The sequence below is a fragment of the Suncus etruscus genome, chromosome 1, assembly GCF_024139225.1.
Source record: "Suncus etruscus isolate mSunEtr1 chromosome 1, mSunEtr1.pri.cur, whole genome shotgun sequence".
Classification (NCBI taxonomy): Eukaryota; Metazoa; Chordata; class Mammalia; order Eulipotyphla; family Soricidae; genus Suncus; species Suncus etruscus.
The window spans coordinates 151,928,216-151,983,405 of NC_064848.1; the positions used below are offsets into that span (position 1 = coordinate 151,928,216).

General features: G+C 43.6%; 3 protein-coding genes across 3 annotated transcripts; all 3 read left to right on the forward strand.

The window, feature by feature from the left end:
- Positions 1-2,904: 2,904 nt before the first annotated feature.
- Positions 2,905-12,272, forward strand: GSTK1 (glutathione S-transferase kappa 1). The gene is given in 12 exon segments (XM_049785264.1): positions 2,905-2,910; positions 5,834-6,004; positions 6,006-6,027; positions 7,511-7,560; positions 7,563-7,596; positions 7,984-8,036; positions 8,038-8,092; positions 8,275-8,390; positions 8,516-8,551; positions 11,209-11,325; positions 11,662-11,755; positions 11,973-12,272. Coding segments are annotated over 12 exon segments (804 nt in total). The 3' UTR covers positions 12,023-12,272.
- Positions 12,160-34,469, forward strand: TMEM139 (transmembrane protein 139). The gene is made up of 4 exons (XM_049785336.1): positions 12,160-12,231; positions 33,121-33,231; positions 33,586-33,863; positions 34,070-34,469. The coding sequence occupies exons 1-4, from the start codon at positions 12,160-12,162 to the stop codon at positions 34,467-34,469; spliced, it is 861 nt and encodes a 286-aa protein (XP_049641293.1).
- Positions 34,470-35,946: 1,477 nt separating this feature from the next.
- On the forward strand, positions 35,947-54,112 carry CASP2 (caspase 2). The gene is made up of 11 exons (XM_049774920.1): positions 35,947-36,075; positions 40,285-40,435; positions 40,723-40,908; positions 40,994-41,075; positions 41,646-41,740; positions 41,915-42,091; positions 47,793-47,921; positions 48,027-48,117; positions 51,672-51,821; positions 51,993-52,102; positions 52,198-54,112. Exons 1-11 carry the CDS (start codon positions 36,002-36,004, stop codon positions 52,327-52,329), a joined length of 1,377 nt encoding a protein of 458 aa, XP_049630877.1. The 5' UTR covers positions 35,947-36,001; the 3' UTR covers positions 52,330-54,112.
- The last annotated feature ends 1,078 nt before the right edge of the window (positions 54,113-55,190 follow it).

Genomic DNA, 55,190 nt, shown 5'->3' on the forward strand with positions numbered 1-55,190 from the left:
GGATGGACCTTGATTTGATCCCCTTGGGGTCCCATATGATCCCCCAAGCCAGGCGTGATTTCTGAGCTCACAGCCAGGAGTAATCCCTCAGCGTCACTGGGTGTGGCCCAGAAAGCAAAAAAAAAAAAAAAAAAAAAGAACAAGACAGCACAGCACAGCAATCCAAGAACAGAGCAGAAGCATAATAATGTCCAGAGCATTGTCTTGTATTTGGCTATGGATTACAGGCAAGGCTGATGCACAGAATTTCACACCACTTTCAGTAAACCTGAGGAAAAAGTCAGGAGTTGAGAACCAGTGATGGACATGCTAAATTGCATCTCCACAAATACTTACCTTAAAACAGCCACACCTTGCTACCCAGCTTTCAAAGTTGACATTTCCCTTAAATCCAAATAAAAATATAAAATGGTAATCATAAACTATTTCCTTATGATCTTCTCCCTCTCTGCCTCAAAAAAGCTCCCTTCCTCTTGTACTTTTTCTTCTTTTCTCCTTATGTCCTCCCTTCCTGTTTAACTTCCTGGGCATATAACTCTCTCTGGGCACAACACTCATATGGGGGGCCAGAGAGATACCACATGGTAGAGCTTTAGTCTTGCACACAGCCAGCCCAGGATGGACCCAGGTTCAATACCCGGCATCCCATATAGTCCCCTGAGTCTGCCAGGAGCGATTTCTGATCACAGAGCCAGGAGTAACCCATAAGCGCTGCTGTTGTCTAAGACAACAACAACAAATAAATAAATAAATAAATACACCCACTCATATGGGTTAAAATTACAACAAAAAGGGACCAGAGCGGTGGCACAGCAGTAGGGCTTTTGCCTTGCATACTGCTAACCGAGGACAGACCACGGTTTGATCTCCCGGTGTTTCATATGGTCTCTCAAGCTAGGAGCGACTTCTAAGTACATAGCCAGGAATAAACCCTGAGCGTCACTGGAAGTGCCCACCCCCAAATTACAACATAGCCCTGGGGACATGGTTCAGTAAGAGAGCACTTGTCTTGCAAGCATGATGCCGAGAGTTCAGTGCCCAGCACCATATTTCATGCCAAGTGCCCAGCACCATATTTCATGCAAGTTCATTCCTGGCAGTACAGCCATTAAGATCCCCAACACCATATCAAATGTGAAACCCTCATCATTACTACAAGAAAGATAAGGGAAAGGAATGCTTTTTATAAAATATTAAAAATGCACACTCTCCCGTCTAAGCTTCCCATTATTCACCTAGCCTCCCTCCTCAAAAGCTACCGATTTTATTTATTTTTTGTCTTTCTATTCAACAATACCCACCAGTAAATTTATATGTAAACACCCATATTTTTAGATTGTTTCAACATCTAAAAAAATAACAACAAGGGCCAGAGAGATAATACAGCTGAATCAAAAGCAACCCCAAACCTTGCACAAGAACCTCTGAGTGCAGAGCCAGAATAAGCCATAAGGCTCAGTGTGGCTCCCCCAAACCAGAAAATGCCATGTACCCTGTTACACCTTGCCTTTCACTCTCTCTATAGAGGTTATCACCTAATATTAACACATAAAACACTGCCAAGTTTTTCTTAAAATTGAAGACATAACTATCACTGCACTGATTCAGTCCCCCTATAGGTAGTTTCTGATCTTTGGCTATTTCAAATGCTTTATCATATCATATCATATCATACTTCAGGAAGACAAGCATGTGTACAGTACAAATCTATAAAAGTGGAATTGCTATGAGGTCAAAGGGTAGGTGGTTTTCAAACCAGGGTAACATTTCTATATTGCCCTCATTGGAGGTTCTTCTGGTTTATACTCCCACCAGTTACATAAGACAAAGACTTTCCAAGAATCACTGCCAAGGGCATGACTCATCAACATTGTAGATCTTGCCAACAGGACAGACTAAAACATGCAATGAATTTTAGCTCACAATTATCACAAATATGTACACACAGAAACTTTTATTTGACAGTCTCACTGGCCACTTCTGTAAATTGCCTGTTTTCATCATTTTTTCATTTTCCCATTAGGCTTCTTCTTCTTTTTTTTTTTTTACTTGTTTGTTTTAGCTCTATTTTGGGATAATTAGCTTTGTGACTGTGAAAAACAAGAGAGTCTATTTTTACCAGGTATTTTATGATTTGTTGAACTTTGCCAAAGGTTTTTTATTTTACATGACTAGTTAATCATTGCTCTTGATATTTCTGCATTTAATATTAAAGTTAACAAGGCTATCTCTATTATCAAACTTTAAGAATATTTTTTTCCTCAACCTCCTCAGGATTTTATTAACTTCTTTAACATTTTTTGTTATTGTTGTTGTTTTGTTTTGGAGCCATACTCAGCTGTGCTCAGAGCTTACTACACTTTATATAAATCTACACTCAGGGATCACTCATGGTGGTGCTTAAGAGACCATTATGGAATGCCAAGGATCAAACCTAGGACTGGCCCATGCAAGGCAAGTGTCCTACCTGCTGTACTATCTTCTTCAGCATTTGATCTATGTAGAAAAATTCCTTGTATAAGTATGAATCTAAATACACTCTGTCTAAACTTTCCAGTTGTCCCAACACTGCTTACTAAAACATTCTCTTTGACTGTTTTGAAAAAGTAACATATTATTTAAATGCTTTCTAATTTTTAGGTCTAAACAGCATGAGTAAAGCTCAACTTAACAATGATGTTTTGAATGTCCACAATATCACCATCTTATCTATGAAAGATGAGGATTTGGTTTACGAACACTGTCTCTCAGTCCCTTCCTCCAGTGTTGGGGGTAAGTCCATCCATTTCAGTTTCTCTACTGGTTACTGTTACTAATACAAATATTTGCATTTATTATTTTAAATATAGCTTATTTTCTAGCTCCAGCAACTCTAATTAAAATCTAGACAGCACTCTTGGCAATATGAAGGTAATAACATAATATATTAATAGCATAGAATAATATATAAATATGATAAAGGAGTCAGTAAAGTGAATAATAATATTAATAATAATATTAATTAATGGAGGCAGAATGCAGAGACTCAGATCAATGTTTTTACCCTTCTACAGTTTTTAAAATAAATATGCATAAGTCTTTGAAAATATGATGAATGAATACATAAGATAACTCTTCTTTTGGAAGAATTCCAATCAATAACATATAGAAAAAAAAAAACAAAACATTCCAATGCCACAGTGAGATGCAGTCAGAGCTGCAGCTGAGCCAGGCTCTCTGCAAAAAGATGTGGGAGGAAAGGAAAGATATGGACATTGATATAGCTTCAGAATACTCCCCTAGGAGTTTAATTACTACCTCACCAGGGAGATAATTTGTAAGGTATTTGTCATACACTGGCACCCCATTCCCCAAGTCCTGCCAGGAGTGATCCCTGAGCAAAGCCAGGAGTAAGTCCTATATACAGATGAGTGTAGCCAAAAACAAACAGACCCCACATGATTAGGTGAAGATCTAGTTTAAATTAAAATTTTAGGAGCTGGAGCAATAGCACAGTAAGGTAGTTGACTTGCAAACAACTGACCCAGGATTTGAGCTCCCAAGCACCCTATATGTTTGCTGGGCTCCAGCAGGAGTGATCCCTTAGTGGAGAAGTGTAGGAGTAAGCTCTGAGAATTTCTGGATTTGGACCCCAAATAAAATTAAATTTAAATGAAATAAAAATCTATCTTATTGGGCTAATTTTCTTTTGGCTTAATATTCTTGCAGAATTAATATTACTAGAGGGAAAATTGTCAGTTTTCCATTTCTGTGATGGTCATATAGCTTGCAAGTGGGTGAGGAGGACATTTCTTAATCCCTTTTATATGTTCTGTTCTGGGTAAAGGTTTATACTCTAACTTCTATTTTGATAGCCTGATGGTTTTCTACTGACTGCAACAGAGAAGTTGAATCTATCATTATGGGTTTTATTCCAACTCATAAAATTTTTTTAAATGTGTACATTTTTACTGTTTTTAATAAATTTTTGCAAAAGAAAATTAATTTTAAAAATTAATTGAAATTGTTATAACTCACTTTATATAAAGCATATTAAATATTGCAAACCACAGTGTCTAAAAGAGGGGGAAAATGGAAGAGCGAGAGAAAAGAAAAAAATGTCTTCCACGGAGACAGACAGGGAGTAGTGCTGGGTGGATAGTGGGAGGAAGATTGGGGTCATTGGTGATGGGAAATATGTACTGGTGAAGAAATGGGTGTTGGACATTGTATGACTGAAATTCAATCATGAACAACTCTGTAACTATCTCATAGTGATTCAATTGAATAATTTAATTTGTTATAATAAAGTATTTCCAGGACTTAAAAAATATTCACGTTAAAAATAATGTCAGGGGCCGGAGAGATAGTTCAGCAAGTAGGACTCTTGTCCTGACCTGGTTTCAATTCCTGGCAGCACATATGGATCCCTACTCCCAGAACTATCAGAAGTAATCTCTGAGTACAGAGTCAGGAGTAATCCCTGAGCAAAGCAAACAAGTCATAGGACCCAAATTAACAAACAACAATAATTTCAGTAAAAATTTGACATCTAAAGACATTCTAAGGGCTTGAGTGACGCACAATGGGTAGTGCATTTGCCTTGCACGCTGCTGACCCTAATTTGATTCAACCCCATTATCTCATATGGTCCCTTGAGCCTGCCAAAAGTGATTTTTGAGTGCATAGCCAGGAGTTAACTCCTGAGCAAAAAGAAAGAAAAAAAAAAGAAGAGAGAAAAAGAAAGAAAAAGAAAGGAGGAAGGAAGGAAGGAAGGAAGGAAGGAAGGAAGGAGAGGAAGGAAGGAAGGAAGGGAAGAGAGGGGAGGGAGTAAGAAAAAGGAAAAAAAAAAAGAAAGAGAGAGAGAGAAAGAAGAAAGAAAGAAAAGAAAGAAAGAAAGAGAGATGAGAAGAGAGAGAGAAAGAAAGAAAGAAAAGAAAGAAAGAAAGAAAGAAAGAAAGAAAGAAAGAGAAGAAGAAGAAAGAAAAGAAAGAAAGAAAGAAAGAAAGAAATCTAATTTGTTGGTTTTAGTTTGTTTTTATTTGGGGCCTCACCCTGGTGGTGCTCAGGGATTACTCTTAGCTCTGCAATAAGGAATTACTCCTGGAGGTGTAATGTAGTGTAATATGGTGGTGTAATATGGGGTGCTGGAGACTGAACCCCAGGTTTGTCACTTCAAGGCAAGGCCCTACCTGGTGGCAGTACCTCTCAGGCCCCACGATATTCTTTTTCTTTGTAGCAAATAAAAATTACACTAGCAGTCCAGGGGACTATGGGTGAAGGTATGAGATTAATGCTAGGAAATATGGTGGAGAGAAGTCAACACTGGTGATGGGAATGGCCCTAAGTCACTGTCACTATGTACCTGAAATACATACTGTGAAAGACTTGTAATTCACATTTGATCTCAAATAAATATTAATAAAAAGTTAAAATAAAATAAAATAAAAATTCCAACCTGAGACAAACAGGGCTTGTCTCAAGTCCCCAAGGACCCATCTTCCTCCTGCAATCCTGCAACTCTGAGGCGTCTCCTCTCCAAACCAAGTAGGTTAGATCAAAAACCAGTGGCGGCTGTTGAGCCAGGCTCTTAGCCAGGCAGAGTTTGGGGAAACCTATGCCCCAGTTCCCTATGAGCCCCACAAGGGCCAGGTTAACCTTTGCCAAACCCCTTATGCCACGTGTTCACATCCTTTCTAGACTCTCCAGCCCCCAGCCCCAATTTCAGAAAGGATGAGGAAGAAATTGAGGCTCGGAGCAGCAGCTAAGCCAAGCCCTCCAAGCCCCCTAGCTCCCTTGGGTCGCAACTGCAGCGCCCAGCAGCCCTTGACAACTGGGCCGGCCCGGGGCGCAGGGCTCCCGCAGAGCAGGAGCAAGAGGCAAGAGACAGAGGCGGGGCTCCGGGGCAGGCGGGAAAGGGGCGTTGTCGCTCCGCTGCATCAGGGAGTTTGCCGCAGTTCCTTCCAGAGCCCCACCATGGGACCCCCTGCCGCGGACCCTGGAGCTCTTTTATGACGTGCTGTCCCCCCTACTCCTGGCTTGGCTTCGAGGGTGACACGGGGGAGGGAAAGGAACTCGGCTTGAGCCAAGGGCAAGGGGACTTGGGTTCCGGGCAGAGAGGGCTTCCGGATCTGACCTGCCGTTGGAGAGCCAGGGTTGAAGGTCACTTAGTGCTTACTGGTCTCATAGCTGTTTTATTATTATTATTATTTTTTTTTTAGTTTTTGGGCCACACCCTGTAACGCTCAGGGGTTACTCCTGGCTATGCGCTCAGAAGTTGCTCCTGGCTTCTTGGGGGACCATATGGGACGCCGGGGGATCGAACCGCGGTCCGTCCTAGGCTAGCACAGGCAAGGCAGGCACCTTACCTCCAGCGCCACCGCCCGGCCCCAGCTGTTTTATTATTATAATTATTGAAACAATGGTGATCTACAGAGCCCTTCATAGTTGAATTTCAGATATACAGTGAGTTAGGGCCCTTTTCACCACTAGTGTAAACCTCCCTCCACCAATGGACCCAGAGTGCATCTTATACCACCACTCTTTGCCCCCTGGTCTGCCAGTGTAGCAGGTCCCTTTGAGTTTAGATTGTTAAAGTTTAGGTTACGTTACAGTTTTCTCAATGACTTGGTATTTTACATTTTTAGGTTATTTTTTTTCAAATGTAGTCTAAGTTTCACACAGCATACAAATAAATGTGTTTCCATGCAATACAATTTTTAGTTATATTTTATTAAAACAATTGTGATCTACAGAATCCTTCATAGTTGAATTTCAGATATAACGAGTCAGGGCCCCTTTCCACCACAGTGTCAACTTCCCTGCCAAATGTAACAGGCCGCTTTTGAATTTAGATAGTTAAAAGTTTAAGTCTACAGAGTCCTATAGGTGTTTGTTTGTTTGGTGTTTTGGGATCACACCCGGCAGCGCTCAGGGGTAATTCCTGGCTCTATGCTCAGAAATCGCTCCTGGCAGGCTTATGGGACCATATGGGATGCGGGACTTGAACCCACCGTCCTTCTGGCATGCAAGGCAAAATGTTCTACCTCCGTGCTATCTCTCCGACCCCTGAGTCCCATAGGTTTGCAAGAGGGATGTCTGCAAGGTTCCAGGAGACAGGCTTGGAAAGTTAGTGCAGGGGTAAAATGCCAGCTTTGCACGCAGGGGAGCTGCCTGCAATCTCTGGCATCCGTTAAAGTTCTTGAGCCTTCCCAGAAGAGACCCTGAGCACCCCAGAGCACCGTGGAATGTGGCTTAAAACAGAAAAATTTACATTTTGACAAAAGAATCAGGAGAAATCTTTGACTCCTCTGGGCCCTTAGCCCTTGGCTTGTGGGAGAGCTGCAAGTGTAGAAACTGTTTCTAGAGCAAAGGTCCCAAGATCAGCTTCTCAGCACAGAGCAGAGACACTGCGTGGGCATCCAGGAGCACAGGATTCCCTGGGAGACTTGCCTGTCCCCCTGACTGCTAACCAAGAAGCCCAGACACTTTCCTGTCTCTTAACACTGGCCCCTTGTGCTCTGCTTCCCTCAGGTCCTGTGTCGCTATAAGAACATCTGGACTGTTAACCTGCAGTTGCGCCCCCTCCCCTCATTGCAGGCATCATGCAAGACAGTGGTATGTGGAGGCTGGGGAGGACCAGAGAAGAGGCAGATTCCATGGGCCAGAGTAACATGCCCCTTGGGGGCGGAGCCAAAGTCCCTTGCTGACCCTGGTTCCATCTTCATTATCACCAATGGTCCCCGGAGCACACCAGAAGAGATTCCTGAGTGCAGAACCGGGAGTAAACCCTGAACACCAATGGGGTGTGGTCTCCAAAAATGTAACAAAACAAATAACACAACAACAAACAACAACAAACGGGGAGCGGCCCACAGCTAAGGCTTTTCCTGTGGCACCCACATAAAGTAATCTAGTTCAATCCCAGATCTGAATCCCCCACACCTATAATCCTCTGGGGGGCCAGGGGGCAGTCTCATCTGTGTGCGTGCTTTTCTCTTTCAGGAAACAAGCCACCAGCTATGCTTCCCCGCAGAGGCAAATACTTGCTAAATGACCATCAAGCTCCAGGGACAGCATTTCCAGGTTCCCCTCAATAGCCCCAAGGATTTCTGTCTGTGATACTAGAAAAGGTTAAGATGGAAGCAGAGAGTTTCGAGGTGGGAAACTGCGTTGTTGGGGAGGAAGCGGTCTTTGTGGGGCACTGAGCAAAGTTGTGAGACCTGCTATGAGAAAGGAGGAGAGAGGGAGATAGGAGAGGAGACCAGGGAGGCACCCTAGAGGGGTCCCCCTTAGTACCTTTGTCCACAGGAAGTTTGTCGGCCATGCGCTTCCTCACTGCTGTGAACATGAAGCATCCCGAGATGCTGGAGAAAGTGTCCAGGGAACTCTGGTTGCGTGTCTGGTCACGGGTGAGCACTGCAGGGTTCTAGGAACCTACTTGGGGGGGAGATGCTGGGTAATTTGGTTGCACTCACAGGTCCCTCCCCTCCCCTCACCTGTCACCTCTTCCTACTGATATTTCTCTCCTCCTCAGGATGAAGATATCACGGAGCCCCAGAGTATCATGGCTGTGAGTGTTCTGCATTCTACCACTTTACTCAGTGGGAAACCTAAGATCCATTTTGTTTGAAGGGGACAGAGATGTCCCCTTTGAAGGGGGTTAGAGGTCTGGTTGGGTCTTGCAGAAGATCATGATATTGAAAAGGAAGTACAGTTTCCTCCATGGGGAGAAATTGTTTGATGAAAGAAAAGGAAAGAAAGAAAGTGAGAAAAGGAAATACAATTTCCTCCATGGGGAGACATGATAAAAGAAAGGAGCATTCCCCAACGTATGTAGGCAGATGGAAAGAGGCATCTTGCCTAAGTCTTGGCCCCTTACGACTCCTGCTTTACAAACCTCACCAGCATATCAAAGTGCAAGGAGGGAGGCAATTAACAAGAGAGTTAATAGTCAAAATCTAGAAAGGATACTAGAAGAATAGAAATAGCATAGTTCCGAAATCCCCCATATCTTCTCTACTTGGTCCATTTTCTGTGCCATTTTAGATCCTATAAAAGTAGAATTCTTAGTTTTTTGTTTTGTTTTGGTTTGGTTTGGTTTTTTGGGCCACACCCGGCGATGCTCAGGGGGTAACTCCTGGCTGTCTGCTCAGAAATAGCTCCTGGCAGGCACAGGGGACCATATGGGACACTGGGATTTCAAACCTTTGGTCCTGGACCGGCTGCTTGCAAGGCAAACACTCACTGTGCCTATCTCTCCGGGCCCAGAATTCTTAGTTTTAATGCAGCATTCCACTCAGCTAAGTAGATTCTGTGCAACTTTTCCAAAACCCTATGATAGAACATTTAATCTATAACATGTTTCTCTCTTAACAAAGTCAAAGACCAGATCTCTTCAAATGCCCATCCTGATTTGGTACTTTTCCCTCGGTGGATGAAGCAGGTACATAGACCTGCATATTAATAATCACCAGGATTCACCCTAAGTGCTACCACACAGAAATGCCTGTGTCATTAGCATCTATGATGCCTCAGAAAGGATACACAAGCTGGAGCTAGAAGAAGAGAAAATTGCTTTGACACATTGAAAGAACCTTTATAAACCTGTGAGCAGCATATAGCCAAGTTATAGCCAAGGCAATAGGCCCATGGTTTTCAATCTTCCTTATACATATAGAACTTCACCCAGTCTCTTTTCTTCCTTTGATGTTTTAAATTTTTTATAAATTCTTTAATTGAATCATCTTAAGATATATAGTTACAAAGTTGTTCATGATTGTGTTTCAGTCACACAATGTACAATACCCTTCACCTGCGCACATTTCCTGCCACTTTCTTTCATGTCCTGCCCCTGCCTTTGTGACTGCCTCTGTAACAGACCCCTCCTCCCCTTTTTTCCTTTTAGATACTGTTTTTCAATATTATTACTGAAGGAATTATCATACATATAGCTTTATCTCCTTTCAGTATGTAGTTTTTGCCCAGAGTGATAATTTTCAACTATCATTGTTACAGTGTCCCATCTGACTCAATTGCATTCTCTGGCTCTTTGTGACAAGCTTCCTACCATAGGCTGGTCCTTATGACTCTCATCTCTATTGTATCTGGATATTATTGCCATAGTATCTTTTTTATATCCCACAAATAAGTTCAATACTTTATGTCTATCCCTCTCACTCTGGCTGTTATTGCTTGGCATAATATTCTCTATATCTATCCATGTATAAGCAAATTTCAATACTTTATTTTCTTAACAGCTTCATAGTATTCCATTCTGCAGATGTACCACAATTTTTTTTTTTTATCCACTTGCCTGTTCTTGGGATTCAGATTCTGGCTATTGTGAATAGTGCTGCAATGAACAAAGGAGTGCAGGGGGATTTTATGCATTGTGTTTTTGGACTCCTGGGATATATTCCTAGGATTCACCAGTTTCCTGACTAGTGATTAAAGAACCCAGTTCAAAAGCATGGCCATTGAATTGGGATTTTCTTTTAATCTCCCTAGATAGATTCGAATCAGCATCCCAAGTTGAGAATCTCAGATCCCAAAGTATACCAACAACACCTAAAATGAAGTCTTTGTCATCTTTGGAAACCAGAAAGGTAGCATCAGGCCTTGGTAATAACCCCTAACCCCCAGAAACTTCTCCAGCTCTTAGAACTTAGTTTCTACTTTAAAGGAACATGCAATATTGATGGATTCTGAGAAGTCAAAAAATACAGGGCCAGAGAGATAGCACAGCGGTGTTTGCCTTGCAAGCAGCCAATCCAGGACCTAAGGTGGTTGGTTTGAATCCTGGTGTCCCATGTGGTCCCCCGTGCCTGCCAGGAGCTATTTCTGAGCAGATAGCCAGGAGTAACCCCTGAGTACCACCAGGTGTGGCCCAAAAATAAAAAAAATAAAATAAAATAAAATACAAACTGTAAAGACAAAGACTTGTACTAGCACTTAGACACTGACCAGTCATCTACCACCTCTAGACTTGGGTTTACTCATAATGAAGGGGTGAGTAAGTTCTGCAAATTAGCCTCAGAGGTTTCATTTCTGTGACTTTCACCCTCAGTTTACTTGCCTTTTCCATCAGTCTCAAGATCTTGAAGAAAGAAAGCACTGCTCCTCTCGGCTGGTGGGTGGGAAAAGGCCTTGTCAGGGAAACTTGGACTTTTACTATACAAAGGCCTGAGTGTGTGCAGATATAGAGAGTGCCCTTCCACACCTCTTCAGGCTGCAGAAAAGGCTGGCATGTCTTCAGAACAAGCCCGAAAGCTCCTGGAAATGATCTCAACAGCAGAAGTGAAGAACCAACTCAAGGAAACCACTATGAAAGCCTGCAAGTATGGGGTGAGTGATTCTTGCACTTTTTTCCCCAAACTCATGCTGAAGATGGATGGAGTCTGGGTACCCACTGTCCTGTATAAAAACTGTTCCTCACCATGTATACCATGGATCACTGCATGCATCCAGGCAATCCTGAGTCCTTCCCTATCTTGCCCTGAGCCTAAGGAAAGGGGTGTGGGTTCAGAATAGGGATATTGAGGAACAGGGGAGCATCTCAGGAATGCAAAACTCTCTTTAGAACTCTGGACTTCACCAACCTTTTCCACTTGGCTTCTGTAATCTCAGACTGTTTTGAGGCCTTCATCCCCTTCCTCCCTGTTTTTGAACTGTCTTCTCTAGGCCTTTGGGCTGCCCTTCACTGTGGCCCATGTGGATGGCAAGACCCACATGCTGTTTGGCTCTGACCGGATGGAGTTGCTGGCCTTTTTGTTAGGTAAGTTCCAGGTTCATTCTGAGCTGCCCATGACTCTGCCCCATTTTATCAGTGGTCCAGAATAAATTCAGTACAGAAAGTGGTGGGCAATCCTAGCAAGGAAGCCTTGCTTGTATCATCCAGGTATGCTATGCTGGATGAGGGGAGATGTTCAGCTTTCTCCAGAACTCCTGGGGCTGTTCAGCCAGGCTTTGACTGGGGCTTCTTCTGCACCCAGGAGAGAAGTGGATGGGCCCTGTGCCTCAAGCGATGAATGCCAAGCTATAAGGATGCCCAGAGGAAGAAACAGACTGGTGTCAAAAGAAACCCATCTGCTTGCTCCTCCTCCACTGTGGGGCACTAGGACACTAATTCCCTAACTTTCCCATTCTTGGGGTGTTTCGGAGGAGTTTATGTGAGACAGCATGTATTCCGACTCTCATGGATACTTTTACTTCTGTGCCTCATACTCTCAAGTGCCTTCAGAAGCCTCAAAAGTATTTTTCCCACAAAATAAACCTCATGTAATTAGAGCTTATATTTCTGGGTCGTGTTTTCCCTAGTATCTGGGTTCATATTCTTGGGTCACATCTATCCTGTCCACCTGAGGTGTGGGAGAAGAGTGGCTCTGGTCATACTCCCAGCCCCTGTTATCCTCAGGAAGCTTGTGTGCAAGAAGCAGGAAGCAGTCCAACTTTGTCTTTTATGGAAACGCCAAGGTCTCTGCAAGGGACAAAATATAAAGCCAGGTAGATTTTGCAACTTACCAGTTTGGCACATACTTGCTATGTCTTCTGATTAGTCCCATACCCAGGACAAGCCAAGACTGGAGGCCAGTGGAGAGAAGGCTGGAGAGAAGCAGGGTATGACTGAGCATGTGTCCAGTTAAACTCGATACTGCTTATACTGACCAGCTGAAGCAGAGCAAGGGAGCATGGGAGATGACAGGGGTTACTAAGGGCTTGGAAAATTCTTCCCACTCATCATTCCCCCCACTCCTCTGCAGGACAAGCCCTGATAAAACCTTGGGACCCTCCCCCCTTCTCACAATAAACAGCTCTAGTTATTTATTCAAAGTCACTGCTCTATTTGTACTTAATAGGCAATCTCCAGAACACCTTGTTGAAAGGGGTTCCAGGACCCTATTTTGGCTTAAGTGTGTGCAGGCTTCCCCAGATCAAGAAGCAATCTTCAAAACCCTGTAAGATACCCAGTAATTCAGTTCAGCGCCTACATTGTCCACTTAGCAGCAGCAGCTGGTCACACAAGTTAAGAACTGTCTCCCGGACCAGCCTCTACTCTGGATGCTGGTTGCCAGTCCAGACTGTGATCTGTGGACTGGAGATATTCATAATCCTCAACCTTAAATCCTGGATATCAGTCATAGGCCCAGCTTATTATCTTGTTGTTAATATCTTAATCTTATGAAATTATTATTATGATTATTTTTATTGGTTTTTTGGGCCACATCCATTTGATGCTCAGGGTTACTCCTGGCTTTGCGCTCAGAAATCACCCCTGGTTTGGGGGGAACCATATGGGATGCCGGGGGATCAAACCGCGATCCGTTCCTTGGCTAATGCTTGCAAGGCAGACACCTTACCACTAGCGCCATCTCACCGGCCCCTATTATAATTATCTTATTATTCATCAAATGGCTACAAATAAGAGGTTCCCATATCCCCTCCTAGGTTTTATTTATTTAATTTATTAATTTATTATTTATCTATAATTTATTATAAATAATAAATGTATTTATTTAGAGAAAACCACAGAACTCAGAAAGTCTATTTATAAAACAAATTACTGACTTACTACATAATTATGTAACTTAGGAGCAGTCCAGTGAAAGTCATGGATGGAATAAGAGGGTAGAGGTGCATAAAATGTCCAAGCCCCTGCAAACCAGCCATTCTCCCAAATCACCACATGTTAATTAACCCAGAAGCTTTTTGAACCCTATTCTCTTGGATTTTAATGAAGGCCTCATTATTTGGGTACAATTGCTTAACTCATTGGCCATTGACATATGTGTGAAGAGGGAATGCTCACTTGGAGATATATTCCCTTCACTTGGCTATATTCCCTAAATAAGCCTCATGGTAGGGACCTAAAACTGTCGAGTTTGTCTATGAACAGAAGTCTGGGCATGGACTGTGTGATCCAACCTATAATTTCAAGGCTGGTTTTCCAGCTCACTAACTCCCACCCATCCTTAGGAGCTTTCGAAAGTCACCTCATTCTCATAATACACCTTTCTCATTCTTAAGCTTGGGGAATTTTATACCTCTTGACCCAGTATGAACAAATAAATAAAGAACAAATACGTTTGATAAATTTAATTTTGGTCATCTGAATGACCAAATTATATATATTTTTTACAAATCAGAGTAATGTATTAGCATTTTGGCTTCTTTGAGGGTACTCTTTACTCAAAATCTCAAAGCACACTCAGAGGTCTATTGGGTACCAAGATTGGAGCCCTCAATAGTGCCAGGTGCCTTAAGAGTAAGCAGTTGTTGTCTCCATATTCTATAGCACTGGCTCCCTCATCTCAGAGCCTACGTCTTCTGGTCTTCCTCCTCCTCACTACCCTTTCCCATCATTAGAATAAACTCAACAGTTTTAGGTCCCTACCATCAGGCTTATCTAGGGAGTATAGCCAACAATATCTCCCAAGTGAGCATTCCCTCTTCAGTGACTTCCTGACAAATGGCTAACATAAAACAAAAATAGAGGGGAGTACAACAGGTTTAGCATATGTTTCATATCCAAGATGTTAGATTTGATCTCCTCCTATAAACTCCCTTGAGTACCACCAGTAGCAGAAAGCCAGGCTTAGCAACTAAGCACTGTTCCCTCATCACAACACACACACACACACAAACTCACACATACACAAGACAAAATGTCCATTCTTAACAAATATAAGAACAAATTAGAATAAAATGTACTTTGCCTATAATGAAATTATATATATTTCAGTTATACATATGAATATATTAAAGATCTCAGATCTTGAGATATGGTGTGTGGAAACAAATTTTATGAACAAAGATGATTTTCTCAACACTTTTTGTGATACCATATAATTCAAATAACAGTTGAGTAGAATATGCTAAGTCCTGGATATAATGGTTCAGAGTTTCAAATACTGTATTTATGCAAAATTGTATTTATGCAAAATTAAATGTTTTTCAGCTTTTTCAACTCTGTAAAAGCCTTTGTTATCTTTTATTTTTATTTTTTTTTTTTTGTGGTTTTTGGGTCACACCCGGCAGTGCTCAGGGGTTACTCCTGGCTCCATGCTCAGAAATTGCTCCTGGCAGGCACGGGGGACCATATGGGATGCTGGGATTCGAACCGATGACCTCTTGCATGAAAGGCAAACGCCTTACCTCCATGCTATCTCTCCAGCCCCCTTTGTTATCTTTTAAATACATTTCTTTGTCTCACACACTCTTCTCAAAAATTTTATTCAATGAAACTATCTTGCTTCACTAAAAATAAAAAAAATTGAAAATGTTTAGCATATATAATACTGACTAGAAACAAAGATGAAATTATGGAGTATTACTTCCATTATGTCTTTTGTTTTTAGGGTGAAGTTAGACATTAATGGGTCTTAAGCACTACTCTTGGCTTGGTGTGCAGTGGTCAAGGCAGCATGAAATATGGGTGATCTAACCCAGATTCCCTGTATGCAAAAACTGTTATCTGGTTTTCTAAGTCATCTCTCCAGCAACTCTATCATGCCTTGATATATAAAGACATTATAGAAAATATTTATATTTTTTATTTTTAATTTTAATTTTATTGAAACCATTGTAATTTATAAAGTTCTTCATAGTTAGGTTTCAGACATACAATGAATCAGGGCCAATCCCACCACCAGTTGTCCACCTCCTTCTACCAATGTTCCTCAATTACACCCCATTACCACTCCCCCTATCCCCCAGCCTGCCAGTATAACAGTTCCATTTTAAGTTTAGATTGTTAAAATTTGGGTCTCTTAATTCCATTGTTGTTGCCTTTGGATTGAATATTTAGTTCTGTCCTTTTTAACACTAGCAATGCATCTGAGACCACTTGGCCTCTGAATCCCATCCTTTCATATTTGTGTGTCTTCTCTTCCACTCAGTTCCTTTCCTTCTTTTCATTATATTCTGGGGACAGAGGACAGATATATTAAGCCTGAGATAAGTATTCCAAAAATGTTTCTACTTTATTTGATTATGATTTGGAGGGTTTTGTGCCATAATCAGCAGTATTCAGCTCTTAGTTCTGGCTCTGTGTTCAGGGGTCATTCCTGATAGAGCTTGAGGAACTTTATATGGTGCCAGAGATTGAACCCAGATTGGCTACATACAAGGCAATGTCTTACCAACTGTATTATCACACTATCACTCTGGCCCTAATTTTTAAATAATTATTCTGCAAAATAAGTAAGTATATTTAAATAAAAATAATTTGATTCTGTAGGTTGCTATAGGGTATAATTATGTAACCCTCCTAGTATTTACTAAATGTTTTCCATATTGGAATTAATCCTAAGCATCACTAAAGAGAATATGAGGTAATCTTTTATTGTAGAGTCACATTTCCTAGTCTGCCAGGTCTTCCCTCAAAGACTTCAGTATCCTATTACTCTAATATACTAGCATGATTTAATCTTCTCCAGAGAAATAGCTTAATCTATACTAATACTTATAGACATAATGCTGATTCTAACGAATAGAATCTAGCATAAATCAGAGTTCAAAAAGAACAATGAAACAGATTTTTATAGGTATCCAAAAGAAACTTTTTTTAAAATCAGGAATTGGTTTTCAAATAATTTCAAATGACTGAGATATCCCACCATCTGCCATCTGAAAAGTGGAGTCTATGAAAGCCGTAATTGTCATTTAAGGTCAAAGAGTGTGCGTGAGGTCAGGAGAATAGAAATGTATCAGTTCAGGCAGAGAGAGTGAATTCACTCTTCCTCTACCTTTCTGCCCTACTGAGACCCTCAACAGATATAGGGATGCTCACCTTCACGGCTAAGGGACACCTTCTTTACTCAGTCTATCAATCCACAGGCTAAGATCTTCTAGAAATACAAACCCATCCCCAGAAATAACATTTTATCAAAGACTTGATAAATATCTTAAATTAATGCTTCTCAATCATTTTCCAACTATGTTTTATATAGTAATTCAAGTACCAAGATTACCAAATAACATTATTCTTTAAAATACAACCTGGGAACAGAGCAAAAGCACAGTGGTAGGGCATTTGCCTTGCATGTGGCAACCCAGGACAATCCCAGGTTTGATTCCTGACATCCTATGTAGTCCCCTGAGCCTTCCAGGAGCAATTTCTGAGCAAAGAGACAGGAGTAACCTCTAAGCACAGTCAGATGTGGTCCCCAAACCAATAAATCAATGAATAAAAATACAACCTTCCGGGCCAGAGAGATAGCATGGAGGTAAGGGGTTTGCCTTTCATGCAGAAGGTCATTGGTTTGAATCCCGGCAACCTATATGGTCCCCCAAGCCTGCCAGGAGCGATTTCTGAGCAAAGAGCCAGGAGTACCCCTGAGCGCTGCCAGGTGTGACCCAAAAACCAAACAAAACAAAACAAAACCTTCCTAAAAACATATCAGGTAATTATCAACAAAGTATTTCTTGCTTCAGAAGCTCCAACAGCCCCACCCTTATCTCATGTATAAACTCATTGGCCCAGCTCCATATTTTCAGAAGAGATGCAAGCTACTCCACTAAAATTCATGGGAGTGGGCAGAAACCCTGCCCTGCCTAAGTCCTAGTAGTTACACCCACATTCTACAGTTTCCACCATGCCAGGAATCCTATTTTACTGCTTCATGAATAAGCTTTGCAGAAACACCAAACTGACAAAAACTCCAGATACAAGGGTTTAAGGCTGAGTACTCTGATGAGATTACATAGTGGCTGTGGGACATGACTGTGACTGCTGAGGCTCAATACCCTGCTCTAAATAAAATGACCCAGATAAAATGTTAAGAAGCTAGAGAGAGAGAATACAGAGTTTACTGTGCATGTCCTGTGTGTGGTCCACCCTAATTCCATACCCAGCATCATATGGTCCCCTAAGCATACTGGATGTGACCTTGGAGTGCCTAAAATACCACCAAGGTGATCCAGTTAATCCTAACATTGCACAGCCCAAGCATCACTGCAACCTCGGCCTTTTCCATTGAACCACAGGCCATGTGGGCCAAGCACTGCCACCGGGGTACATAAACCTTCTAAGAACTGCATGGGAGATCAAATATATTTAATTAAATATTTTTATTTGTTATAATATCCTTATTTAAGCACCATGATTACAAACATGTTTGTAGTTGGATGTCAGTACAATCTTCCCTCCACCAATGCCCCCATCTTCCTCATTCCCCACCCTCTGCCTGTATTCGAGACAGGCATTTTATTTCTCTCACTACCATTATTATGATAGTTGTCAGTATAGTTATTTCTCTAACTACACTCACCACTCTTTGTGGTAAGAGTCATATCATGGGCCAGTCCTTCCAGCCCTCATCTCTATTGTCTCTGGGTATTATTACAATATGGTCTTTTATTTTTCTTAAATCTGATTGAGGAGTGAGACTATTCTATGTCTATCTCTCTCCCTCTGACTTATTTTATTAAGCATAATAGTTTCCATGTCTATCCATGTATAGGAAAATTTCATGACTTCATTTTTCCTGACGGCTACATAGTATTCCATTTGTATATGCCCTACAGCCGGGGTCTCAAACTCACGGCCCGCCAGCTGTTTGCAGCCCTCCGTACAACATTTTGTGGCCGTGGCTGGCCTTCAAATATCGCAGTATTCGCAATTATTCGCTTACAGAATAATCGCAATAAAAATCGCATTAGTAAGAAAAAATCGCATTAAACATTCGCATACCCCAAGCAGTTCCGTTTGGGGTATGCAAATGTTTAATGCGATTTTTGCGATTTTTTTTTTTTATAATGTAATGTTTTTTGGTTTTTGGTTTTTGGGCCACGCCCGTTTGACACTCAGGGGTTACTCCTGGCTATGCGCTCAAAAATCGCCCCTGGCTTGGGGGGACCATATGGGACGCCAGGGGATCGAACCGCGGTCCGTCCTATGCTAGCGCTTGCAAGGCCGACACCTTACCTCTAGCGCCACCTTCCTGGCCCCAACTAATGCGATTTTTTTTCTAATGCGATTTTTTATTGCAAATATTCAGTAAGCGAATAATCGTGAATACTTTGCGCCTAGTGCAGACGTCATTTCCGCTGCTCCTGCCCGATGTCCATTGCATTATCAGAGGCCTAAGGGAGAGAAGGGAGAGAAGTTTATTACAGAATTAGATTTTGTCATACCTTCATCATGACTTCTTCAAAGCCTTCAGTGAAGAGAAAGATTGATGACGAGCACAGACAATTTCAGGAAAAGTGGGAGACACAGTATTTCTTTGTTGAGCACAGGGGCATCCCCATATGTCTTATTTGCTCAGAGAAAGTTGCAGTGCACAAAATACACTTGAAACGCCATTAATCAACTAAACATGCTGAGGAATGTGCAAAATATCAAGGAAATGAGAGAGCCAAGCGGGTTGCCAGTCTTAAAGCATGTCTAATGAGGCAACAAGATTTCTTCAAGAAAGCAACCAAAGAGAATGTTGCATTAGTGGAAGCTAGTTACATGGTTAGTGAGATGATTGCTAAGGCAGGGAAACCATTCACAGAAGGAGAGTTTGTTAAAAAATGCATGTTACAGGCCCAGAGAGATAGCACAGTGGCCTTTGCCTTGCAAGCAGCCGATCCAGGACCAAAGGTGGTTGGTTCGAATCCCGGTATCACATATGGTCCCCCGTGCCTGCCAGTAGATATTTCTGAGCAGACAGCCAGGAGTAACCCCTGAGCAATGCCGGGTGTGGCCCAAAAACCAAAAACCAAAAAAACAAACAAAAAAAAAATGCATGTTGGGGCCGGGCGGTGGCGCTCGAGGTAAGGTGCCTGCCTTGCCTGCGCTAGCCTAGGACGGACCGGACCGCGGTTCGATCCCCCGGCGTCCCATATGGTCCCCCAAGAAGCCAGGAGCAACTTCTGAGCGCATAGCCAGGAGTAACCCCTGAGCGTCACAGAGTGTGGCCCAAAAACCAAAAAAAAAAAAAAAAAAAAAATGCATGTTACAGGCTGCAAGTATTATCTGTTCGGAAAAGAAAGGTCAGCTTAGCAAAATCAGCCTTTCTGCCAACACTGTGGCAGAGCGCATTTCTGACATGTCAAGTGACATTTATCATCAACTGTGTGAGAAAGCCAAATGTTTTGATGCATACTCAGTTGCTCCTGACAAGGGCACAGATATAACAGACACTGCACAGCTCACAATTTGTGTCCGTGGTGTTGATTGCAATTTTGAATTGACAGAGGAGCTGCTCACAATCATTCCAATGCATGGCCAGACCACCGCTAATGAGATATTTTGGCATCTGTGTGATGCCATTGAGAATGCAGGTTGCCATGGAAGAGGTTTGTTGGAATAATAACCGATGGAGCACCATTGATGACAGGGAGGAAAAATGGACTGGTGGCACTTGTTCAAAAAAAAAAAAAACTTGAAGAGGAGGGTGTAGAGAAGGCCATTGTTCTTCACTGCATTATCCATCAGCAGGCCCTTTGCAGTAAATGCCTGCCGTGTGACAATGTGATGTCTGTTGTTGTGAAATGCATCAACCAAATCAGATCCAGGGGCTTAAAGCACAGGAGGTTCTGTGCTTTTTTAAAGGAAATGGAGTCAGAATATGGAAATGTGCTCTATTTCACCGAGGTACGTTGGCTCAGCAGGGGAAATATCCTGAAAAGATTTTTTGAGTTGAGAGAACAAGTGAAAGCCTTCATGGAGAAAGATGGGAATGCTGTTTCTGAGTTGAGTGATTACAAATGGCTCATGGACTTAGCTTTTCTTGTTGACATCACACATAAGCTGAATGTACTAAACAAGGTGTTACAAGGCCCAGGGCAGCTTATCGGTCCTTCCTATGACAACGTGAGAGCATTCTCCACAAAACCTGTGTTATGGAAATCCAAGTTCTCTCAGACAAACCTTTGCCATTTCCCAGCATGCAAGGGACTTGTGGATGCAGGCATACTATTCAGTGGTGAGAAATATGTTGATACTATTTTTTAAGCTAGAGAAGGAATTTGATCACAGATTTGCAGACTTCAAAAGCACAGAGCCCCTTTCCAAATTTTTGTGGACCCCTTTTCCTTTGATGTGCAAGATGCCCCTCCTGTGCTTCAAATGGAGCTCATTGACCTGCAGTGCAACTCTGATCTCAAAGCCAAGTTCAGGGAGATTAGTGGAAAAGCAGACATGCATGGGCAATTTTTGAGAGAATTGCTCCCCAGCTTCCCTGAGCTTTCCCGAATGTTTGATCACACCATGTGCCTTTTTGGGAGCACATATTTGTGTGAAAAGTTATTCTCCACATTGAACTTCAATAAGTCAAAGTACAGGTCTAGACTTAATGATGATCATCTTCAAGCCATACTGAGGGTCTCAACTGCTTCCTCTCTAGAGCCAAATGCGGTTCAGATTTGTGAGAAGAAGCGCTGTCAAGTCTCTGGCAGCAAGGAATAGGCAAAAGATGCCATGTTCAGAAGAACTGCTCATGATCTTCACTCAATGTTCTATTCATGTTCAGAAGAAATAATTAAAGCTGTTAATAATGACGTTTGAGGACTTTTTTTTTTTTTGTGAAATCCCATATGCGGCCCTGCGTCACCCTGACTTTGCATCTGCGGCCCCCAGGTAAATTGAGTTTGAGACCCCTGCTCTACAGTTTTTCTAGCCACTCATCTGTTGTTGGGCATCTGGATTGTTTCCAGATTCTGGTTATTGTAAATAGCGCTGCAATGAATATAGGTGTGCAGAAGGCATTTATGTATTGTTTTCGTGTTCCTAAGGTATAATTACAATTTTTGTTTTGCTTTGTTTAGTTTTGTTTTGTTTTTTGGGCCACATCCGTTGACACTCAGGGGTTACTCCTGGCTATGCGCTCAGGAATCACTCCTGGCTTGGGGGGACCATATGGGCAGGCAGGGGATCAAACTGTGCACCAGGGGATTGAAGTATGGTCCGTCCTAGGCTAGCATTTGCAAAGCAGATGCCTTACCTCTAGTGCCACAGCTCCAGCCCCTAATTTTAAAAAATTTTAATTAGGGCAGAAAAGATAGTATGAGTCACTTGCCTAGCATAGTCACGATTCAAATTGCCTGCACGAGGTATGAGCCCCTAAGCACCACTAGGCATCACTCCTGAGCACAAAATTAGAATAGTGTTTGAATACCAAGTGTGGAACAAAAATCCAGTAAGTAAATGCATAATGAAATGTTGATAATTATTGAAGCTGAACACTGCACACATAAAAGTTCACTATTACTGACCCTTTCATTTTCTCTTTTAGATGAGCTAGGATATTTCCATTAGAGTAGATATATTTAAAAGAGACTGTAAGGGGGCCGGCGAGGTGGCGCTAGAGGTAAGGTGTCTGCCTTGCAAGCGCTAGCCAAGGAAAGGACCACGGTTCGAAAGGACCACGGTTCGATCCCCCGGTGTCCCATATGGTCCCCTCAAGCCAGGGGCAATTTCTGAGCACGTAGCCAGGAGTAACCCCTGAGCATCTAACGGGTGTGGCCCGAAAAACCAAAAAAAAAAAAAAAAAGAGAGACTGTAAGGAGACTAATTCTGTGATATGACATTTCACCTTCATCATGATTCACATTCAGACTCTGGTAAACTGCACTCAGAAGGGGCCTGACAACAGATTTATTTTCTGCTATCACTCTTAAAATTCTTAATTTTCAACAAGGGCCCCTGCATTTTTATTTTTGCTGATCCTATAGGCACATATTGTGGCTGAGTAAATGCTTATTAAATAACAAGGACAAAGGGAAAAAAGTGAATGAGAAAAGAAAAATATGGTAGCAAATAAAGGAAGGAGATAACAGGGTAAAAGGAGAGTGATAAAGTCACAAAGTAGGGCCAGAGAGATATATCACAAGGTCACTTGTCTTGCAAGCAGCCAAACTGGGTTCAATTCCGGCATTTTATATAGTCTCTCCAGCCTACCAGAAGCAAAAAACTAGGAGCAACCCCTGAGCACCTCCAGGCATGGCCCCAAAACAACAACAACAATAACAACAAAAGTCACAAAGTAGAAAAGCTGCAGGTGCCAGGAATTGCTACTACTTTTTTTTTTAACTTTTATTTATTTTATTGATTGATTAATTGGTTAGTTTTAGGGCCACATCCAATAGTGCTCAGGGGTTTCTCCTGGCGCTGCACTCAGAAATTGCCCCTAGCAGGCTGGGGGACCATATGGGATGCTAAGAATCGAACTGGGTCCCTCCCTGATCGGCTGCATGCCAGGCAAATGCCCTACTGCTGTGCTAGCTCTCTGATCCCCAGGAACAGCTATTTCTGTGTCTTTTTTTGGGGGGGGGCACACCCCAAAACACTCAGGGGTTACTCCTGGCTGTCTGCTCAGAAATAGCTCTTGGCAGGCATGGGGGACCATATGGGACACCAGGATTCGAACCAACCACCTTTGGTCCTGGATCGACTGCTTGCAAGGCAAACGCTGCTGTGCTATCTCTCCGGGCCCAGGAACTGCTGTTTCTAAAGATCCAGGGAGATAGAGGCCTGGTGGTCAACCCCGTCACTGTGCTTATTCCAAGCCCTTAATCCCAGCTCAAAGAATATCTTGATGGGTTGGAGCAAACCCAAGCCCCTGACTTGAACCAAATCACTGTATCCTTCAACAAACCTTTATGACTCCAGCCAATGCCAGACTATCAGACTATGGAGAGCGTGGGGATGAGAATAGGCATCTCAGTGAAGCTCAGAGATGCAGAGATAACATCATGAAATCAGTATGCCCTTACTAATGACCCGTAAAAGATCAAAACAAGAACTTATTGTTCACCCCACACCTAATAATGAGATGGATGTGCGGGAGCATAAACAAATCCACTCTCATCCATGACACAATCCTAACTCCCAATTTTCTCAACAGTCTCTCCTCTGAACTCTAGCTGTACTTTATACTAGCGCACGGCATTTGTCTCTTTGTACTGTGACTCATGGGTGGTTGTTTATGTATGTCTTTCCTTTTCTATACAGTAAACTCTGAGAATGAGATTCTTATCAGTTCTCTTGAACATACCTCAGGTGTCCTGCATAGCTGAGAAATCTAGCGACTCTAAGATTGACAACTTGCAGCTAATCAGAGTGTGAAGAAGTTGGTACATTAGCAATGTGAACGGGACTTGGGGGGACCAGGTCACACCCAGTGGTGTTCAGAGCTGAACCCTATGTGGAGCACACAAGACCAGGAGGTGCTTGGGATCAAACCCAGGGCTCGCTCATGCTGAACATACATGTGAGCTCTTTGAGTCATCTTTAATCCCATGTGAGAGGGAATTTCTACAAACTTCTATGAAGAGCACTTTAATAATATCTCTCCTAAACTTCTCTTGTAGGTATTTTTCTGATTTATACATGTAATCCAAATCATAGACAGACATGGATTAATTGCGATGCCCCCAGCATAATCTAAATAATTTTCAGTTAGAAGCCATTAAATAAGTGATGCTCCCTAAAACAGAAATCATTATATTTCTATGTTTAAAAAAAAAAGAATATAACAAGTGGAAAAACTCTAACCAATAATTGCCCGTGGGATTGATTGGGAGGGGTGCAATGCAACTTTCTAGATGGCAGTGATGCTTCATATCTTGAGTAGAATTTGAGTTACCCAAATATTCATCTTAAACTCTTGAAATGGCTCAACTTAAAATCTCCATTTCACAATAAGTACATTTAAAAAAAAGAAGTGAGCCAGTGAGCCAAGGTACAGTAGTAAGGTGTTTGTCTTTCTTTTTTTTTTTCTTTTTTTTTTTTTTTTTTTGGTTTTTGGGCCACACCCCGCGGTGCTCAGGGGTGACTCCTGGCTGTCTGCTCAGAAATAGCTCCTGGCAGGCACGGGGACCATATGGGACACCGGGATTCGAACCAACCACCTTTGGTCCTGGATTGGCTGCTTGCAAGGCAAACGCTGCTGTGCTATCTCTCCGTGCACAGTGTTTGTCTTTCTAACAGTCATACTTGGGTTCCATCCCCTGTACCCCAATGGTCCCCTGAATCCTGCCGAGGGTAATCCTCGAGTGTGGAACCATGAGTAAGCCCCAAGCATTTATGGGTATGACCCAAAACCAAAACAAACAAACAAAAAAATCTCCAAATTATTTTTATAAAAGAAGTAAGGCTGGAGAGATAATACAGCAGGTAAGGTGATTGATTGTCTTATATATAGCTGATTTAGCTTGCAACTCAGGTTTCACATATGTTCTTTCTAGCAGAGCCAGAGGTAATCCCTGAGCACAGAGCCAGAATTAAGCTCTGAGCACTGTTGGGTGTGGCCCCAAACCAAAAACCAACTGAAAACAAAATCAATACAAACATATTAGTGTATTCATTGCTGCCTACATCACAATTTCTCTCACTTGCTCTATCCCCCCTCCCTCTCTCAATCTTCCATTTTCCTGAAGGAAAAAAATAACTTACTTCAACAATACATAAAGTAAAAGTCTCTTTAAAAAATTAGAGGTTCTCGGGCCCAGAGAGATAGCACAGCGGCGTTTGCCTTGCAAGCAGCCGATCCAGGACCAAAGGTGGTTGGTTCGAATCCCGGTGTCCCATATGGTCCCCCGTGCCTTCCAGGAGCTATTTCTGAGCAGACAGCCAGGAGTAACCTCTGAGCACCGCCGGTGTGACCCCCCCCCAAATAAAATTTAGAGGTTCTCACACCTAGGGATATACCTGAGGAACACAAAAACACAATACAAAAATCCCTTCCTCACAGCTATATTCATTGCAGTGCTATTTACAATAGCCAGACTCTGGAAACAACCAAAATGCCCTTCAACAGATGAATAGCTAAAAAAACTGTGATACATATACACAATGGAATATTATGCAGCCATCAGGAGAGATGAAGTCATGAAATTTTCCTATACATGGATGTACATGGTATCTATTATGCTGAGTGAAATAAGTCAGAGGGAGAGAGAGACACACACAGAATAGTCTCACTCATCTATGGGTTTTAAGAAAAACAAAAGACATTATTGAAATAATTCCCAGAGATGAGAGCCGGAAGGACTGGCTCACGATATGAAAGTGGTGAATGCAGTTAGAGAAATAACTACACTGAGAACTATCATAACATAACAATGTCAATGAGTGAAGGAAGTAGAAAGCCTGTCTCAAATACAGGTGGAGGGGGTGGGGGTGGAGGTGGGGGTGGGGGGAGGGAAGCATCGGTGATGAGAATGTTGCACTGGTGAAGGGGGGGGGTGTTCTTTTTATGACTGAAACCCAACTACAATTATCTTTGTAATCATGGTGTTTGAATAAAGATATCATAAAAGAAATCAGAGATTCAGGGACCAGAAATATAGTACAGTGGGTAAGGCACTGACATGGTTTTGATCCCAGGCTTCCCATATGGTCCCCTGAGCACCACCAGGAATAATTTCTGACTGCAGATCCAAAAGTTATCCCTGAGTGGTTACTTTCTTTTTGAAGGTGTGGCCACCTCCAAAAAAGTGAAGTTGGGAAATATGTATAGATTTTATATACTATAATTATATTCTTATTTTGTTTTGTTTTGTTTGGGGGCCATACCCAGAGACTCTCTGCTCAGAAATTAGTCCTGGCAAGATTGGGGGACCAAATGGGATACTGGGAATTGAACTTGGGTCAGCCATGTGCAAGGCAAATGTCCTACCCGCTGTGTTATTCCTCTGGCTCTTTATTGGAATTCTTTTGACTATTAAACTTAATAATACAGACTCATTTTAAACTTAGATAAATTATTTTGAGGGTTTTTTTTGGGAGGGTTGTTTGTTTGCTTGTTTTTGCTATTTGGCCACAAATGAGAGATGGTGCCCATTTCATTCAGACCTGTACTCTGGTTTTAGTCAAAGCTTGTGGGAAAAGGGTGATAAGCTTGGGTTTCTTTTCATTAATTTCCAAATCCTGAAACACAGAAAGGTTAAATAGTTTGTCGGAGGTTACACTGCTAGTAAGTGAGAACTGATACTTGAAACCTCGTTTGGCTATTTCCAAAAGTATGTGCTTAACCACAACCTCTGCAGCTCCCGTTTTCTCATATTCAGGGACCTATTTCCACTATCTGTAGACATTTCTAAATAAACACAATGCTTGTTTTGTCACTAGGCAACAAGCATGCTCAATTTCTCAAATTCCATGAATAGCTTTTCTGTGGCTTGGAGCCAATTATCTGTTCAAGAGTGTCAGCCTGAACCACTGTTGACTCAGATCATTCCCAGTGAACTTTGTGCTATATTAAAGCTAGTTGATAAGGGTGATAGCAAATATTTATTCTGATATACTTAAGGATTTATGATTCTTTGGAGGCATTTTCATCTAATAAAGCCAATGTTAATAGTCCACTTAGTGTTAAATCATTTATCCATATCCCCTACATGTTTGGAGGAATTGTGACACAGAGGAAAACATTTTAATTGAGTTAAAAGGTCGAGTTGGAGTTTGAAATCTAACTGTTAATCAAGTACTAACTGTACTTTCTCTGAGCTGGTTTCCTCCTCATGAAAATGAAAATAAGACATACTCCACATAATTTCTGAAAGAATAAAAATGGACCAGATTGTTTACACACATTCACACACAGACACACACTTTCCAGAACCATTAAAAATAGTAGCCTATAATTAGTCTCAATTAGCTCATTAAAAATAAGCGGCCCGATATAGAGCTTGAAATCATAATTTTCCAATCAATCAGACCTTATAGGTTGATTACCTCATTTAATCACCTGATATTCTCTTTTGTTGCCTGTGCTCTTTTAAATGAGCTTTGCTAAAACACCACATAATGTGGAAAATAACACATAAATACTCCTCCAGGGAAAACTTGATTCAGAGTGTCAGAGAAGTATTCTTAAATTATTAGGAGGACATCCAGGGCCCGGAGAGATAGCACAGCGGTGTTTGCCTTGCAAGCAGCTGATCCAGGACCAAAGGTGGTTGGTTCGAATCCCGGTGTCCCATATGGTCCCCCATGCCTGCCAGGAACTATTTCTGGAGCAGACAGCCAGGAGTAACCCCTGAGCACCTCCAGTTGTGGCCCAAAAACAAAAACAAACAATATATATATATATATATATATATATATATATATATATATATATATATATATATATATATATATATATATATATATATATATATATATATATATATATATATATATTAGGAGGACATCCAAAATGAGTGCTATGAGTTAGAAGAGACATTGTGTTTAAGGACCAGGATTATGAACTGGAACAGCGGGTTCAATCTTTTTTTTGTGTGTGTGTGTTTTTTTGGGCCACACCCGGCGATGCTCAGTGGTTACTCCTGGCTGTCTGCTCAGAAATAGCTCCTGGCAGGCACGGGGGACTATATGGGACACTGGGATTCGAACCAACCACCTTTGGTCCTGGATGGGCTGCTTGCAAGGCAAACGCCACTGTGCCATCTCTCCAGGCCCAGCGGGTTCAATCTTTACTAATCTCGCAGGGTTAGCTCTATACTATACATCTTCAAGTGTCTGACCTTATCTCTGAAATGAACATAATAATGTTAACTACTACTTATATTTAAATTACTTAATTTATATGCAGCATTTAGCTAAGTGAGTAGCAAACAAACCACCCACACATGTTGGTTCCAAGTATAAAATTGACCCAGTATCAGAAATATAAAATCACAGAACCAAGCACCCAATGGGAGAGAAGCAGGACCCTTCACCTCTATTGTCTTCTTCTCTGTCCTCCTGCGTCTCCTCAAATGAGATGGGAAAGTGGGCACAGAGGGCTGACTCCACCTCTAGCAAGATGGTTTGAAAAAGGTAGGCAAATAGAAAGTGGAATGGCATCTGAGTTAGATTTTCATTCATATTTTGCCAAGTTGATGAAGGAAACAAACTTTAAATCTTTGAAAATCAATTTGGCAACCTGTACTCAAGAGACATAAGACTTTGACAATGTTGTCTTGGTGATACCATTTACCCGTGGGTGGTGTAGTAGGTGCAGTAAACTCTGTACACCAAAAGCATCAGCAGTAAACTACTGTAACACTACTACTGTCTATCAATATTACAGTAGTGTTACCTCAATAACAATGTAATTTTTAAAATAAATAATATTTTCTTTTATTTGAAAATAATCCTTTTTTATTCATCCAACTGCAAGAAATAACCAACAAAAAAAAAAGAAAACTGTATATAAGGGAGCTATGTACAGCAGATAGGGCCATGTATGCAGCTAATATGGGTTCAAGCAGCCTATATGATCCCTTGAGCACCATCAGAAATGATCCCTGAGTGCAGAGCCATGAATATCTCCGAGGGTGGCCCAAAAACAAAGACAAAAATAAATATAACAATGTACTTTAAAAGATATATTAATATAGATTTCAGTGAAGTTGTTTTTTTTTTGGGGGGGGGCCACACCTGTGACACTCAAGGGTTACTCCTGGCTATGTGCTCAGAAATTGCTCCTGCCTTGGAGGACATCAGGGGCTCGAACCTCAGTCCCTTCTAGGCGTCCTAGGCTAGAGAGAGAAAGGGGGGGAAAAGAGAGATAGAGATAGGAGGAAGAGCGAAAGGAAAAAGAGAAGGAAATATGGAGGAAGAAAAAGAGAAGATCCAGAAAGAAAAAAAAGGAGAAGAGGCGGAGGAGAAAGAAGAAAGGGAAAGAGAAAAGAGGGGAGTGAAGATTTTTAAAGTATATTTTCAAAGTTGTACAGCTACCTAATTTTTAAAGGTTTGTTGCCTCCAAAAAACCAAATTTAAGAAGATAATAAATCTTTACTTCCTCCCTCATAGAAACCATCAGCCTATTCTCTCTTTTATAAAGCATTATTTTCCATGACAATTTCTTAAAAACTCAATGTTACTGAATAATATAAAATAATTTTAATCGGTCCCAGAGAGATAGCACAGTGGCCTTTGCCTTGCAAACAGCTGATCCAGGACCAAAGGTGGTTGGTTCGAATCCCGGTGTCCCATATGGTCCCCCATGCCTGTCAGGAGCTATTTCTGAGCAGACAGCCAGGGGTAACCCCTGAGCACTGCTGGGTGTGGCCCCAAAACAAAAAAAAAAAACAAAAAAAAAATTTTTAATCAAATGATTAAAATGACATAGCCATTCAATGAATTATTATATGACATCAAACTTACAATAAAACTATATCAACCAGTAAATTAGGTTTGCTATAATGTTTTAAAATTTTTAAGATACAAAATGCTGTAACTCCTACTGAGTGTCTATTCTGTCTCGTGTGGTAACATACTAAAGAAATGTGTAGAAACTCAAAATGGTTATGTAAGGATGCTGAGACCATAGATTATTTTTCTTCAGCTTTTAAATATTTTGCAAAATTCTGCTGGAGTTTTTGGAATGTTTGAAAAATAGGTTTAAAGTGTTCAGACTAGAGAATGTATTGTAGGGCCCAGACCATTACCATTCTAGCCTCTCTGACTTGGATCTGATTCTGATGTCAAAAACCACATCTGTCTAGTGATTTAACTAAAACCTATAACTTTTTAGTGAAAACCTATCCCAGAAGCTTGACCTTTTACATGGTAGATAACCAGAGCTCCCTTACCTCAGCCTACCCTCAATCCCCACAACCACAATCCACTATTCATTCCTTTTTAGTATGTTAGTGATATCTGTCCTATATATTGACTGTAAAGCAAGTTCCTTCTTTCAGTGTATTCACTGGGAGAGAAATCCTTACGATCTCAGCCTACCACTCCCCAGGACTAAAGCTAGTGCTTTAAACTGCCAGGTGCCAATCCACAGAGATTTCCTGTTGGTATGCCAAAAAGTTATTGCAACGTAACAAACAGTACCCTTCAGGTCAGACATTTGGACTATTAAACATACTCAATAGTGGATTTTTTTTCTGTTATAGGAGTCTGCAAATTATCTCTCATAAATAGGATTCTTCCATTTTCACAGGTATAAAAAAGATAGAAAACCACTGGGCTACACACTATAGCTACACACTAACTCTCCTACTCTCCAACTGCACTTCCTCTTCCCTACAGATGGTCCATTTCCATCACCACAATGCCCAGGTACATCACTGCACCTCCAGTCATGGAGAGAGAGAGAATAATTCCTCACACAGCACCACCACCACATGGGCAGTTCTCCTTCCTCCTTCTTCTGCTCCTCCTACTCCACCTCCCTTCCACCTTGTCTTTCCTCCTCCTCCTCCTCCTCCTCTTCCTCCTCCTCCTCCTCCTCCTCCTCCTCCTCCTCCTTCTTCTTCTTCTTCTTCTTCTTCTTCTTCTTCTTCTTCTTCTTCTTCACCTCTTTTCTTTCCCTTTCTTCTTTTTCCTCTGCCTCTTCTTTTCTTTTTCATTCTTCTCTTTTTCTTCCTCCACATTTCCTTCTCTTCTTCCGCTCCTCCTTCTTTCTCTATCTCTCCCCCAACACACACACCTCTTTCTATCTCTTTCACACACAAGCTGCAGCCAACCCATTTATGCCCCACAACTGGATTCCATTTGTGACAACTCTCTGAAGAAACCATTTATCTGGGCTCAAGAATTCCTCCAGTCATTCTGTCTTTCCAGCACTGCTCTATCCAGACTGCAGGACACAGTCCTGAAAGGCTGGTCCTGCTTTTATGCTAAGCACTGAGGCATGGCAAAGGGATGCCTTTCCAATCAAACCATGTCACTGTGCTTACTTAGTGAGTGCCAGCCAGATGTCAGGACTGTGTGAGTTCCAGGAATCCAGAGACGGTAGAAAGGAATCCCCCACCTCAGGCAGCTCAGGGCAGGAGAAAGGACTGTATCAGCAGGCCAAGGGTGTGATGGGGTGGGAAGGCAGCCATGACTATACCTCCACAGACAGATTCGACACAGACTCTACAGTAGCTTCACCTTACAGGTGCACTTAGAAAAATTCAGTTAATGGGTTTAGAAGTAGCCACATAAACCATCTGCCAAGAATGCTAGAAACCCAGAGTTCACATAAACGATACTTTGGGTGGTCAGAATTAAGACCCCATCACTTCATGTGTGGCCACAGAGAGGCTGTGTGTACAAAGCAGTTGTGTGCTCTTGAGAAGAAATAAACCCAGGTGTCTGCTACCAGGCACAAAACAGACTGCAAAAATCTAGGGCAAACTGCTCAGGAGACACACACCTTGGAAAGGGAGAGGAAGGAAAGGTGAACTCTGAGCCTAAGAACTGAGATCACAGCAGGGGGGCAAGGGTCTCAGTAAGGCTCAAGAGAGGGGAGAATGCAGTGAGTCAAATACAGAAAAATCAAGGTGGGACAGGAAGTGGTCAGCCTGAAGGAGAAAGGGGTGGAGGAAGTCTGGGCAGGAACAGAGGAATGAGGAGGGGGGGTTAGAGGGAGGTGCCGTCAGTGGGCTCCACCCTCTCCCTCCGCCCAGTCCCCCAAAGCATTCTCAGGAGAATCCAGAGATAGGTGAGAGAGGGAGAGGTAAGGCAGGGCCTGGAGGATCACGGGTTTGGAAGCTGGGGTTCAAGGCAGCGTCTCACCCCTTCTTAGAGTCTGCGGTTTCTTGTTAAGCAGAATTCAAGGAATTTAGGGAAAGGTGAGGAGGAGGGCGTGCTACTGTGGATGATGTTACCTGTTACAGAGGAAAGAAAAGGCTTCTCCCACCTGCCTCCTGGCCAAGAAACATAAAATGTGAGTTCTCCTAGTTAGGGCCAACGCGGGAGGGGGAGAACCTGGTAAAATGGGGCGGAGGCATGGGCCTTAGGTCTTATCCAGCTTCTGGATAAGTAACTTTGTAAGACTCTAAGTTATGATCCTGGGACTTTGTGGGATCTTTGGGCAAGGTCTTGTTTTGTTTTGTTTTGTGGGCACACCTGGCAGTTCTCAGAGCTGACTCCTGTTCCTATACTTAGGAGTTATTCCTAGTAGAGCTCGGAGAGCCATATGGGGTGCTAGGGATGGAACAGATTGACTACATGCAAGGCAAGCACCCTCCATGGTATAATATCTTTGGCCCCAGTGGACAGTCTTTCTTTAAGAAAGAGTCTAAGGAGTCTTTAGATCCTTAGAGAACATGGAAAAAACAAAAGTGGGAGAAGGTGTGTGTGTGTCCCCAGTGGACAGTCTTCCTTCAATTCCACCTTGGGCTCCTTAGAGAACATGGAAAAACAAAAGTGGGAAAGGGTGTGGGGGGGGGTTGTGTGCATGGGTGGGTGCTCTCTTTCTCTGCTTTTTCTCCCAACAGGGTCAGAGTGAAGCCCCCTCCAACTGGAAAGCAAAGGGTGTAAGAGCAGTAGAAGCCTTAATAAAGAAAGAGCAGGGATTGGCACCCTGCACCTGGATTCCAAGAAGGCAGGTAAGCATGGCAGCAGGCAGAGCAGCTGTGGCTGGGTCCCTGATGGTGCAGAAACAGAGCTGGAAGGGAAATTCCAGGGAACAGGGGACAGGGCCAGCAGGTTGGGTCATACACTTCAGTGAGCTTGCCTGAGGTTAGATCAGATCTTTATCTGCTTTCCCAGCTATTCTGCTTTGTCAGATGGAGACTCTGGGTCTTGATTCCAGGGAGAATAGGGGAGCTGTGAGGACCCTGCTGCACTGTATTGTGTGCCTTTATTTGGTTTGAGAGAAGAACCTGAAATCTGAGCAAAGGAGTCTGGCACAGTTAGTTCCTTTGCAATTTGATCCAGTTGTGATAATGCCAAATGCTTAGACACAAGAGCTTCATCAGGTCTTTTTTGCAGAAGCCTGGGGAGGGGCCATGGTACCGTGGAGGTGGGAGAGACTGCGGAAGCCACTTCTCTACCTGTGCTGTACCTCCTTCCTTCTGGGGCTAGCTCTTCTGGGCATACGGCCGGACATGGCCCCGACTGCCCACTTATTTTTTACCTTGGGAGGCTGCTTCATGTTTGCCTGCCTCCTAGTTTGCTTCCTGGAATGGGCACTCCAATCAACACAGACTGAGCATCCAGGGGACTCGGGCACTGCATGGTGAGTGAAAGGGTGGGTAGGATTCAAGAAACAGATCAGAGATTCTTCCCTGAGTCCCTCTAATCCCAGGTACAGCCTCCACTTTCCTGTCCCAAGTGTCACTGGGAGAGCAGGGAAGCCAGATAATTGTAGAGGGTCTTTTCCAGTAGAAAAGAAAAAAGGGCTCTTTCAGGAAGCTAACAATGACCTCATTGCTCTTCCCACAGGAACAATGAAGTCTTTGAGATGCCAACTTATGAAGACTCCTCAGTATTGGAATCACAACACCAGTCCCAAGGGTCAGATGAACCACCCCCCTACTGCAGTATTATTATCACCCCAGGACTTGAGGCGGGAGAGCCTAGACATCCAGAGGGACCCAGGAGAAACAGATTACAAAGACAAGTGGCCTCAGAGGGGTCTCTGACCCTAAGAGGAAGCACCAGACAACCTCCAAATAGCCTTCGACTCCGGGGCTCACGTACTCTGTCCACTAATTCAAATATGCAGAACTTGGGAGTAATCCCCACACCAGAACCTCTTACTCCGCCTCCTGCCTATGAGGTCAGCCTTGGTCAATCTGATGATGATAATGTTTTCTATGAAAACAGCTGGACAGCCCCTTAAGTGACTTTCTCAAATCACAAGATCTCTCTGCACCAGAACACTTGTTCATTTTCAGCCCCTCCTATGTGTCAGGAACTGTTTCAACTGATATATGGCAAGTAGATTCCAGACTAGAATCCAGAGGGGACTCCCTCGTCAATAGACACTTCCTAGTCGGGCAGTTTATGACACAATTTGAGTTGCAACACTCAGTGACCTACCTCATATATGATATTTCCAGAGTTAGTCTGAAGGTAAAGAAGTCATCCAGAGAATCTGGAGAAGAAAAGAAACGTCTGAGGAGCAGCTATTTTACGTCTATTCCAGGTACTTTGCCTTTTGAACATCCAGCTTTGTGGGTATCATTACCCTCATTTGCAAAAGGAGGATTTCAAGGGTTGGAGAAGTTTGATAGTTTGCAGAGGGCCACATTGCTAATCAGCATAAAAATGAACTTGATTCTAAAGCCCATTAGTTTACAGTGCAATGGAAAGCCAACCTATCCAACATCTCTCAACATTTGTCTTAGCACAAGTGATGCACATTATTGCCTTGGTTATTATTGCCAGCTCATGGACCAGTATGCAGGACAGGCATTGTTCTGTAAACTGTCAAAAGACTGAATATCACTGGTGCAGACCACATGAACATTAGTGGGTCTGCAAATAGAGTGGTTTAAGGGTAACTGGGCGTGCACCTGCCTTTGAGTGAAGCTGTCGACCCCTGTAGCATGTCAGGCAGTACAGGTGCTGGATAGCAGTTCCCAGCCCAAAAGGCCCTCCCTCCTCTTATTGGAAAGCAGTGGGATAAAACTGCCCTCAGGAGGAAAGACTAACAACTCTGTGAACTGTGAACAGGTGCATGCAGGCCAAAAGAAAAGAATAAAATTTCTTGGCGGTGGAATATCTAAGGATCCCTTTTCAAATTTATTATGAAGAAGTGGAGTCACTCACTTGCATGCCTTTATGCTCTCCAGTCCCACCATAGTTCTACCAAAGTCCCTAATCCCACTTCCCCAGACACTGGGTGCTGCTGCTCAACCTTCACCTCTCCTGCACTTCCCATTAAGGCCTTCATCTACTGAGCCTCTATCTGTCTAGTTCTGCACGTTTTTCCTATTTGGGGTCCCACCAATTCAACATCCATAAAGCCAAACACCAGGGCTACCCCCTCCCCCGATTAAGTCCATCCAATAGGCAAAGGAGAAACAAATAGGCGGTGCAGAGGCGGGGAGCAGTGATTTCCGCGGGAAGCGACGACCAATCAGATTCCTACAGAGGCTGGACCAATCGAATAGCTTCGCCGTCGCTTTCGCCCCCGCCTCTTCCCTTTCCGTCCAGAGCGCTCTCACATCCTATTGGACGGCGCGTCTTCCGGCGAGCATGCTGCGCCTGCGCGCGTCTCTGCGGGGGGGCGGTGCCTGCCCGGGAATGGAGGCGGGAGATGTAAGGCGCAGACGCTCTGAGCGTCGCAGCCGGGGGAGGGATGCGGAGGCCGATCCGGGTTTGTGTGGCTGGTGGGCGGGTGCTCCCGCAGCCCGGGAAAAGTGGGAAATGGCGTCGCCGCGCGCGTCCTCCCGGCCCGCCCTCCACTCCAAGGGGCTGATGGCTGCGGACAGGGGGCGCAGGTGAGTGGAGGAGGGTCTTCGGGTGGGGGTCCTCGGTGGGGCCCGGGGAAGGGAAACCCGGTCCCAGTAGGTTGGCCCTGGAGTCCCCGCCCTCGGAGCCCCTGCGAGCATCTTCCTTCCTGCAGGGTGGGCGCCCCCCCACCCCCAGGCCCTGCAGGCCAGAGGGCGGCGGCCCCTGCTAGGCCTGGCCCCTCCGGAGGTCTGATTGCTCGAGCATTATCCGCCTTGCAACGGGATGGGCTCTCCGCCTTCTGCCTTCTTGCAAGACTTGCAGCTCCATCCTTCGTTTCTCTTGATTCCTTTCTCTTGCATTCTGCACAATCCCACCCCCACCCCCAAAATAAAAATCGATGAGCTCCGCAGACATTGCGATTCCATCTCATGTGCATTCGATTCGATTCGATTCGGGTTGGAACCCTCGTGATTCCTTTTGCAGCGGGTGGAACGACCCCCTTGTTCAAAGGGATCTAATTTAAGCGGGCTCGCTGGTGACTAGCGGATGGGAAGGGGACTAGAGGTCACAGGGGTTGGGGTGGGGGAGGTTCCCGGACTCTCAGTTTACCACTGCCCCATCCACTACCCTCACCCTCCACCCTTGCTCATCGCGATGCCATCACCCAGGATGTCATTTAAGGACCTCCTGGTCCGGACCCAAAAGTTTAAATTTTGGGTTTGGAAAGCCGCAATACAGAAGCACCCTTCCCCTCTGCATCCTTTTGCTTTATATTTTCTATCCCTTACTGGATCAGCCCCTGTGTTTCTGATGATTGTGGTTGCATAGGAAAATGCACGTGTGAATCCCCGCCCAGGTGTAGAAGGAGCGAGGATGACTCTTCTCCGCGAAACCGAGAGAGTTCTTGCTAGAAAAATCAGATCTAAAGTTTGGAACTGATAAGACTGGGCGTTTTATTACCTTGGTAGCGTCGTTGAGATTAATCAAAGCCCTTTAGGGAGGGAGTTTCTGAAAGCAATATGGATCTAGAAGGCAGGCTAAAACCCAAAGGAAACTGAAATTTAAGAAGCAGAAATTCTGCCGCCAGTGGTGTCATGGCAACTAAGGGAGGAGAAAGTTTTTGAGGAGAAAATGCTGCTGACGAACTAGAAGAAACCTGAGTAGACCTGCCCCTCTCGCAACCCCACCCAAATTGGCTCAGATCCTAATACCCAGTACTGTGCTGGGTGTTGCCCTTTTCACAACTGGTGTGTTACCTTGAAGCTCTGCAGAGTATGAGGAAGGACAAGCCAGACTGGGGATCAGGATCAGCAGGTCTGCCCCCCCATCCCACTCTGGAAGTATTCCAAGTGGACTCTGAGAAAAGAGGTTTGCATATCTCTGGATTTTTGTCCTGGCTCTTCTTGACTGGTTTGGGGGAGAGGTGTATTCCAGTTAACAGAAGCAAGAAGGTGAAATAGAGTTTTAGGCACTGTACTTGAACCCCATATCTAATCTAATCTGGCTGCTATAGGGCCTGGAAATATTTTACTGACCAATGGCTCTCCTTTAAGTTTTGTTTTGTTTTGTTTTGTTTTTTGGTTTTTTGGGCCACACCCGGCAGTGCTCAGGGGTTACTCCTGGCTGTCTGCTCAGAAATAGCTCCTGGCAGGCACGGGGGACCATATGGGACACCGGGATTCGAACCAACCACCTTTGGTCCTGGATCGGCTGCTTGCAAGGCAAACGCCACTGTGCTATCTCTCCGGGCCCTCTCCTTTAAGTTTTAAGTGTCTGCTTCGTTAATCTTGCGGGATTCTGCCTTTCCTTCTGCTTTTTTGTTTTGGTGCCACATCCAGTGGTTTTCAGGGTTTACTCCTGACTGTGCTCGGGGACCATATGGGGTGCTGAGAATTGAACCTTCGTGTCTATGTGCAAGGCTAGCACCCTACCCACTACTTTCCCTCCAACCTCCTTTCTATGTATTGTAAATCTTGAACCTATTGTTAAGCTGGCACATTTCTATAAATGCATGGTATCTCACTGATTCAGACAACTTCACCCCCACACACACCCATTTTTAACATCTTTGAAATCAGGGTGCATATTTAAATAGACTTGAATTATAATTATATCCATCTCAGACTGCCATTAGCCCTTCAGTGTTGTCAGGTATTAAATGGAAAGCTCTAGATTTATAGGAACTAGCACACAGATTATATATGTTTGGAATAGCTTTCTTTCAGTTCATAAAACATGGTCTTTATCCAACTCATGGCAAAATCAAGGAATTCCTTGATATATAAAGGTGCCCCTTGTAGACCAAATTACCAAAATAATTTAGGCTTTATATGCTTTAAAAGGTTTCAAGTTGTTTAATGGTTATCATTGACATTTGTCTACGTAACACCCTGTCTTAGTACTGAAGTCTGATCAGTTTCTGATTTCACGAGAACTTATATTTTTAGAACAATTATAATTAGTTTTAAGATTAGAGTGTTTCTATGTCATTTACTTTCTACTAAATCTGGTGGTTGATTTAAGCTTATACCAATTTTTTATTCCTCACCCAGGATGTGTGTGTGTGTGTGTGTGTGTGTGTGTGTGTGTGTGTGTAGCTGGGAATCAGTAACACAACCTCACACATAAGTTGCTCTACTGTGTGTGTGTGTGTGTGTGTGTGTGTGTGTGTGTGTGTGTGTGTGTGTGTAGCTGGGAATCAGTAACATGGCTTCACACATAAGTTGCTCTACCACCAAAACCCAAAATGCATAATACTTTTTCTGGGTGTAGCCGGAAACACTTGGCTGTGCTCAGGGCTCACTCCTAATGGTGTCGGGGGTCAAACCTGGGTTGGCCGTATGTCAGAATCATCCTACCCACTGTACTATGTCTGGCCTCTTATACTGCTATTAAAGACTAGATAAATAGTGTTTTCCAGAATAATTCTTTACTACAGTAGGTTTGTCAGGATTGTTCTTACTGAAAAATGTACATCTCTGTATATGTCATGATAGAGACTTTGCATAATGAGACCACTTATCTCAGAAGATAGTCTTTTTTTTTTTGTAACCCGGCAGCACTCGGGTTACTCCTGGGCAGTTTGTGGGACCACATGGGATACTGGAGATTGAACCGGGTCTGTCCAGATCATCTGTGTACAAGACAAATGCCCTACCACTGTGCTATCACTCTGGCCCCAGGAGATAGTCTTTTTTTATTATTAATATCTTTAAACACCTTGATTACAAACATGATTGTAGTTGGGTTTCAGTCTTGTAAAGAACACCCCCCTTCACCAGTGCAACATTCCCATCACCAAGGTCTCAAATCTCCCTCCTCCCCGCCCCACCCCCGCCTGTATGTACTCTAGACAGGCTTTCTACTTCCCTTATTTATTCACATTGTTATGATAGTTCTCAATGTAGTTATTTCTCTAATTGCACTCAGTACTCCTTGTGGGGACCTTCCAGCCTGCTTTTCTTTTGTCTCTGTGAATTATTGCAAAAATGTCTTTTATTTTTCTTAAAACCCATAGATGAGTGAGACTATTCTGCATCTATCTCTCTCCCTCTGACTTATTTCACTCATCATAATAGTTTCCATGTTCATCCATGTAAGGAAAATTTCATGACTTCATCTCTCCTGATGGCTGCATAATATTCCATTGTGTATATGTACCACAGTTTCTTTAGCCATTCATCTGTTGAAAGAAGATAGTCTTAATTAAACATTCTTCATAAGGGGCCGGAGAGATAGCATGGAGGTAAGGCGTTTGCCTTTCATGCAGGAGGTCATCAATTCGAATCCCGGCGTCCCATGTGTTCCCCCGTGCCTGCCAGGAGCAATTTCTTAGCCTGGAGCCAGGAATAACCTCTGAGCACTGCGCACCCACGCGCGCGTGCACACACACACACACACACACACACAATTCTTTATAAAGAATTATATGTCAGGCCAGGTAAAGGGTGCAGAAGGCTGGAATGCATGCTTTGCATGCAGGAAACCCAGGTTCAGTCTCCAGCACCACATGGTTTTTCTCAAACTCCAAACCCAGAATAATCACAGAGCACCACTGGTGTGATCCCAGAAAGAAAAAAAAGTCCACTTTTATATGACCTATGTGTCACCTCTGAGCACTTGTTTCTTAACAGGATTCAACTAAGTATGCCTATTCAGTCCAGCTCTTTTTCTTCCTGCCTGTTTCTCTTCTGTATACCACTCTCCTGAGCCAAGTCTTGTATTTGCGAGCCTTTCCTTCTGCCTTTGATCTGTAGGATGTCTCGGACATGTGGCATGCATCCCGACCATCAGGAGGCCCTCAAAAAGAACCGAGTAGTGCTGGCCAAACAGCTGTTGCTGAGTGAGCTGTTAGAACACCTCCTCGAGAAAGACATTATCACCTTGGAAATGAGGGAGCTCATTCAGGTATCTGATGGCAACACAGACATGCAAAAAGAAAAATTTGGTCATGTATGTAGGAATAGAATATGATAAAGCATGGAAAGGATATGGAGCCTGACTGAAGAAGTGAAAATGCCCTTCGCCCTGACAGTCTTTTAACAGAAAAGAAACTCAAGTCCAGAGTCACGGGGGACTTCACTGAGTCTATATTTTTATAAAAGGGATGAACAAAGCCATTACTTGGAAAGTCAGCTGGAAAGCAGAATTCTAGAGGGGTGGATATGATGTTATACTTGATTCTTGTATCCTAGGCCAAAGTGGGCAGTTTCAGCCAGAATGTGGAGCTGCTCAACTTACTACCCAAGAGGGGACCCCAGGCTTTTGAGGTCTTCTGTGTAGCCCTGAGGGAGACTAAACAGGGCCACCTAGAGGATCTGCTACTGGCCACTGTCTCTGACCTTCAGCACATACTCCCACCAGTCCGGAGCCCCAAAAATGTATGTTGAGGGGGGTTCTTGGTGGGGAATGTTGGCCTCTTCGGTCTCCTGGAAGCCTGGCATGACGGGTCATTATTTCTTACAGCTGAGCTGTGACTATGATGTGAGCTTCCCTTTCCCCGTGTGTGAGTCCTGTTCCCCTCACAAGCGGCTTCACCTGTCTCCAGGTGAGAATAGATGGATGGGTAAAAAGGATCTTGTACATCTACTCTTATTAATGGCTGGCATCTGGCTTGGTCCTGGCATAGTACCTACCTCCGTTCATTCTGGAAACATTTCTCACCCTGAATTGATGGGGGGTGAGGGGGTTTGTAGCACACTGTCTAGTTGGGATATTGGCCCATTCCTTTTGTATCACTGAAGATATTTTTATGGCAATCTTACATTGCAACAGCTTGCACATTTTGGAAATGTTCTGCATATAATTGGCTTGTCTCCCCTCTAAATGAGAAAAGGCTATAATTTTAACTACTACCCTGTTGATTGATTAACTGAGTACTTAGACTAACAGGCTTTTGAGTCTTTCAGTGAATTGAGCATGTTCTGTGCAATTAAGTGCAAAGAATCAGTGGTGAACAAGAGCAGAGAGATTCTCTTCTCATGGATCACTCAAATTAGAGGAGGAAAGAGAATAAATGTTTAGGAAAATACTCTTAACACTTGAGCTACTGTTCAAGCAGTACCTGAAATGCTGACCAAATGACACACTGTTTTGGTTTGTTGGCTCTCTGCCACAGGTGCTGTGACACATGCCCTGGACAATGGGGATGGTCCTCCCAGCCTGCATGTGAAGCCTTGCAGTCCTGAGTTTTATCAAACGCACTATCAGCTGGTGAGTTGTGCAGAACAGCAAGAGAAGGGAAGCTGGGGAATAAGACAATCTTCCAGGGCATTTGCACCTTGGTTTGTATAGGCATTTCCTTTTTTGCTTTGTTCAGTGTCGTGGGGGAAGAGGGGGATATGCAGTTTCTGCCTTATCATGATCTGATTGACCCTTCTTCCCTAGGCCTATAGACTGCAGTCTCAGCCTCGGGGCTTGGCACTGGTGCTGAGCAATGTGCTCTTCACGGGGGAAAAAGATCTGGAATTCCGCTCTGGAGGGGATGTGGATCACAGCACTCTCATCACCCTCTTCAAGCTCTTGGGCTACACCGTCCATGTTCTCCTTGACCAGACCGCACAGGTATGGCAAGCAGCATCTACTGCTCCTGCAGCTGATGAGATATTTCTTACAAAGAGAGAACCTTTTCTCATTAACCTTTCTCACTCGTTCTGCCTCTTACCTTGCAACTTCATAAAGAAGAGAATCCGGACCAATTCTGTGACTTCATTACTGATTTCTTAGGGTAACTGTGCTCTCTGAGGAATAGTATTCCAGGGTTGAGCTTTCACACTTCTGTATTCAGAACCTTGATTCTGTGACACTGAGATTTATCCAGGCAATTTAGAAAGAATGAAGGGGTGAAGGTACCCAGGCTTCTTAAGATGCTTACTTCTCAGTTGATACTGAAGTGTAGTTAGTATTCTCAGGAAAAATTCTTAAAAGTAAGCTGGGCTGCATGCTTCGAAACTTGAGTTCAAACTCCCGTACCACACTATCCCTGAGCACCAATGGAGGAGACCCTAGTGGCCCCTGGCACTACAGCGCTTACACACCTTTGGCATCACCCTGTCCTGGCATTAGACTGTTTTAGATGGCAGATTATCCCTAAGAGGGGTTCCCAGGCTCTCTCCTTCCTGCTCCCCCAACCTCCCTCCAAAAATTTTAAAAGTGAAACTGCTTAAATTATCCTTGTAAAAACCATTTTGTGATAGTTTAAGGAATTGGTATATGAGAAACTACCTGATAGGGTACAAACAGGCTTTTTAGTGCTGTGTGTGGCCTTAATATTGTTTCTGACAGCTGTCAGCAAACACCAGCATCTTTGTAAAAGGTTATTCCTTGTTGGGCTCAGTTATTGCAGTTTGACTTGGTCACAGTTCAGTTTGGGGGCTTGCTTCTTTTTTTTTTTTTTTTTTTTTGCTTTTTGGGGCCACACTACAATGATGCTCAGGGGTTACTCCCTGGTCTATGCACTCAGAAATTGCTCCTGGCTTGAGGGACCATATAAAACACCAGGGGATTGAACCTCGGTTTGTCCTAGGTTAGCATGTGCTAGGCAAATGCCCTACAGCTTGTGCCACTGCTCGGACTCCCCCCCCTTTTTTTGGTAGGGGCTTGTTTCTTTTTTTTTTCTTTTGGTTTTGTTGTTGTTGTTGTTGTTGTTTGCTTGTGTTTTGAGTCACACCCAGCAGTGCTCAGGGGGTTACTCCTGGCTCTATGCTCAGAAATCGCCCTGCTGGCAGGCTCGGGGGGAACATATGGGATGCCAGGATTTGAACCACCGACCTCCTGCTATCTCTCCGGTCCTGGGCTTGTTTCTTAATTCTTGGTCCACACCAGCAGCAGTGTTCCAGGTTTATTCCTGGCTCTTGCTTTTCAGGGATCTTTCCTGTGGGATTCAGGGGACCAGATAGGGTACTGGGAATTGAACCTGTGTTGGCCGCATACAAAGCAAGTGCCTTTTTTTGCTGTACTATTTCTCCAGCCCAACACTTTGGTGTTTCTGATGTGGAATTGATAACCACCTACTGGTAAACTTATACTGATTCTGTATTGTGATTCCAGAATAAAAACACTTTCCTAAACTTGACTTTGGAATGTCAGTAGTAAAATTAAGGTTTGCGGACATTCACCATAATCTGTTGAAGTAGTGGGCATTGTTTTGTCTTTGTTCCTCTTTCTAAGTTGCTTGCTTTGATAAGAATAATTTCTATGTGGTAAGGCCGATTTCTTTAGTGGTTACTACGGCGTTTTCCTTCTCAGGCTATTTTTGCTAGCTTTAAAGAAAAGAAAAGCTTATGAGAAGTAAATAAAACATTACTTCAAAGCCTTGGCAGGAGCAACAGCTTCTGTGGGCATCCATATTATCCATGTAGATCAGACTTTTCCTCAGCACATCAGCCCTAATTCTTAAAGACAATGTCTTATTTGAAAAGTAAGGGCATGGGATTTGTTCTTCACTTTTGGTCTCACTCTTTTGACTAGGAATTCATCATGTCACAGTTTCCTAAATTCTGGCCAGTGGATGAGTATCCTGATAGTTAAAATTCAGTCCACCAGGAATAACCCCTGAGCACTGCCGGGTGTGACCCAAAAACCACAAAAAAAAGGGGGGGGGGGGAGATAGCATGGATGTAAGGCGTTTGCCTTTCATGCAGGAGGTCATCGGTTTGAATTCCGGCGTCTCATATGGTCCCCCGAGCTTGCCAGGAGCAATTTCTGAGCCTGGAGCCAGGAATAACCCCTAAGCACTGCCAGGTGTGACCCAAAAACCACAAAAAAAAAAAAAAAAATTCAGTCCACACCAAGTCAGCTAAATATTGTTGTGTTTCCAGGAATGTGAGGCAGAGTGGTTGGGTCCATGAGTGCACTTCACAATCAGTTGGAGGTTGCCAGACTTTCTGTAGATTCAGTTGCCTATTACATTGGCAACAACTGTAATTGCAGTAGTTCAGTTTTGAACACTTTATAAGGAAGATGGTGTGGAGTAGCTGTCTTGTCTGTCAGTGATGTTTAAAATGTCTGCCTTGGGGCTGGAGCAATCGTACAGCAGCTGGGGACAATCTGAGTTCAATCCCTAGCACCCCATATGTTTCTCTTAGCTGGTTGGCATGATAGGGTAAAAGCTACAAAAGCAGAGGTCAGTGCCACAGGAATCTGAGGCAGCTTTCACAGTGTATGGACCCGACTGGGAAGACACTAGAGATATAATGACCCAATCAGAGGATTAGCAGAAATAAAGGACAGGAGACATAGTCTGTCAGTGAGGCAGGGGACACGTGCAGAGAACTGCTGGTTGCCTTGGTCATAAATGGATGTGCTTTTTCTCGAGTATAGATTAGTAATTCTCAACAGAAATGATAGATGCTTGGTGATGATTTAGGATTGATGGGTAATAAAAACAGACCAGTGGCAGAAAGGGAGAGTTGGAATTACCTTATTTTTTCGCTCTATAAGACACACCTGACCATAAGTCACACATAGTTTTTAGACGAGGAAAATAGACGTCAGGAGACAGGGGCTGGGAATAACCAGCCTGTTGGCCTAAGTTTATTTGCACTACACCAATCCACAGCTGATTAATCACATTTATCTAAATTTTTTTTTACATCAGAAAATAAAATTTTTTTAAAAAAGTTCCCTGCATTCAGGCTTCAGCTCCAGACAGCATTCACTCCATAATATGCACAGACATTTTCCCCCATGGGAGGAAAGGAGGGGTGGGGTTGCTTTATGGTACAAAAAATACGGTAACACAAAATGGTAAGAGCCCTGACAGGCTGGTCAGCCTGAAGGAAAGGCATCTGTGTAGAAAAATAGTATAATGACAAGATTGTTCCTCAAATGCTTGGCTGAATGACTGCATAAGAACAAAACAGAAAAGTAAAGGCTGAAGAGTACAGAGGGTGTCAGCATCATGAGTGAAAATTATCTGTGAAGGAAAAAACACCAAGCAATGAGAGAATGTGAAATCTCTGAGAAATCAGAGTGGTGAGAGGCTTAGGAGTGAATCTTAGGGTGTAGCCATCCATGGTGAGATGTAACATCTTGTGAAGATTCAGAAAGAGGAGCTTCTGACAATGGCCAATTAAGGGCTCTGTTTACAGTTAACACCGGCTCACTCCACTGGGAACAGTAATGTGGGGTGTTGAGCATCTGCAGACTCTTGTCTTCCTGGTAGAACCGCTTGGGAGTCTCAACAATTTTGTCATGTAATTATTTAGCCAGTAAGGAAACAACTAAAGAATTGGCTACTTCTCCACTCCCCCATTTCACCTGGACTGTTGGTAGAAGCCTTTGGATTGGTTCTCTATTGCCTTCTAATTAAATGGCTCTCAGTTGATTTCTTTGGTTTTCCTGTTAAAAAGACGTTTCCCTATTGCCACCTCATCTGGCTTTTTCCCCTCCCCATGTGGTGGGCTTTTTTTTTTTTTTTTTTTTTTTTTTTGCCATAAAGACTACTCAGGTGGCCTGGAGAAGTGGCTGATCATCCTGGTTCATGGTTTACACATGGTGGAGTGACTGGCTTGTGGGTGAACAGCTTGTGGTTAGTTTCTGGCCTGCTATTCCTTCCTGTGTGTGGATTATTGCTTGTGTCGGAGTTGCTGCTTGACCTGCATCTCTTGGACAAGCAGTATAAGAATCCCGGACAGGGGGCTTGGAAATCCCTTTCTCTCCCTCTGGGGATTTTGGAATGGACAACCCACCATTCAGCATAGACCTTCCAGGTTTTTCTGTTGAAACATCCAAAATAATAGCATCTTTGCTGTCCCCTCATCCCCCATTCCCTAGATAGCACTACAGAGAACTCCAGTTTTCTCCCTAGGCATGTCAGGGTTTGGTTCTTATCTTTGTCATCAAAGCCTTTTTCTCAGCACATTTTCTCATGAGTTGACTGGCTCTAGAATGGCAATTTCTCATCAAAGTCAGAATTAAGATATATTTTCAAAATGGGCCATGTGGTTTGGGTTTTTAAGTTGTCTTTGGGTTACAAACTGCTTTGAAAACATAGAGACAGCACAGGTCAGACTACATAGCACCTCATTTTGGAGGAGTCACAGGTTTTTCACCAACTGTATCTCCTTTTCCACCAATTCCCAGCCAAAGACTAGGAGCTAGCTATTATGCAGTGCTCTGATTTTCTCAGAAAAACAAATATACATCAGTCTTAGAATAAATTTCCAGCATGATTAATCCCTTGAACTGAATTATTTGACTTTACTCCATTATCAAATGTATGTGTTCACACCTCAGGTTTTGTTTTTTTCTCTTTATTGACTTTGTAATTTTATCTCAAATCCAAATGTTTGTGCATGGAGCATATTTTTCTTCTCAAAGTGAAATTTTCATCCATTACTCTGTGTTCTGTTCTAACTCCAGAGAAGTATCTATTCCTGCCTGTCCTCTTTCTTACAGAATGGGCATTAGAACCTTGAGTGGATAGGCAATCCATCATTTTTTGGTTTATGAAAACCTAAGTCTCTGTGACCTCCAAGCCCTGTAGTGAGGGCTCTGGACCGAGCCTCATTCTAGTGAACTGCTCTCTGAAAAGGCATCTCATACAGGTACAGCCACTGCCTCTGGGATCTTAAAATCTCCCTAGAAACCCACAGAGTAGTACCACTATTCTCCACTTCCATGGTTCTGTTAGACCTTTGTCACAGCAGTTTCTTTCATTCTAGCCTTTGTTTTTTTTGTAGGCTTGTGGCTTTTATACCTTTTAGGTGCTACCCCTTGTGCTGTTTGTTAATAAAGAAGGACTCCTGCTGGAGAATGGGATCTATTAGAGTGGAGAATGTAGTGTTAACTGACTTGTAATTAGTTTCATTGGTGATGAAGGCTTTTCATGCTGGGTGTCTCAACATGGCACAATGAATGGATTTTGTGAAATTCTGTTCTGAATTGTATGTCTCAAAGTTGAGCATTTTTCTGTTATTCCAAGGACCTTAACTCCGTCAAGGGACCCAGACTTTTCACCACTGAACACGTTGTATTTGCTAATAGCATTTTTTATTTATCTATCTATCTATTTATTTATTTGCAACCTGGCAGCACTCAGGGGCTACTTCTGGCTCTACCCTCAGAAATTGCTCCTGGCAGGCTCGGAAGACCATATAGGATGCCAGGGATCGAACCCAGGTCCGTCCCAGGTTGGCAGTGTTCAAGGCAAACACCCTATTGCTGTGCTATCACTCTAGCCCCAAGCTCAACATTTTAAATATTCCAAAGAAAAGCTGGTACTGGTGCTGAGCATAGTGCACTAAGGAAGTCTTTCTTCTAGGAAATGCAAGAGAAGCTACAGAACTTTGCCCGGTTGCCCGCTCACCGCCTCACCGACTCTTGCATCGTGGCGCTCCTGTCTCATGGCGTTGAGGGTGGTGTCTACGGAGTGGATGGCAAACTGCTCCAGGTGTGTGTGACCCTGGACTCAGGGCATCCGTCTCTCCAGCTGGCGGTTGCTCTTGTCCGGGACTCCTGCCCACAGCTAATCAACCTCCTCCCTTCTTCCTGGCAGCTGCATGAGGTTTTCCGACTCTTTGACAACGCCAACTGCCCGAGCCTCCAGAACAAGCCGAAAATGTTCTTCATTCAGGCCTGCCGTGGAGGTGAGTGGCTGGTTCCCCAGCTCCTGGGTGGTGGCTTCTGGGCAGCCTCCCACCAGCTCTCACTATGCTGTTTGCTCCTCTCAGGTGCTATTGGACCCCCTTCTGTTCACTGCTGCCACGCCTCTCTTGCTCTGTAAGTGTCTCCAATGCATGGGGTGTGCGTGCTGGGACTTGGCAGCCCCACGGCTCTCAGGTTGATCAGCTCTCTATGCACCACCACAGCCTGCCCTCAGGCTTTCGTCTGTTTCGCTGCTTCTATCCCTAGAGCTCAGGACTTAGCTCTGTGCTCCCTAACCCCATGCACTTGTTTGCTATTGCTCATTCCTGTCAAGGAATCTCTTGTCTTCTCTTCGCCATCTCCCACTCTCTTTCTCCTTGCCCTTTCTTTAGCTTGTGTCCCCTTAATACCTCCTCCTCTGACTTTTCTTCTCACTTGGCTTCCGTTCTTACCTCCTCTCTTCTCTGTTACCCGAGAACCTTACCAGAACAGCCACATAGAAACCCATGTCAGCCTTTAATTCTTGCTTTCTGTCCTGCTGCTTGTATAAACTGTTGATCACTTCAGAACCAGGACTCCAGGACTCAGCTCAAACTTGCCCACCTGGCTTCTCTCCTAGACAAAAGCAATAATAATTAAGTTTCACTTGGGAGACAATTGAGTCTCTAACCCTAACTAGTTATGTCAGATTAGAGAAGTTGCTTGGTGTCCATCCATTCGTCTTACCTTTCTTGATATACAAGTGTAGAAAACTGTCACGCCTACATTAAGGTTGTGACAATTAAATGAAATAAGACTTCCAGAGTGCAGTATCTTGATTCATAGTCGAGCCGCAGAAAATGCCAACGTGATTAGTGTCCTTGAGGGTAAAAGCTACTTTGTAAATATTTAGGTATAGTTTTGATTTTGTCCTGTTCAGCAATATAAGTGGTTTGCATTGTCAGTTTTCTCTTACTATTACCACCAAATATAATGTCTTATGGCATAAGTACTTTTGCTATCACAAAGAAACAAAGACAATGTAGTCTCTAAACAGCCCTTCAGTGACGCAAGAAATTCAAGCAGATTCACATTCTGAAGTAGTTTGAGGATAGTGAGTTTATGTGGGAATATACACACATGGAAAAAGTGTAAGTGGTAAGAAGGGCTTACACTTATCTGGGTTTAATCCCTGTTACTGCAAAACAAAACTAAAAAGGAGTAAGCTAAGGTGAGATGGATTGTTTGAAGATAGTCTTGGGGTGAAGATTTTTCTGCAGTTGTCTAGAACAACAAGATTTCTGAAAGTATATGAAGCAGGCTTCAGCAGCACAACAATGGAGGGAACACAAGATGAAAACAATGCTCTGCCACTCTGCAGAAAAGATGTATCACATACTAACTAAGGCTGAGCCTGGATCTGATTAGAAGCTGAGCATCTTGGGGCCTGAACTAGGTTAGTACAGTGAGTAAGACTGTCCTTACAAGTGACCAGCCTATATATCTATCCCCCAGTGCCACATAGGTCTCCCAGTCCCCACCAGGAATGATCCCCTTAGCACTGTTGGGTGTGGTCCAGCAACAAAACAGAGAAAAGAAGCTAAGTGTGCATGGTTTGCAAGAGGTGACTACCCACAGTGTAAATGCAACTAAATCATGAGGTTTCAGGCTCAGCATAGTCCCGAGCTGTCCGGAAGTGAGCGATCTGTCTTTCCCAGAGCAATCGCCAAGACAGGAAGTGCACTAAGGAAGCATGATCCCTGGTAACACTTCATAAATATTGCAATGAGCGAATAAATTAATCTTCTTAAACCACATTGCAGATAGGAGAATATTGGAAGAAGGACCTGTAACATTAATTGACTTCAGATGTGAAACTTAAATGTGTGAAAGTTGCTAGAATGAGACATTCAGCTTGACCTGTTTCCTATAGAATGGAGGTTCCCTTACTTGCCTTACCTCTCTCTTTTCAAGAAAAAAAAATAATTTAGTGATTCACTCTCCCCAACCCCATACACCAATGCTGCTTCTACCACCACCACCACACATGGTACCCTGATCATTCTTACTCACCCTAACTCCTCCCAAGTGGTACTTCTACTTTGGGAGCACTGCTACAGAACATACTATTACCACAAAACAAAGTAAATGAAAGATACCCGGCAATCATTTTGCCTTCCTGCATCCATATAGACACATACGATGGTAGGTCTGGATAGAGAGAAGTCTTTCCTTGAGTTACCTGAATAATTTATTCTGGCCCTCCAAATCTTTTTAGGGATAATCAGTTGTCAAATTTGACCTCATCTATTATCTGCTGTATTTATTTTCTTTCTCTTATTTTGTGGAGGGACTACAGTTGACGGTATTCAGGGCTTACTCCTGGCTCTGCACTTAGAATTCACTCCAGCGGATTCAGGGGACTATATGGGGTGGTAGAAATTTAATCCTATCTGCCGTGTACAAGACAAGCACCCAATCCACCGCTCTGTTGCTGTTATCTGCTCTGTTTAGTTACCATACTAGAAAACCGCTTCTCTTTCCCAGCCTACAGTGTAACCCCCAAGAAGGCAGGAATTTCTTTCCTGTGCTTTTTAGGACAAAATCTATGTCTGGCACAAAGCCAGGAAAAGCTCTTGAGTACCACCAAGTATGATCCTAAAACAGAAATAAAATCAGTGCCTGGCACATGGGCAGCTGTTAGGTGAATTTTTATTGATCAGTAAATCAAACTTCATTTTCCCTCTACTTCCTTAAGTCTCACTTTCCTTTTTGGCATTCTTGAATGTTGCATGGAGCAAGAAATACTCTTGTAATCAGTAGCTTTCCTCTGTTCTTCCATTTGCTTTAAATGATAAGTAAAAATATGACATGGAATAAATAAACTGTGTCTGCTTTGGGCTTAGGGCATGTTGGTAAGCTGCTGGCAGTATTGAAATCGTAATGTTCTTTATCAGACATACTAGAGAGAAGAGCCAAATTAGCTCTATGTGAAGTGTTTCTTCTTTCAGATTTCTCTTAAATCTTGGATATCTGCTGTAATAAGGAGTAAATTGTTTAAAAATACCTTGGAAACTGTTGCTCTTGATGAGTTTTGATTACTTTTTTTATATTGATACATACCTTTGGAGTTTTGATATTTATAGAACATAACTTATTCAGTTTACTCTTTTTTACATACTAAAAATAATGCATCTGTATTTTATGGTACATTGCAATAAAAAACTGGCTTCCAGGTCTGTTGCTCATTGAGCAAGTGAATCATGTACTGCATTGATGTTTGGTTTTGTTTACAAAGGGTATTTAATTCCTCACTTGCCTTTCCGAACAATGTTCAACCCCTTGTATGTGGGGCGGACTTGAGCTGGTGGTGCCTGGCCAGAACAGTGCCCAGAGTTGAGAGACAGGTGTTTGCTGGGCAAAGGATGACTTTTTTTCCCCATTCAGCAGCTATAGGTTGGAGGCACCCACCAGAATACTTCCCAAACCCCGGTATAGGAAACTCAGGTCTTCCTGTGACCCTTCAAGGTAGATGGGAGAAGATAACATCTCTGCCCCTTCTGTCTACTTTCTGCAGATGAGACAGACCGTGGGGTTGACCAGCAGGACGGAAAGAACCAGGCAGTGTCCCCCGAGTGCGAAGAGAGGGATGCTGGGAAAGAGGGGATGCTGAAGGTGCGCCTGCCCACACGCTCCGACATGATCTGTGGCTATGCCTGTCTCAAAGGTATTGTAGATCCCCATGGGGATCAGCCTGAAGGTCTCACTTGTGCAGGCTGATGTCTGTATCCAGCACTTTAAAGGGCTGGGATGCAAATGGAAAATGTCCTGGCAGTGCAGCTGGAGACCATCTTCCCTGGGAAGGCATCTCATGACTACACTGCCCTCCTGCTTGCAGGGACAGCTGCCATGCGGAACACCAAACGGGGTTCCTGGTATGTGGAGGCCCTCAAGCAGGTCTTCTCGGAGAGAGCCTGTGACATGCACGTTGCTGACATGCTGGTGCAGGTAAGTGGCTCTTTCCACCTGCTCTGCATGTGCTCCCCCTCTCTCCACCCTCCTATCACTCTTAGTGGGCACTCGTGGTCTCCTCCCCCCTCCAGGTGAATGCACTTATCAAGGAGCGTGAAGGCTACGCCCCTGGCACGGAGTTCCACCGGTGCAAGGAGATGTCTGAGTACTGCAGCACCCTGTGCCAACATCTATACCTGTTTCCAGGACACCCCCCAACGTGAGGACTCGCACATGGATAGAGAGCCTTGACATCGCCTTCCGCCTTTGGATGCTGGTGTCTGGCCTCCCTTCAGGGACTGGATAGACAGCACTGTCCCCGGAAGCTCTCCCTGAAGCTCAGCTTAGGCTGGACTTCCCTCCCAGGGTGCTGGGCACCTGGCAGGTGATTTGGCGGACCAGTCTCTTTATGCTGAGGGGATACCTGGGCTTCCTGGATGTCTCAGGTCTTCTTTAGGTGGCTCTTGGGTGATTGCTTTGTTACACAAGTTAAGCTGTCTCAGAGGCCGTCTTCCATTTCTGTCCTGCCTTATTGTCCCAGAGAGTTTGGAGGTTGCCCTAATGCCACACAGCCGTTTTCCACTTCCCATCTGGAGGGTTCCAGTTAGCAGGACTGCAGCAAGCTTTGTTGTGTGGGAAAAATCTGTGTCTCCCTGGGTGCTACCAGGCCACCTGGGAGGACAGTCTTCTCAAAGCCACTTTGGATTTGCAGTGATTCAGCCTTTCAGCAGAGTTTAAAGTTTGCTGCATGTCCAGTATTTGAAAGCCACTGATCTCCACCTAGGAAGATTCCAAGGACCATTGGATCCCGATCCTTCTCTGGGCTTTGTTGCTGAATTAAGCCTGGCACAGGGTTTGGGCAGAGGCAGCTAAGTGCAGTGATTTTACTACTTTGATCTGCCACCTTTTCTTTCTTCCTAAGACAAATGTCTCTAGCAAAGTTTCCTCCATACCACCTCCTCATTTGTGTTTCTTCTACCTACTTTTTATCTCATTTACTGTCCACCACCAGATCTACTAAAATGCTACTGAATTGGCTCTTTTCGCAATTCTGAAGAGTAATGAAAGGCATCTCCTGCTTTCTCCTGCAGTGTTAAGTAGCCCATGGTTTTACAGGGCCTAATTCTCTTCCATCGGGGAACACATTGATTGGTGTGTAGGATGTTTGTTTTACCCTTGTAGTCTTATTTGTACGGCCAGAGATGTTCCCTTTAGGTCTTTTTTAACTTCATTCTTTCCCACACCAGTCAGAAATTTGACTTTGGAAGGCTTTTTAGAAGGTTTTAGTTTTAGAACTAGTTTCAAAACTATCTTGTTTAGATAATCACAGAATGATCATCTCCGAGTTCCACTCCTGCCAGCTCTTGGTCTATTTGTCACTTTTATTATTCAACTCATAGTTTAAATGTTGCCTTGTGGAGGCTTTTTTAGGCTATTTGAGAAGACGGACTGTCTTCTTTGTATTGTTACTATGCCCTGTTTGTTTTCTTTCTTTGCAGTTATCACAGCTTGTGGTTACTTGTCTGCTTGCTTTGTTTCTCTTTTCCTACTACGGTGGTAAGGCCCCATAAGAGCCGAAATCTTTTTTGGTCCACCAACCTAACCCATGCACAGAGTAGGTCATCAACGCATGCCTTTTACATAAAGTAAGAGAGAATGGAACCGGTCTGAGTCTTCCCTCTGACAGAACTTTCCTTTTGACAACACACACTGATTAGTATTTGTGCTGTTTCTGTGTGTCCTGTTTTATCCACTGATATTATTAGCTCCTGGAGACGAAGTGTCACATGGGAGAAGGCTCCGCACAGCTCCCACGGTGCCTGACATTCTGCTCGACCTATCCTAGTCCAGGTGCTTGATAATATGTGCTCTGTGAGCCAGGGGGTTGGGAGACTCATTTCAAGTCCCACCCTGGGATCAGTTTCATATTTGGGTGATAAAACCTTTCCGCTTCCCACTGCCAGGATTGGGTATCACCATCTGGTGCCAAATAAATGTTCATATTTATGGCTGCTGTGTCCCTGTGTTTCTGGGTCTGTAGGTAAATTCTCTTCCGGAGACCACACGTTACACTTTCCCATCGCCCTGCAACCAGCCTACCTGGAGCTCAACACCCCTACTTGCAGCCAGAATTGTTAACCATGCAAGGTGTAAGTCCCTGGCCACTGACAGTTGCCCAAACTTAGGCATTTGACAGCGTCAGAACAAACAGTCTTGGTTCTGAGTTGTTTGGATTATGAGTTGGAGGCTGGAGAAAAAGATCCAGCTGGAAAAGAAGGGACATATGAAATCCTTACCTTGCACAGCACAATGGATTTCAGGGTCCTAGAGTGGATGGAGAGAATTCTAGGACTGCAGGGGTAGAAGAAGTCTGTTCATGGCTGCACAGAAAATCCAGCACTTGTGAGAATGGCCTGTGTCCTAGAGGGTCAGGATCCCTGGTAGCAGGAAGTAGTGGTTCTGTAGGAGCACCTAGGACCCCAGCAGCTGTGGAGCCAGGAGGAGGGCAGGTGAGGAGTGAGGAACAGGAAGCAGAGTCAACCTGTGTAGGAAAGGGAACAGACTAAAAAACAGCACTGAGAGGACTTAAAGGCCTTGGCAGTGCTCTATGCTTAGGGTCCCCTTGGTAGGAGGAAGAAATTCTTAGGTTCAAAAATTGCTGGGATAGTGGGCGCAGCAGAAGTGACCACACTGGAGGGCAGGAGACTCCAAGGGGTGCCGTGGGTGTGGGAATTACAGAGCAGATGTCTCCAAGCTGGGTCGTGTCCTCACACCCGCCCTTGAGTATGGATGTCAGGTTGAATTTCAACCTCTTCTCCATCCCCCGGACTTCCCTCTGCCAGAGGATTCTCTTCTAAAATTATCCCCTTCCCTGCACTCGGTGCCCTCCCCCATCCTGTTTCCTCTAATAGGGAAGAGGAAAACAGGAAGAAATGGAACCCCCTGGACTAGAAGTGTCTGAGGGCAGGTGTCCGCAGCTCCTGCTGGCCAACCATTTGGCATGTCCAAGGTCTGTGCTAGACCTTCCATCTAGTCTCCTTGCAGAAATCTCAATAGTCATGCTACTTTTCAGAAGAGAAAAATG

Coding starts and splice junctions, on each gene's coding strand:
- TMEM139 (XM_049785336.1), top strand. CDS start 12,160: ATGTATTCCGACTCTCATGGATACTTTTACTTCTGTGCCTCATACTCT. Junction 12,232..33,120: donor TGCCTTCAGAAGCCTCAAAA/GTATTTTTCCCA, acceptor TTCTCCCAACAG/GGTCAGAGTGAAGCCCCCTC. Junction 33,232..33,585: donor CCTGGATTCCAAGAAGGCAG/GTAAGCATGGCA, acceptor CCAAATGCTTAG/ACACAAGAGCTTCATCAGGT.
- CASP2 (XM_049774920.1), top strand. CDS start 36,002: ATGGCGTCGCCGCGCGCGTCCTCCCGGCCCGCCCTCCACTCCAAGGGG. Junction 40,909..40,993: donor CAGTCCGGAGCCCCAAAAAT/GTATGTTGAGGG, acceptor TATTTCTTACAG/CTGAGCTGTGACTATGATGT. Junction 51,822..51,992: donor TGGCTATGCCTGTCTCAAAG/GTATTGTAGATC, acceptor TCCTGCTTGCAG/GGACAGCTGCCATGCGGAAC.